Source organism: Carassius gibelio, chromosome A6 (assembly GCF_023724105.1).
Source record: "Carassius gibelio isolate Cgi1373 ecotype wild population from Czech Republic chromosome A6, carGib1.2-hapl.c, whole genome shotgun sequence".
Classification (NCBI taxonomy): Eukaryota; Metazoa; Chordata; class Actinopteri; order Cypriniformes; family Cyprinidae; genus Carassius; species Carassius gibelio.
Genome location: NC_068376.1, coordinates 7,090,250 through 7,162,338, shown reverse-complemented (window position 1 = coordinate 7,162,338; position 72,089 = coordinate 7,090,250). Strand labels below are relative to the sequence as shown.

General features: G+C 36.6%; 1 protein-coding gene and 1 pseudogene across 1 annotated transcript; one reads left to right on the top strand and one right to left on the bottom strand.

The window, feature by feature from the left end:
• The first annotated feature begins 5,370 nt into the window (after nucleotides 1–5,370).
• On the top strand, nucleotides 5,371–7,344 carry LOC128015082 (dynein axonemal heavy chain 11-like; annotated as a pseudogene).
• An 11,951-nt stretch (nucleotides 7,345–19,295) lies between these two features.
• kcnh7 (potassium channel, voltage gated eag related subfamily H, member 7) lies at nucleotides 19,296–69,110 on the bottom strand. Its single transcript, XM_052600655.1, is given in 18 exon segments — nucleotides 19,296–22,138; nucleotides 22,140–22,184; nucleotides 23,242–23,389; nucleotides 23,555–23,699; nucleotides 25,368–25,574; nucleotides 25,922–26,024; nucleotides 27,699–27,904; nucleotides 31,514–31,757; nucleotides 32,827–33,026; nucleotides 33,417–33,816; nucleotides 34,811–35,236; nucleotides 39,740–39,954; nucleotides 40,227–40,250; nucleotides 40,786–40,806; nucleotides 43,150–43,611; nucleotides 50,273–50,428; nucleotides 66,401–66,631; nucleotides 68,778–69,110. Coding segments are annotated over 18 exon segments (3,429 nt in total). The 5' UTR covers nucleotides 68,854–69,110; the 3' UTR covers nucleotides 19,296–22,018.
• Between the last annotated feature and the right edge of the window lie 2,979 nt (nucleotides 69,111–72,089).

Genomic DNA, 72,089 nt, shown 5'->3' with positions numbered 1-72,089 from the left:
AAAATCCTGTCTCTAATACTGAAAGCCTGTGTTTGTAGCTCCTACAGATGTTTGGTAATTTGGAGAGGCCGTGGGTTCACCAGCTTTTTGATCCAAACTACTCTCAGCTGCTGGTCATGTTCCAGGAGGAGGTCAGCCTCTGTCAGCACATCCTGGACACCCAGAGGGAAAAGGATTGTGTGATTTATAATAACAAGCTGAAGCAGGGGTTTTCAAATGGTTGTTCATAAAGACCTGATGGGGTTAATTGAAACACATTTGCAAGAGTTTTACTAAATGTGATCTTTCATTTATTTATTTTATATATTTTTTAGAATTAGTGCTTTTGAAACCCTGCCTCATGAAGCTTCGAAAGCTTTATGAATATTTTGTTTTGAATCTTGGGGTTTGGAGTGTGTTCGATTGTGGCTTGGTGAACCAATTAAAGAGTAAATAATTTGACTAGTCTCGTGTCAGCTTTATAATACAAGTTCAGTTTTAATGAGGTTAGTGAATTTTAATACAAATGCAGGTATAATATAAAAAGGAGAATGATAGGCTAATTGTTTCCAGTTGCCATAGTTTACCAATCCCTGTTTAAGAGCTCACAAAACAAGCACCATACATTCATAAAACAACACAAATTATACAGATGCTTCATATTTAATGGCATTTATTATTTATTAAGTAGATCCATTAAGTAGACTTTAATGAAACTTTTGCAATGGATTGTGAAAGGTATAGCATAAGTTGTATGTATATAGTTTTGACCGATAGGTGCCGTCAAGCACAGTCAGTTTGCTATGCAAAATTCAATTGATTCGGAGTTTCGAATCAGTTTTTTGGGATATTCTAAAACGTGAAAACGTTTTCACGTATTTTAAAACGTGAAAAACGCTTAACATGTTTAATGTACTATACAGTGATATTAACAGACCAAACTCACTAAACATCATACTAATAAAGTATACTATCTACAAAAAAAAAAAAAAAAAAAAAAAAAATTAAGATGAGCCCAGAATATGATGCAACGCATTCAATAACACGTTAAGCCTTTTCCTTCCATAGAAAACCATCATAAGGCTTAACGTGATATTAAACGAGTTGCATTCATATTCAGGGGTCATCTAATTTTTTATAGATAGTATACTTCATTAGTATAATGTTTAGTGAGTTTGATTTTTCCAAATCATTGTCTTAGTAGCCTACATTAAGCCATGTTAAGCGTTTTCTTATAACGGTTTTCTATGGGAGGAAAAAGCTTAACGTTATTAAACACGTTGAGATCATATTCAGTGCTCATATGATTTTTTTATAGATAGTATACTTTATTCGTATAATGTTTAGTGAGTTTGGTCTGTTAATATCTTTGTCTTAGTACATTAAGCCACAAACTTTAACCCTGCTGTAAGACACAGGCATACATTCATCTAGATAACTAAATGGAGAATGGTTTTGGCTTTCAACCTGAAAGAATTTTGTCCATTCATTGAAAGTTTATTCCACCAAAAATGTGATGCTTCAAAAAGTTCATAAAGAAACCCAAAAATTAAGCAAAAAAATAAAAATAAAATTGTTTTTACACAAAATAAGTGCCAGTATTGCCTCCGCAGTGTAAGGTATTAACTTTCAGGATTTTGTATTAAAAAAGCAATATCACACTTGATACAGTCATGATATAACTTTTCTAAACCTGGTTAAAAGCCACTTAGAACATCTTTGCCCACTGCACTGATAGTCACAGACCACTGAAGGTCACCAGATTACTGAAAGTCATTTCTCAGATATTCCATGACCTGAAAAAACACACATTCAGCATGTTAGTCAGGCGACTGACCTCTCTTAACAGATGGTGACAGGGGTAACACAATAATCTTAAAAATATTGATTCTCAGCATCTGTCGATGCAGTGTAAAATGGCCTTTAGAAACAGGATTGCAATGGCCCTGGTTCCAGTCACCAAGAGAAACCATCATTCACATTTTCACCAGATCTAAAAGTCTAGGTGTAATTTTAATAGACAAACCCTAATTCCGCAAAACAACTCTAATAACAACCATTTTATAATTGTTTATTAACTAAATAATCGTCCCATTTATGTTTTCTTGTATTTGATCAGTAAGCCATTCATTAAGTTTGTTTGTTTAATGTTTTAGATAAGTTTAAGCTGGGAACATTTTGTCCCCAAAATACAGCTCAGAAACACAGATGCACTCAAACACGCATGCTTTCTCCATGTTTACTATTACATGATGTTGATGTTTTAGTTGATGTCTGTTTTGAGGGAAGTGAAATATCTTGGAATTCTGAAGAACCACAGCATTCCTAAGGCTGCTGTGAGTCTGTATTTTAAATGGGAAATGCTTCACATGGTAAGACTGTGTGTAGACATCTGTGCCTTTATTTTTAAGTAACAAGTTGAACCGTGCCAAGAAATTAGTTCTGTTTATTCCATTCTTTCAACTTTCTTTTGTCCCTCTCTCTCTCTCTCTGTATGTGGGTGTTTAGTACACCAGTACTCTGTTCCAGATCACTCAGTGGTATAATAAACTACACAGCACATTTCTGGCAGTTAAGCTGCTTTGGGAGAGTCAGGCCAGTGTTAAAGGAACTGTGGTGGTGTTAGGTAACAGATATATACTCATACTGTTGTTAGCAAATCCAAAAAGTCTTTGTTATTGGTCTTCAATGTAAAGGCGCTTAAATTAACGTATAGTATGCTCTTTGTGTGCTTGCAGCATACGTGATCTGGTACTTGGTGTGTCGGAGCGTCTGCAGAGGAGCAAGGCTAACTTGTAGAAACTGCAGAGGCTGATGGGAATTTTCAGCCACTTTGTCTGCATTACAAATAGGGCTAGTCGTTTTGGCATTCTGCTCAACCTAAACGACGTAGAGGAGAACTTCAAGCGACAATATACTCTAATCGGTGACACAGGACAGGAGATACATGAGCTTGTGCAGGTGTTGGTTTGATTAAAGGAATGAGTAAAAGTAGTTTACCTAAAAATTTAAATTTGCTGAAAGTTTCCCCTTAACCCAGCCAAGATGAGTTTGTTTCTTCATCAGAACATGTTTGCAGAAATTTAGCATTACATCACTTGATATATCACTTGATCCTCTGGAGTGAATGATGGCCGTCAGAATAAACTCAAACAGTTGATAAAAACATCATAAAAACCCACAAGTAATGCACACGACAGTTTTTAATGAATTTTATGCGAGGTGAAAATCCTACATGTTAGTAAACAAATCTACCATTAAGACTTCAAACTGTAGCTTCTACCTAAAATATGAGTCTTCTATCTATAATAGTGGAAAAGTCATCTCATCTGAATCAGGAGAGAAATATCAAGCACTGTTTAAATGCGAAAACAGTTCTAAACAAATATGTCGGTGGATTTTTATTTCAGAGGACTGGACAAAAGTGGACAGACTTTTTCACTGGAGGAATTATAATGGATTATGGAATGGTATTTTTGTTAGAAGTGAGAATTTACATTTTATTCATGATGGATTTTTGGATGGACTGGAGTCATATGAATTACTTGTCTATATTTACTGTAAATTTGATATAAACAAATGGTAAAATCTCTATTAATGGACACTTTATATTTTTGTCATGGTATATATCTTTCATACCATCCAGCTCTTCTCTATAAATAAGCCACTAAATTAAATAATATGGATGTACAAAATCATATGATAGGGACCATAAAACATTTAGATGCACTTTAGCTTCTTAAATTAGGCATTACTTCAAGCTAATTTAATATTGTATTTTCAATTAATGTATTTATGTTTTGTTTTTCTTCACAAAAATTGGTTTGAGATCAATAACTGGGGCCCTTTCTCCCTGTTCTTGACCCTGTCCTAAAGGAATGTTAATGGGATTTTTATATTTTTATAAAGGAATAAAATCAATAACTTTTAAAATCCCACTGGATAAACTGAAATGACCATTCATTCATTAGAATTGTAGTTTATCTATTGTAGTGGAATTTTATTTATAGTAGATTCTTATTTGATTTGTTTATTTTGCCATTCAGCAGAATGCTGAGCTGCTTGCACAGACCCAGTGCTCCACATTTCTCCCCTCTTTAAAGTTCAGCTGACCCTTACCTCTGACCTGATCTTACACCCCTCACTCAGCTTCTCCAAGGGAAACTTCTATGATATCATTGACCAGATGGTGTCAGATGTTTTTTAAATAGCTTCTTTCATAAAAAGAGTGACCAGGACAAACAGTCTGAGATTTACAAGGTAAAATAAGTTTAATGGTTATTAAGAACATGTATAGCAATGTATTGTTGAAAATCTTCAGAGAATGGATGGAAGTCTGTAATACACCTGGTGAGTTTCTGCTCTATGGACACACCTTCTCTGTGGAGGAGGATGTTTAAGGAACACTTACTGAACCATGTTATTGCCAGGTAATATTTATTCAGAAATTGCCCTACAGCTGACTTAAAAAAAATGTTTTTATTGATTTTCTCAAAAGAACCTCCTAAATAAATCATACTAATGCAAAGCTTCTTTTTTTTTAAAGTGCAACAATTATATTAATGTAGAGTGATAATGACTTATCAAATCCTTCTCTGTCTCAGTGTGCAAGAGTTGGGACCATTTATTGAGAAAACAGAGACTGGGTTGGCAAAGACTGTAACCGATGGGGATTATGGCAAACTGGTGGACATCATGGGGTCATCTTATATAATTATGAAATGGCATTAGACCCCCCACTTTAAATTAAATGAGGTTTTGTAAATGTATGTTTTTGTTGCTTTGTTTTAAATGATCAGAGAATAGCAGTGCCTGTATATTTGTGTGTATGTGAAAGAGATGAAGACCTTGGACAAAGAGGTGTGTGTGTGGGACGTCTACAACGGTGTGGAATCCATTGTTAAGAGTTTGTTGACATCACTGAGAGCTATTAAACTTCAAAACTTTGCTGTCAGAGAAAGACACTGGCAACAGCTCATACACACAACAGGGGTAAAAAAACACTAACCAGCACACCATAACCATAACCTGATATTACCTGCTGTTTAGAAAGATCGAAAAACCTGTTGACTATTAAGTATCACCTGAGTGATGAACAGAAAAGTGAAAAAAACATCATGTGTGTAATTGAGGAATCCCTCTCTCTTTCCTTGTATTTGAGTTTTGTGATGGATGAGAACACCACACTTGGTGATCTCTTAGAGCTGCAGCTCCACCATACGGAGGAGGAAGTGAAGAACATTGTGGACAAAGCAGTCAAAGAGATGAGAATTGAGAAGGTACAGGAATCAGACTGAAAGCCTTTCTGAGAAGCTTTTTGAGGCATTTCAGGACAGGTCCCAATAAAATGTATCTGTTGTGTGTGCAAATTCTGAGTGATATTCAGCAGACATGGTCCATGAGAGACACACAAGTACTGGAACACCTGTGCTCAAAGCTGATGAGAACCTCGTTGAAACCCTGGAAGACAACCTGGTAACTAACTTCCTGTATCAGTCAGCTGGGTTTAGCAGTTCCAAACAAGTCTGCATAAATAAACGTTTACTTTGTTCAGGCCAGTTTGGTTCTGTTCAGATCAGATCAATTTTTTTTTTTTTTTTTTTTGGCGATGATCAGTTTAAAGTAGTCTAATTCTTGTTCCAATTAGTTTGATTCAATTCAGTTCAGTTCTGATCAGTTTAGCTCAATTCATTTGAGTTCCAATCAGTTAAGTGTGGTTATGATCAGTTCAGATCAGTCTAGTTCCGGTTTGGTTCGGTTCTGCATGATTTTAAAGTCAGACCAATGTAGTGCAGTTCAATTTCAGTCAGCTCATGGATTCCCAAATGATTGCATTTTACTGAGTGGCTTCTTTTTACACTTTTTACTTTTTCTTTTTACATCAGTTATAATACTTGGATACTTTGTCATACTGGAAAATGAAGAAAAGGGAAAAGATAAATGCAACTTTTTTAGGAATTCTGTAACAATAACTGACTGTAGTATTTTTTGTTTTGTTTTCAGATAAACAAGTATGTTAACTTAGGATGTTTCCCTAAATATCTGCAAACATATTATGGTACTTTTATGCTGCAGTACAGTCAAAAACCTACATACAGCACCTTTAAGAATCATTTCAAACATTTGTCCATTTATATATGTTTGGTTCTCAGGTAGCAATGACTGGCAGTCAAATTTGGTGGGCAACAGACGTGGGCATTGCCTTTGAGAGGGTGGAGGAGGGTTTTATGACTGCCTTGAAAGACTACAACTGAAAACAGATAAATAAAAATATAAAAACACTAACTCATTTACTTCATGTTGATAGCTGAGAAAATGTAGATCAGTCTGCTGAATTCTCTGATAAACATGCTACTGGGTGACCTCATCCCTATAGACTGAAAGAAGATCATGACCATCTGCACTATTGATGTTCATGCTCGTGATGTAGTCACTAAATTAATATCTCAGTAGCAAATCAAACTAATAAGTCTGTATTCTGTTGCCTAAAATAAGGGTTTTCAAAGAGGAAATATGAAGACGTCCTAATGACCAAGGTTACCAGTGTGTTTGCATGGCTTTCGCAGTTACGGCATCGATGGGATGAGAAGCGGAAGCACTTTTTACATCTGTGATGCACAATTTCAGTTCTCAGATGACTATCTAGGCAATGCCAACAGACCGGTCATTGTCACACATAGTTACTGATGAGATTTCTGCTGGTTACTGATGTTAATTGACTATGCTGATTATTGAACCTGCAGACGTTACATTGCTCTGACTCAGTCTCTTCATCTCACCATGAGTGGTGCAACAACTGGTCCTGCTGGAACTGGCAAGACTGAAACCAACAAAGACCAAGGCCGATCACTCAGCAGTGATCTCAGTTTAGATGTGATGTATTTTTCTTTCTCACTTTATATTTAAAACATAATCAATTTATTCAGTAATGTTTGTTCTGTAACGTGTAGTATGTGTGTTTTTCAGGTGTTAATGTGTGCTCTATGAGACTTTAATCTCCTGAAGGTTGTAACAAGGTTGTTGTGATCTCTTTCCTCTGCTGAGCATCCCACGCAAGAGAGTCCAAGAGCTTGAACAGAATGCATGCCGGTTGGTTCACTGAACTCCACCTGAGGCCAGAGGAGAACTTCATGCTCAAGGTGTGTGAGTTGAATGCGAGAAATGTTAAAATGCGTTGTCATTTTATGGTGTTTGATATAAATCCCCATTAGTTGCAAATCTTCTCCTCTGGTTCTTATCTCTTCTTCCTCTCTCAGTTGACCCAGCTGGAGGAGCTATTGTCAGTGAGACACTCTGTTTTTGTAGTGGGTGGACCTGGAACAGGACAAAATGAGGTCAGTCTAATGAAGAAAATAAGAGAAAGGCACATTAATAAATAAATGTTTTTTCAAGGTTATGATCTCTTTAATTTATTTTATGTATTTTCTGCTTGTTGTTTTTCTTACACAATACATTATATTCATAGAGACTATGTTAGCTAGCACAAATCTGTTGAGTGAATCATGTTTATGTTTCAGTAAACAAATTATTTATGATTTATATGATTGTTTGTTGGTCAGATTTTAAAGGTGCCGCATAAGGTCTACTCTAACATGAAACTGAAGCCCATCTAGACTGACATAAACCCTAAAGCTGTCACTACTGATGATCTGTTTGACTTCCTGCACCCAGCTACATGGGAGTGGACAAGATGGTGTGTGTGTGTGTGTGTGTGTGTGTGTGTGTGTGAGAGAGAGAGAGAGAGAGAGAGAGAGAGAGAGAGAGAGAGAGAGAGAGAGAGAGAGAGTGTGTGTGTGTGCATGTGTGTGTTTGAGTTTCATCTCTATAGACATCTGTCAGCTGTGGTGTGTTTATGTGCAATTGTTTCATTCTACTTTTGAGTGTGTTTCATTTGTCTATAGCTATGAGAAATCCTCATAAATGTCTCATACAGATCTAAAATAAACTACATGATATTCTAATCCATTGATATTCTTAAATTATGTGTGGATTAAATGTTCCGATTCTTTTGTGGTCATTTTATATGTATAAAAATATATAAAGATGGTGTTTGTGTGACCAGTTCTTTGGGTGTTTTAGGTCTGTTTTCTTCCACTGTGAGAGAACTCTCTGCTATATCTCATGATGGGCCGAAGTGCAGTAGTATCTTTAGATGGTAAATTTAGATTTCAAATTCAATATTGATTTTAGAACTGTTTAAATTATTTACTGTATGTAACACAGTCCAAAAGTCATGATGAGGAAAAAAACGTATTTAAGTCGCACTGGACTATAAATCGCATTTATTTAGAACCAAGAACCAGGAGAAAACATTACCGTTTTCAGCCGCGAGAGGGCGCTCTATGTCTTCAGTGTAGACAACAGGAGCACTGAGCAGCAATCATAGACAGTAAAAGAAATGGACACAGCGACCCCATTGGAACCAGGGGGCAAGGAACTCGACCGGAAGTTGAAGTCGGGTGGGGGCTGCCATCTTTTAGCAGAACTTCACTTGGTTAGCATTCCCATTGACTCCCATTCATTTTGGCGTCACTTTGACAGCAAATAACTTAACATCTGAGGCGTTTAAAGACTCCGTTTGTCCATTATTTATTTCTAAAGATACACGACAATGTATAAAGGGCTCCATTACCTTGTATGTTACATTATGGCCCCGTATAAAAAGTTTTTGTAAAAAATAGGATAACGATTGCGTCATAGTGAGTGAGCAGCAGTAAGTATTCTGATTAATTATTTTGTATATTATTTTAAAATGTAACGCCAGTACGCCATATTAAGTTAATTGCCTGCGAGCTTCTCCTCCTGTCTGTACGGTAATGTGACAGAGAGTCGAGTGGTTATGACGCAATCGTTAGCCGTTTATACGGGGCCATAATGTAACATAGAAGGTAATGGAGCCCTTTATACATTGTCGTGTATCTTTAGAAATAAATAATGGACAAACGGAGTCTTTAAACGCCTCAGATGTAAAGTTATTCGCTGTCAAAGTGACGCCAAAATGAATGGGTGTCAATGGGAATGCTAACGTGAAGTTCTGCTAAAAGATGGCAGCCCCCACCCGACTTCAACTTCCGGTTGAGTTCCTTGCCGCCTGGCAGACATACGGCTGTAGACGGTAATGTTTTCTCTTGGTTCATGTCTCTTAGTTCATTTCTCTTGGTTCATGTCAAATTAATTTTGATAAATCAGTCGCACCTGACTATAAGTCGCAGGACCAGCCAAACTATGAAAAAGTGTGACTTATAGTCCGGAAAATACGGTAAATTACCTAAAAATGAGCGACACCTGCGACACTCACCGGTCTGGAGTCCCACGGAGGAGATTGGATTGGAGGGATACAAAAGAGGAGCTACGACAGTGAAGGACAAGAGAGGACCAGGCCTGGGTTTTGTGTTTTTGTGGTTTGTTTGTGCGCCATAGTATCCGCAAGGGGCTGTCGCACTGTTTTGTGTTTATTTTGGTATTAAAGAGTTGTTTGATTGTCTGCCGGTTCCCGCCTCCTTCTTCACGTGATGATGAAGTTTGTATATTGTTACAGACACGTATTCCCTCATTTTGAGTTACAGGTGTGTTGTGCTGTGTTGTCTGTTGGACTGCTTGCTGACTGAAGAAAACATGGAGTGAACGTATAACTACCTTTTTGACTGGAAACTGATATCCCTTTGCCGGTCAATTTTGAACAAAGCACACAATACGGTATCCGTCTATATTATACTTTATTCTCAAAAAACTATTTATCAGTTTGATTTCTTAAAGTCTTACAGTTCAACCAAAAATCCCTGGTCTGGGATAAGACTTCCAAACTCAAAGAGGATTTCATGGTGGCAAAAGTACCTTTCAATTACTACACAACCTCAGCAATGTTACAATGTGAGTGAGATGATGGAAGCTGTATATGGGCACAATCTATACATCGATAAAAACCAAAAACAATAACATTAGCAACAGTAAATGATAAAAATAATCACTGCACATTTATGTTTGCAATCGATTAAATACACATTTGCAAAGTAAACAAAAATCCTGCTTTTAGGAATGCAGGAGGACCTCATCATACAAGTAATAAGAATTATTTCCATACTGTAGGTGTGCTGGAGAAGCCTCTGGAGGAGAAGGCAGGCCAGAACTTTGCTCCTCCTGGAACTAAAAAGCTCATCTACCTTATGGATGACCTAAACATGCCTGAGGTAGATGCATATGGCACTGCTCATACCCTTCTCAGACAGCACCTGGACTATTCCCACTGGTATGACAAAACATGTACATCAAAGTCTGTAAATGAAACGGGCTTATTTTTATATGTGGTTTTAATAAACTTATATGTTTGTATTTTGTAGGTATGACTGGCAGAGACGAGCTCTCAAGGAGATTCATATTTGTCTGTATATCACCTGCATGAACCCAACAGTAGGAAGCTTCTCAGTTAACCCTTAACAACCCATACAAATCCAGCCCACTCCTTAAAGTAACCAAAGCAATATTTCATCCCTGATTAGATGTAATTTTAACAACCAATTCATATATCGAGTGTAGACTTGAATTGAGCTTAGACAAAGAGTTGCTTGAATTTGAAGGGTCTGATTTTATTATTTGCTCTGTAAGTGAAAGTGACGTGACATTCAACCAAGTATGGTGACCCATACTCAGAATTTGTGCTCTGAATTTAACCCATTCAAAGTGCACACACACAGCAGTGAACACACACAAACCATGAACACAGCCCTGCAGCAGTGGGTGTGTTTTTTTTAAAGTTCAACTGGTTATCCAACAGTGCTTCTTGTGTCCTGGCTGACCTCAATGGTACTGTGACATGCTATTGGCATAACAGTGGTAATAAAATGCTGTGCCTGATGGTGACCCCAGTAATGCTGTGTATAAAAAAAATTGAGGGCCAAGCGCCGAGCCCTGAGGTACTAGTTGATAAAGTTAGTTGATAAAATAATATTTGGGGATTAACAGTGTTGAGGGGTCAGTCAAGTCCACCACAATACAGAAAAAACGATCAAAAATGTTCAACATTGAAGCAGAGTTAGCCTGTTTTACAATTTAATATGTATTGACCAAACCAAGAAAATGACTGCCCAAATACAACCATGGTTTTACATTCCACACTTATTTTCTCTTTATTCTCTCCACCGACAGAGGCATTTCTGAGTGTTTGCTGTACAGTTCCCTGGTGCAGAGGCTCTTAGCACTCTATACAGCAGCATTCTGAGTGGTCATTTCCAGGAGGGTGGCTACAGTTATGGTGTTAGTCGCATGACCAGCACACTGGTCCAGGGTGCCATCTGCCTGCATCAGAAAATGAGCCAAAACTTCCTTCCCACAGCCATTCATTTCCACTATATTTTCAACCTCAGAGACATCTCAAACTGTAAATCTATTGAAAAGATTTAAGTGTGCATCTGTGCAGTTACTGAGTACCATGGCCATATGTATGTATACAGTAGCCTAATTGTGCCACTATATATTACACCACTGGTAGTTTAGTTACTTTATACATATTAGTGTTAAAATGCTGTTTTCTGTGTTGCTGTGTGTGTGTTTTTTAGGGGGGGGGGGTACCCTATAGACCTGGTTTACCTATGACTGCATGAGTCTTCTCATGTGTATTCAGACAAACTGATGGAGGAGAACGACATGGAGCGGTGATTATAATTTCTCAAAACCCTGGTGGGTCTTCCAGTGAATTGGAAGACCATTTATCAAAAATAATCTTTTGGTTTCTCTTTCCCCCCTTTTTTTTAAGGGTATAGATAAGTCTATTTTTATCAACCAACCATTGTTCTACTCCCATTTTCGCTCATGGTGTGGGTGAGCCACGTGATGCACAGGTGACTGACCTGGAGAAGCTTCAGAAGACCCTGATGGATGCTCTTAACACTACAATGAACTCTACACTGACATGAACCCGGTGTTGTTTGAAGAAGCCATGCAACACACATGAGCTGTCTTGAAATAGCAAAATGAAATAAAAATCTTGAAATAAAAAATTGAAATAAAAATCTTGAATCTTGAATAACATAATTCAGAGTTTAAAAAATGTTTAACACAATTTACATAAATCGTATTAAATGAACAATGCATAAAACACCTCAAATTTAGTTTGTCTTGGTTTACACACACAAAAAAAACTTGACTTCTAAGTTATCGAAGATATTCTGGAGGTTAACAACCTCTTTTGTTGAAGTGCTGCAACTGAAGCCGTGTGTGTGTGTGTGTGTGTGTGTCCAGCTGTAGGGTAAGTCGAATTCTTGAGTCTCCTGTGGGGAATGCCTTGTTGATTGGAGTAGGTGGTAGTGGGAAACAGAGTCTGTGTCAGTTGGCTGCTTTTCTCAGCATCATGGAAGTATTTCAGATCACACTGAGAAAGGGTTACGGCATCAGCGACCTGAGGGTAACACACCCACACACACTGCATTTCAGTGATCTTTTTATTTGAAGCTTAATATGAAATACCGTGAAAAGTTTTCCCAAACTTTTCTTCTTTCTTTGTAGAGTGATATTGCTGCACTGTACAGAAAGGTGAGAGTGAAGAATATTGCAACAGTCTTCCTGCACAAAGACGCCCAGATTCCTGATGAAAGATTCCTGGTGCTGATCAATGACATGCTAGAATCAGGTACAAATTGCAAACACATTTCCTTCTCCTTCCTCCCAATCCTTTCAGTAGCTCTCAGTTTGTTTGTTTTCTATATGTGTGTTTGTGTACAGGGGATATACCTGTGAGTAAAAGGTTGATATGATCTTCACCTCTAATCGAGTGGAGTTGAGGGCGCTTGGTTTGGTGGACATGCGTGAAAACTCCAGGAACCTCTTCCTTGATTGTATATGCAGACAGCTTAATGTTGGTTTACTTGCTTAGAAGACTGCATTTAAAGCTGCAGTCGGTGACTTTTGACGCTCTAGCGGTTAATAAACAGAACTGCTTGCGTCTTGTGGAAAAACATCGTAGCCGTAACTACTTCTCTCTGTTTATGTCTATGAAGAATCACAAAGGTACTTGGTTACTCCGCCGCGGTACCCCCGAAGCAATCTAAAATAGTCCGAATATAAACACTTATTATAGGTGCACCCTAGTGATTCAGAACAAGCTAAAAACACGGTTTGGAAAATGGACTCATGGTAGATTATCTGTCTCATACTCTACTGTCAGGACATAATGACAGGTTTAACAATTATGTAAAAAATATATTTTTACAAAAGTTACCTACTGCAGCTTTAAGTATATATATATATATATATATATATATATACAGAAGATTCCGTCTCATGTGAACTTCTCCGCCATTGACTGATTACATCCATGGCCCCAGCATGCATTGCAGTCCGTCAGCAGAACTTTTATACAAAATATCTCTGGCCAGGAGGTAACAGAGACTAGGGACAGTGAGGAGATATATTTTTTAAAACTTCAAGCTTTAAAAAATGGCCCTCTTTTTCAGGTGGAGGATATAAATTGGCCACACAGGAAGTGGAATTGCAATTAAGAAACACTGATACTGAAGCTCTCATCCCTAAAACTGGCCAGCAGAGTGAGAAACTCGGTCAGGAGAGGAGTGTAGCAGATGCAGAAGAGCAAAGAGTTAAGACACACACATGCAGATATTTCCACAATCATGCAAAAAATAGCACATATTACCATAATAGAATATCAAATGTTTTTTGTTTTCAAATATTTAAGACATCATAATGATTGTAAATTGTGTAAAATAATTACTGTAATATCTGTTAGAGGCCATCCAGGTAGAAGTGACCAAGCAGCAGCAGGAGTCTAAGCAGAACCAGGCAGCTAATACAGCACTCAATAGGGTGGGTATTTGTGTGTGTACTGTACAGTGTATATTGACTATAGTTTGGGCATTTAAGTATGTTTTCTGTCTCCTGTATTGAGACATTCTAACTCTCAGAATTAAAATGTTTTGTTTTTATGTGCAGTATTGTTTGTTTTGTTCAAAGTAATTGTGTATTTGATTGTCTCTAGCTGAATATAACCACCGCAGACTTCTCCAAATCCTCCTGCCATCGTATCAAATGTGTCTGCAGCTGTTTTAGTGCTTTAGTCTCCTAATGGCTGTATCTCAAAAGACCACAGCTGGAAAGCATCTAAAGTTGTCATGAGTAAAGTGAGTGTGTGAGGAGCTGACATTTAATATTTATTCTCTTAGGGATTTAATGAGTCATACAGTATTTGCAAATGTTTCTATTTTAATTCTGCTGACATTTAACTTTAGCCATGTTTTTGAAATCTGGCTTTTACCTCTGATTCCCTATAAGCAAAAGCCTGAAATGTGCTCAAATGGCCAAGTTTAATTTTTTTTTAATTAAAACTTGAGAATTACAATTTTCAAATGGAACATTGATTATCAGGATGCACCAATTTTTCAGGGAAACTATGTTGTAACTCAACAGGTTATGAGAAGAGGTAAATTGGGGCGTTTAGGTGGATGACTTACAGGCACTAATTCATTTAGATTAAAAGCATATCACTGAAGCCCCAGTGCATGTGTTCAAAGCAGAGTATTTGAGTGATCCTGAGTTTTATCCAGAGTTTGCACATCTGAAATTATCTGCAGCATCTGTGTGCCTGGGACATTAACATCATCCAATTCCACAAGGTTCTGGTCCCTTACACGACCATAATCATTCAGAACCAGTGCAGTCCATTAATGACTAGATTTAATTCAAGTACTGTTTACACAAAGTGCAAGATGCACACAAAAAATGGAAGATTTTAAAATCAATACCTTTTTTTTGGAAAACATTAGCAAAAAGTCAGAAGTTTGCTAGTGTGATTTCAGTTTCTGAGAACCGTTAATCTGTTATACACAGAATTTCAGTTTCACTGAATTAATGTCCTTTTGACATTATTTTGTTGTGTGATTCTTATTGAATTTGTTTTGTAATTGAATTATTTTGTGCATTTTTCTGCTTCTCTCTATGCTGCTCTGTCTAGATGTATTCAAGTAAATCCATGCTAATCTGTTCACATAAAGTGATAAAACATAGTTATGTTACAGCAATGAGATAGCACAGTACTTGGAAAAATAAAATTTTAATGCAATCTAAAAGACACATGTAATTATCTTAAATGTTTTGAATGTTATTGTGGAGTTACTCCATAACCTCTGGATGCCTTACCTGCGTGCCCAGAAGGTGTGTGTATGTCTGTGACCAAAACTGTTTGTCTTGAGTACTGATATTGTCTGTTATTGTGATTAAAAAGTGTACCGTTTCGCCTGCAAAGTTGAGAAACCTCAAAAAGTATAGAGTGCAGGGAAATTAAAACCAATTGATTCTTTACATTCAGTTCTGTTATAATTCAGTTATAAAAAACAATATTTTACACTAGAAATTCACAAACTTTGGTTTGCAAACCTTTGTGTGGAAACTGCGGGAGATGAACTTCTGATGAAATAGCAATGCTGGTTGAAAATAAATTATTCACATATGTCACAATCATGGACTTGTAGCTGGAGCAGGGGGAACATGCCCTCGAGGACCACACCAGACTATTTCTGGACATTGCCAACAATACCAGCTACCCAGACGACATGCTCTGCGCGTTCTACATAGAATCCTCAACACCGCGTGCAGAGCGCGATTGTCCGGAGATGGTCCTCGAAGGAATTTCATCGCCTTTTGGGAAGTGGGTACTGGTGAGAAACGGATCCCAGTTCACTGTCTGCCATGCTGATGAGGAACTCATCAGACCCACTCCGGACCCAGAGCCCAGCCAAATACCACCTCGCTGCTCGGATCAACAGTCAGAGCCCACCGCGACCGATGAGCCATCGCCTAATGAAGTGACAGAGCTGAGGATCACCCCAGAGCCAGGGGCTCATGGCACGTCTGAACAGGTACATGAGCCGGCAACAATGCCCCGCCATGGATGATTGTACAGTGGAGAGCGAGGGTATGGAGGAATGCCCCGCCCACTGTACAACCACTGAGGAATGACTCAAGGGATTTAATAGACTTTTATTAAAAAATGCCCAGTATTATGTCATCATCTGAAATTTCTGCCTGTCCTGTTATGGCCATGAAGGCCATTTATGAACTGTTTGTCTGCTCTGAACAGTCTGCCTGTCCTATCTCTGGTACTCCCAGACTGGGAATGGCCATCTGATGTGTGTGGGCAGCACACACCATCCCTGAACCCCCGGACTGCTCAAAACTCCAAACCAGCCTCCCTCTCCCACCACCACTTCATCAGTCCTCACCACCACCTCCGCTGTCCCCTGTCAGCCCATCTACTCACCTTCAGCCCACCACTGGTGATGTGGGTTTTCCGTGGGTCTGCCAGTTTCCATCGGCGTTGTGGATGGAAAATCCCTTGTCTCTGCCTCCAGCCTCAGAGTCCCAGACTCTGTCCCTGCACATCAACCCAGCGGCTTCACCATGGCTCCTGGCTCCCTCCTCTCCCCTGTGGCCCATCAGTCCACCAGCTCCGCCCAGGTTTCTTCATCCCTCTGGCTCTGCCTTGATTAGTCGTTGACCTGTCATCCCCTCAGGTGTCCACTCCTCCGGCTGTGCCTTGTCGATCTGCACCACTGGCTCCGTTGGGCTCCTCCCTTCCTCCAGCTCAATCTTGGTCCTCTGTCGCTTCAGATTTCCATCCGGACTTCCAACTGATTCTGCACATTAAACTGGCAAACCCACACTATAAACCTGAGATCCAGGCTCAGACTACTCTCAACAACTTTACTGTCAAGATGGGCTCAAGGGCCAGCTGCTTGAAGAGATGGTGAACCTGGAGAGACCAGACCTCGAACATCTCAAGGTGCATGCGTGTGTGCTGTGCACTAGTCAGATCTGAAACCCTTTTGAGTGTTACTGATGTTTATAGTAACTTCTTGGGAGACAACATGCTGCTGGAGAAACTGGAGAGCCCTAAACACAGCTGCATAGATTGAGATGAAGTTTTGTCTGTTTTCAACCATTTTTTCTTGGAAAATTGAATATGACTGAATGGTATGGAAATCAATTTCAGTTTGCCATTATCAATATGCAGGAAGTCCTTTTGTCATGTGGTAAGAACCAGTAAGCACAAAGTGATATTATTGTGAAAATATGTATGAGTAATAATGCTGAAAATTCAGCTTCCTTTCCAACTCTGCCTGGAGCGCTGCTAAAGTAAGCACAAATCTTGAAACATAGATGCACACACTTGCTTGAAGACCTGGGGCTGTATTACAGGAACACCCTAACTTACAATCCTGTCCTGTACATTTAGTTACCATGGTAATTTTTCTCAGGAAATAGAGCATTTTCAAATCTTAAGTCAAGAATTTAGATAGGACGTTTCTGTAACACAACCTCTGAAGATTATCACCCAAGACAATGAGCTTCACCAGTGAGTAAAATCTGTAAAAATTCAAGAATATTTAACATATTGTTTGTCTGTTGCTGAACTTGCCATGGAAAAAGCCTCAAAAGAGGGCAACTGGGTAATATACTGGTGTGTCTTTCTGTATGTTACTTTGTGTATGTGCCTGTGTATCTGTGTATTTTATATTTGTTAATTTATGCATGTATATCATATAGATGTTTGTGTTTCTTCTAGAAAGTTCATCTGGTGGCAAAGTGGCTGGGAAATCTAGAGAAGCTTCTTGAACGTTGCTGTGTGAACAGTCACCAAGACTACAGAGTATTCATGAGCGCAGAACCTTCTCCCACTCCACAGGAACATATCATTCCACAGGGATTCCACACTAATGAGCCTCCCACAGGCATGCTGGCCAACCTACACGCTGTTCTGGACAACTCTGATAAGGTAAACAAAATGGAAAAAGTTGCATGTTGTGCTGGAGGCCCCACCCATTGTAAATCCTATTGGTCCAAAAACCATGCTTCATTAGCTGTGTATTAAACATCAAACATTCACGTTGGCCACAATTATTGGCACCCAATTATTGCAATGTCCTTTTCCCAAGATAACATCTTTGAGTTTTCTCCTATAATGCCTGAGTGTGAAGAACACCTGACAAGAGATCAGACACCATTCCTTCATACAGAATCACTCCAGATCCTTCAGATTCTCTGTTCCATGTTGGTGCTTCTTCTCTTCTGTTCAGCCCACTCATTTTCTACAGGGTTCAGGTCAGGGAACTGGGAAGGCCATGGCAGAACTGGGAAGGCCTGTGTTGATTTTGATGTTAGTTTTGGATCAATGTCCTGAGGGAAGATCCAACCACGGATCATTATAAAATTTCTAACAGAGGCAGTCAGGTTTAGATTTCTTATCTGACGATTTTCAATAGAATCCATGATACCATGTATCTAAACAACAAGGCCAGGAAAAAATAGCCCCACAACATTAAAGATCCAGCAGCATATTTAACCATGTGCATGGGGTACTTTTTATCCGTGTTTGCAACAAACCCATCTGATGGGGTTGCAGCCCAAAAAAAGCCAGTCCTGTTTGAAGTTCCAGTCGTGTCTGACAGCTGAATATGTTGGAGTTTGTTTTTGGAGGAGCGAGGAGGATTTTTTTTAAACCCTCCCGAACAACATGTGGTGATATATGGGCTGCTTCATTTTTTTTTTCTCTGACCCCAAGACTCCTGATCTCTTCAATTCTCCAGCTGTGATCTTTGGATAGTCTTTGCCCACTCAAACTTTCCTCTGCACCGTGCATTAGGAAGATATAAACACACATCCTCTTCCAGGAAGATTTGTGACATCTTTAGTTGATTGGAACCTCTTAATTTTTGCTCTCTATATAACCTCTTAATATTTTCAGTGCTTCAGCTCTTTTCTTACAACAATCTTGTTTTGCAAATCAGAACTACAGTATATTCTTTGGTTGATTAAGGACATTTGGCCTTTGTGTTCCTCATATTTATGATTCTGTGGAGTAGAAAGTCATGGCTGGACAATTTTGTACTCCTAGTTGAGCTGGTGTGCTAAAAAAAAAGGTAAACAAGAAATATTTAGAATTTCTAGGGGTGCCAATAATTTTGGCCAACATGCATTAGAGAAAAACATTTAGTAATGTTTTTTTCCCCCACTTTTAATTGTTTTACTTCAGTGAAAGGTTAGAATTTTGTGATTTTTTTTTTTTTATGAAAGATCAAAAAGGTAAACGATGCAGTATTTACCAAGGGTGTCAATATTAGTGGAGGTTACTGTAGAGCAGAAAGTAATGGAAGTTATATTTTCAAACTAATACAACTCACTGTCTGCAACTGAGATTTACATTGTGTTCCCTTCTATTTATCCATTCCATTTCTTTGCTTGGTTAAAAAGTCTTACATTTAGCCTCATCAAACCTGCTGAAACCCTGTTTTTTCCATAAATAATCTTGTGCAACGTTGTAAATTAAGCATTCTGTCTTTTATTAATTTACACAGTTTTGGTGACTTGTTATATTCACAATATACAGCATAAATATAATACATACCAATATATCCAAGGAAGAAAACATTCTAATCTGCTATGTCTTGCATTGTATAAAATACAGTGTCAAACATTTAAAAAAATGCATAAAAACAATTTCGCGAACAGCACTAGTTTTAAAAAGTGACACTGTACAAGATGTTTAAAAGAGTTTGTGCAAAAGATCGCAATAGGATAGTATCTCTCTCTTGTTCTTTTCCCACACTGGGCACATGTCCCACAAACACCCCTAAGGCAAACCAACTCTGGCCAACTTCCTGAAACACCAGACATGACTTCGACCATCTCACAGGAAACTGTTAGGTCATCGCATGCTGTGATCACAGCGGTCACACAAGCCAGACAGGACAACCAATGACATCTGTGTGATGGCAGATGAGGATTTAAAGCCTCTCTCGCATACACTGTTATTTCACAATGCTCCGCCTCCAGATTCCAGCCTACCAATCAGATTAATTCATTCACATTAGAAGCTCTAAATCTGGTGGCCCTATGAGTAAATTAATAAATTAAGACATGCATATATTTTTTCTGCTTTTTTTTTTTTTTTTTTTTTTAGCTGACAATAGGAAGACTGTGTGTTTCAATGCATCTCATTAAATGTGAATAAGTGATTAATTCAACTAACTAACTTTGGTTAAACATGCAGTCAGTCTACACATGAACTCAATGCCATGTCATACTGCAAGACTAAAAGTGTGCATTTTATGGGTACTGTTAACATAGATCTATCATCTGGAAGGCCAGGGATGACTGCTGCTACCAAACCTAGTGCTTTCACCTCCAGATCACATTATCCAGATATATTTCTACAGATAAGCACTGCTACAGCTTCAGAATTAAAGAATCTTCTAAAGTGAATCTGTAAATTGCATAAATAAATGAGGACAAAAAAGCATAAAGAACACAAAAGGGCTTTTCACAGGACCAGTTTTAACCCTGGGTTGAGCAACTGTCCAGCACTACATGAAATCAGGCATTAACCTTGCTTTAACTGCTAGAATCCAAAGGCAACAGACCACCAATCATATATAGTAGTTATACACCAGTCTTGATTTGTCATGGCCGACTCCAATACTGTTTTGTTAATATAATTTTTTTTTAAAGCAGTAAAGATAGAATGAATATATGAGTATATGAACTATGTGTTTTTTGCTCTATTACAGGGCGAACTCTCAGTAGTCATTTAAAATTAGAGGCAAATACTGCATTTGAATCATGATAAAAAAAAGAAGATTTGATTTAAATTAGATGTCATTTCAAAATATGAAGCAAAAACAGAATGTTCTGACTAGCACTGTGAAATTATACTGCATAAAACATATCTGCCCAAAACTGAAACAGCAGATGGGCTGAAGGAGATGCAATTTCACTCTATGACAGAAGGTGGTGCTTATGAAACAGCATCCGATCTTGGAGCAAAGACAAGCTGGTTCAGATTTATGGCCATTTGAATGTTGTCTAACATGAATTGTTTCGGGACAGTGATAAACTGTTTGTTCTTGGCTAAAAGAAAACACATTTATTTTCCATTTCATTTTGCATGTGGAGTGGAAAATGAGTCATCAATTTTCCAGGACGTGTGGGAACCCTGGTAATACAGCTCAAACTGCAACCGGAGTGGATCACTGTGGCAACCTTTCCACAGATGGACAAGAAGTTAAGTTGTTTTATCATAAATTTGCCTCAGAAATATGCAAATAACATCTACCCAGGGTTAAAATTATCCTCTAAGTGTTAAAAGCCCCAAAGTGGAGTGTTTGAGAAGTGTTAGGACATTCATCTTTAAGGTTTATATTGCCCAACATGAGGGCCAAAGTTTTGTCAAATTCAATACTGAGACATGATATTGCAATACTGACAATGTTACAATGTTTAGTTGGCTCTGAACGGACAGTGTGTCGTTTGCTGAATGTAACTTTCCTGTGTAAATCTGATATGGGCAGAATAATGTGATATTTGGAGATGATGACAGTTTGATGATGAGACTTTGCTTTGCAGAGTTCAGTTCAAGTAAAAGATTCTTCCTGAATACCAGGAAATTCGTAGTTAATTAAATACATACATAAATCTCAAATAAGTGATATAATGACAAAAACCAAGCTCATGTCACTTGATTACCAATGCAAATGTGTTTTTAAGAAACATGCAAAAAAACTAAAACAAACACTGCATTTCTTCCCCAGCATGCATCTTTCATTAACATGGTTGTATGTCCAATATGTTACTTTCTGAACACCGTTTTCATTTATATATTTACAAAATGAACAACCTTTAGACTGACTCATTCTGCATTAATGCATCTGTTCACCAGCTTTTGTTTGACTCCTCTTAAGGTAACTATAAGGGACATGGAAGGTCATTGTCAGTTCTTTGCATATGACTCTTCGGTTTTGTGTTTTCTACCCTGAGTCTAGCTGTAGCTGCTGTTGTTTTGAAGGGAGGAAGTTAAGCTTACTGAAGATTTTGTTCTGTCTATGCATAGTTACTTGATAGCATACAGAAGTTTGACTCCTCTATGAGGCATTCTTCTTCAAACCTCATGATTAAACACTGCTCTTACTGTATATGCCCCTGGGAATTCTGTTGTTATTGGATTCTGTTTCATGACCATGAAACTTTAACCTTTGACTTTTTGTTACTGCCCTGGAAGGCCAGGATCAGAGGAGGGCCTGTGGAGACCCTCGTCCCACTCTGGCTTTGCCACCAATGGCGAGGCCGTGTTGACTTCAGAGTTCATCATCGTGGTAACAGCAGGCGTTGGAGTCTTTGGCTTTACAGACGTTCTCTAGATCATCAGGACTCTGCAAAGAATAAAAACAGATACAAATACTGCTATTTCTGCAATTTGAATGTTGTATGCTAGTGTTATTGCAAAGTCAGTCAAAATCAACTGCAATCTGGCAAAAGTTTTTTAATGAAATGATGCTTCACAGAGCAGTGGACAAATGCTTGTACTGTTGATAACATTGTGCTACTGTTTGAAATGGTTATTGTTTCATATTGCCTGCTTTCACATAGGAATTTTAAAAATAGTATGTGGTAGCGTTGCTAGGCAGTTGCCAGGGTATTTCCAATTGTTGCTAGTCAATTGTAAGATAGGGTGAATATATGTCCTCCTCATTTTTAAAAAGGTAAAATCACTGCATACAGTAAAGTTACGGCTTATGAAAATGAAATTTTTTTATATAATTAAATGTTACACAAGTATAATACAATTATTCTGAAATGGTAAACATTTTAATGCAGTTTTAATTACATAATGTTCTAATATATGTTTTGCAATATAATTTTGATGCAATACTGTTTTGATGTCTTTGATCCAGTGGTACCAATTTAATATTTTTTAAGTCGGGGTCAATAATTATTAGTTATAATAAGTCAAATTATTATAGGTATTAACTATTACAATACTATATGGTACCCACAGGTATACTAATGTTATAACAGCTATGATTTTGAAATTTCCAATAACATTTTATGTTGCAGTCTTTATTTATATGGATGAGGACATCAATTTATTTAGATTTGTAATAAGTGAATAAGTTATGCCTTAAATGTCTGTCTTGTTAGAACTAGGATCAAAGTTATTTGTTATGAACTGCTTTTTATTATGGAAGTTTTGCAGAGCTAAAAAAAAATATTTCAACTCAAATCAATATTTTGTGTGTAATTAATTAATTTACGTGGCAAGTAGCCATATAATATTGTATTATACAGAGTTCGTTCTCTGATAAAAACCAGCAGGATGCATATTATTCCTTACAAAATATAAGTGAGATTTCTATTAAACTTGTCCTCTGAATTTAGAAATATCCCTGGTTTCTTCTTCAGAGATTCTGAACACAGCCGGTGTGTTACCTGCGTCTGCATGGCAGTGACGGGCTGCACGGGTTTGTGGTAGTCTGGAATGACGGCCACACTACTGTACGCTGGAGGTCCCAGAGTGGTCTGCCTCTGGAGCAACTGTAGAATAGCCTGGATGTCTGAGGTCATCTGCTCTTCCAGCCTAAAAACACACACATATATATTGACTCTGACCAGCAGATGGCGCCAAGTACCATTCTATAAACAGCACAAAATGTTCTGCATGATAAAGTTGATGCTTTAACTCATATTCTCTTGGTTTACTCCCTCATGTGACCTACTTTATCTCATGTTCTCTCTCTTTCACCTGTTTAGGTGTTCCTGCAGTACATCCAGTCTTTGCTCCATTTCGCCGAATGTGATGTCACTTTCACAGTCGTCTCCTCCCTTTCTGTCTTGAGATTTTGCTGAGTCATCTGCATTCCCACAAGGCCATTCTTCAACACACACATCTAGAGAAACACAAAGTCCCAGTGCAATTAATCACAGACACATACAAACACATCAGATACATACACACCCAAATGAATCAGACATATGTATGACGGATTAGTTTTTTATGTTGTCAATTGTACTGCACACACACACGCACACACACACACACACACACATATACACATGTATATATAGACACACACACTATAACAAAAACACATGGCACCATAACAAGACAAATTAGATATCTCATACACACACACACACACACACACACAAACACATCATTAATTCTCTCCACACTGCACCAGTGTCCCCTAATATAACAGCTGCAATACACGGAAGCCAAACAAACATGTTTGTGTTTGCCTAAACAAAATATTACACCAGGCTCAACCTTATCATATGCTCTAGCGCCGTCTTGTAATATTTAGAGATTTGAAGAAAAAAAATGAGAGAAGGAAAGATAGAACGAGAAGCTTCCTGGCTGTGTAATTATATCAGCAGTCACTGTTCACACATTTAAAACCTGTTCTTTACAGTACAGTCACAAAAGAATCCAGCACTTCGTGACTCATTGCTTTCTTCTAGTTATTTATAAATTCACTTTATATACTCAATCTGACATTGCAATTTTTGCCAATACTTTCTATAAAGCTTGTGTATACAATGCATTTTATATATAGGTTCATAGAAAGGGTTGCCAATATAGATAATACCATAAAATACACCTTAAGCACATCAGTGGAATTTCATGGTCAAAAAAGGTCCATCATCTATTGTCAGCATTGTAGAGATGTATGAAGCACAGCTCACACAGAAGTCACTTTCAAATCACACAGCTTTCTGTTGGTCAACTTGGTGAATGTGTGATCAAATTGAATCAAAAATTGCATGCGGAAATCTTTCATAAAATTTCAGATCACATAGATTCAAACTGAAATCACTAGATTTCATCTGTAAAAATTTGTTTTCAAAAAAAGTGATATTTAGTTATTAAAAAGTTATATATTTTTGCAAAAACATTTTTATGACATCACCAAGGGTTTTCAAGCTAAGGCCAATGGAATGTAGAAAATGTGACCAAAAAAAAAAAAAGTTTTTTGAAGATTAAAGACAATGTAGTAGAAGTTATCACATTGATTATTTATGTTAATTTAATATGTTTAGCACACACAATAGTTGTAAAACATGTTGCGCTGAAATAATAATTCTGAAAGCATGTTACAGATAAATCTGGATTTTAACTAAATAAAATAACATGGATAGTAGGTAGAAAAAATTAAAAATAAAAAGGAAACATTCTCTTGCTTTGCTTTTTTTGTTTGCTCTTGCTTTGTACTGTTACAGTATAAAATATAATTAAATTTAGAAATTCTCTTTTAAGTCTACATGAAGTAAAAATGTAATTTATTTTGACCCAGTAATTCTTTTAAAAAATTATATAATTTGATTTTCCATTGAAAATACTCTCTGGTCATGTATGTCCGATAATAATTTGATCCACTTAAATCCTGCCCCTTACAGTTGGATGCAAGCTTGCATTAAGATCTGCCTCCATTCAATCAGCAAATGATGGATAAAACCAAGTCCCGCACTATATTTTTTACGTTTCTGTTTTACTCAGATGTATTTCACAAGTAAAGTGTTACTGTAGGGCATCCTGGAGAAAGAGTATGTTATACCTTCGTGAAACAGATTGTTTTCAACACAGTCTTTAGAGTATGAGTCAGGGATAGTGCTCATGTTGACATGAATAGATCGACTCAAAGTCCTGGCCATCTCTTCCTCACCCTCCTCTTCCTCTTCCTTCTCCTCCTCCCCCGGTGACGTGTGAACCTCTCGATCTCTTCTTCTTTCTCTGTCTGTCCTGCTCAGTCTGCTCGGAGAACCTGAGGGAACACGAGGTCCTCACAGAATTACACACAGTTCTCACGGTCACTCTGCAGACTGCACTTTGAACAAGGAAAAAGATTTGGCTGGGATGAATAATCCAAACAGCAGGTTACACAGGGACGGGGGATAAAAGGGCTCTTGACCGTTCAGGTGAAATCTGGCACGTTGCAAACATACAAGAACAAACATCTGTCTGTGATCAACAATCACCATGACAACAGCTTGAAACCCAGCGGGAGGAAAAAAGAGAAGGGTGGAAAGAGGAGGGGAGGTGATGGGGGAGGGGAATAATGAAAAAGAGGAGAGGAAGACGGATGCGAGCGGAACAGGAGAAGCTCCTGACCTGCGGAGCCGTTCTTCTTGAAGATCTGGGTCCTGATGTCAGGGTCGTCTGTGTCTGAGTCACTCACAGCTGTGTAAAGGTTCCTCTGAGGAGCCGTGGCTCCCTGCCACACAAGACCACATCACATTAGGCTAAGCATTATACGGACACTAACTTTATTTACTGCAGCAACATCAGGAAAGGAAAAACAGATAGGCTTCCTTCTGCAGAACATAAAAGCTGACTTTTTTTTTGAAGAATTTCCAGACGATTGTTTAAAGGTGACAACTTCAAAATGACAGAATAATACATCAGAATAACAACATACATTTCAGTCTCTTTGTTAAAAAAAGAAAAGAAAATGTCAAGTAAGCTTTACTGTCATTCCACTATATGTGGAGACATACATAGGGCTTCTGAAGGTATCATCAAATCTAATTTAATGGGTTTTTAATGCTTTTTAAAAATGTATTTAATGCCATACACAACTTGTTTAATGTTTTTGAAACAAGTCTCTTCTGCTCACCAAGGCTACAGTAATAGTAATAATGAGAATATTATTTCAATTTAGAATAACTGTTTTCTATTTTAATATATTTTAAAATGTAATATATTCCTGTGATGCAAAGCTGAATTTTCAGCATCATTACTCCAGAATCAGCATCACATGATCCTTCAGAAATCATTATAATATGGTGATTTGCTGCTCTGTAATGATCAATTATTATTGGAGCTCAATTATTAATAATGATTCTTATTATTATCAATATAGTACACTTATTTTTTTGTGGAAACTGTGATATGTTTTACTTTTCAGAATACTTTGATAAATGGAAAGTTCAAAATAACAGCATTTACTGTATTTGAAATAAAATCTTTTGTAACATTATAAATGTCTTTACTGACACTATGCTTTTGGCTTATGTTTAATTGTATTGCTAATTTAAATACATGGCATATACAGTAGCACAGTGGTTCTCAACCTTTCCATTACTTTTCCAGTTGTTTATTATTTATGTTATTATTTATATTTAGTTTTAAAAATAATGTTTTACTCGCAATTTCCACCCGATAAAACATTTTAGAACTTGGAATGAGTAAGAAAAGCTAAATTCATAAAAGATGTTAAAATACCCATGGGCTTTACTAATTTACATTACTGGTTCAGGTTTAGAATTCACACTTTTAAAAAGAATTAGGCACCTATAAACAGGTTTTTTGAACAGTACTCATAAAGCACATAGTTATACCTTATTCTGCATGAACATATTTTACATCTTGACACATGAAAACTTCTGGCCTAATTCACAAAATATGTATCAGATGATGCTAGTTGTTGCATATTAATTACATTTTGTTCAAATTAAATGTGGGTTGCCATGATGATACTATAATCAGCTGTTTCCTACATAATCTCTTTTTAGCTACTGAAATCATTGCACAGTCTATTTATATTTCATTGCACAGACCACTGTATATTTTATAAGGCATTCTATTTCTGTAACATTACTCTATTAACCATCATCTTCTAATCTCCCATGTCTTCACTTGAACCTCGGTGTATGTGTTTGTCCACTCTGTATGTCCAAATCTACAGTAAACTGTCCTGCTAAGATTAATAAAATCATTCAGATTTATATGAATGTGCTAATAATAATTCCATGATTTCTGAAGATGCTCTGCTTAGTTTTCATAAAGGCTCAGGGCAGACTGCAGAGGGAGCTTTATGTAGTCAGTGCTAGTATGGAACATTTAATCTTATTTTAAAACACTAAGCACTTATAGCTCACTGCTTTACCTTGGCGTTTTCATCACGCAGGTTAAAGGTGAGCTCCAGATTGGACAGGAAGTAGTCTGAGAATTCAGGATACATCTCCAGAACCTCCAGCAGATCCTCTCTTTGGATGGTGTGGAGGTCGCAGTAGCTCAACGCTCGAACATCTGCGTTGGCTTTCCCTGGTTTGGCGTACAGATGAATCATCTCTCCAAAAATATCATTCTTACCTGAGAGGTGGGCGTACAGTGATCAGAGGAGAAGATAGAGAAGAGAAGATAAAGCAATGAGGGAAGAAAATGAACAAAGAATTAGAAGAGAGAAAGTTAGTTCCTATATTAGTGTGTGACTAAGCAAGCAAAACTTCACAGGTAGAAAAGGTCAACTGTAGTAGTGATGTAAGAAACACTGCACACACAGAAGTCACTTTCAAACCAGGCAGATTTCTTGAACCCATCGCAAAATCTGTGGGTAGATGTTCTGCATGTGAAATTCCTAATTGCTTGGATTCCTGTTGAAATTGTGAATGTGTGTCAGGGCTGTCTACAGAATATTAAGTAATGCAAGATATTTGCATTAAATTGATTTTATTTAATGTTTATCTTTAAAGTCGAAGTGTGTCATTTCTGTGCCAAAAATAATAGCCGTTGGCAAACGTGCTTCCAAAATGCTCCCCATCTGCCACTGATTTCGTTAGAAACGAAGTCGAGAAAAGAGCATTTCGTGAAATATTAGACCTAATAATCATTATATTTTACTTACCTGTTAGTGATGCCTTATTTAATGTGTTTAAAAAAATCTGTATAAGAGTCACTGTGTAAATGTATACATTTTAAGTTAAGTATTGATTATTATGTTTAAAAATAAATAGTAATTAAATTTAAGTTTAAGGCTCTGTTGTTAATTGTAACCTTATAATGTAAAATCGCTCCCTAGTTGAGGTAGATTTTTATCCATAAGAAAATGTCAATTAAATGTATTTAAATAAAAAAGGTATTTGTTCAGTAAACCACTTTTTTTTTTACCGAACCGTGATGTCAAAACCAAGGTATGTACCTAACCGTCATGTTTGTGTACCATTACACCCCCAGGGTTGATTCAAACTGATAATAATTTTTTGTTTGATTTATTAAAAGAACCAGCTCATAAGAGTCATTTGTTGTGGACAAGGGAACACTTGTTGGCATGTGTGTGCTTGCCAGTGAAGACAAAATATTTACACTGAACAAAATTATAAACGCAACTCTTTTGTTTTTGCCCCCATCAAAGATCTAAGAATTTCTCTCAAATATTGTTCACAAATCTGTCTAAATCTGTGTTAGTGAGCACTTCTCCTTTGTCGAGATAATCCATCCACCTCACATATCCACCTGGCATATTGTGATAAACACTGAGGATGTGATATTCCTGAAAGCCCCTGCAAGCTTCCTGAGAACATGTGCCAAGAGAAAAGGCAAGGCCTGACAGCACATTTCTGCGGTGATACATATCAAAGGTCAGACCTGACAAACAAATGACAGCCACCTGGGCAGCAGCCACCTGCCATCCGGCTCAGGGTCGTGGCTAAAGCTATTAGTGCTGTATATTATATATCAATTATTTGAGATGAGTATGATATTAGTGTAACAGAGTCTGGGCCAGAACCAGAATTAGTGTACAGTGATGAAGTGTTCATCTGCAACACTTTCATAAGACAATAGATTCTTGCTGAGGTAGTGATTTTTCAACTGAGACCTAAGAATACATATGAAGCAGGAGGTAGCTTCTCTCAGCAATTTCCTGTAGTGTATAGCAAGTTTCTGCTGAGTTGCATGAGTGTGTAATTATGTGTCTCTTTTTCTTCCCCTGGCCTTATTCTGTTAATGCCAGCTTGCGTAGGAAGAGAGATGGACCATTTAAATTCGGCTTACCCTGCTCCACCTGCATCAGTGAGACTGGAGACTCTTGAGCATCTGTGTGCATGAATTTAATAAGTGCGCATGTAAATAATGAAACTAGCGCTGTCACTCATAGCTCTCCGTCACACTAAATGACACTTTGCAAATCTAATGAACAAGGGAAACATGCACCACACTGCCATCACTCTCATCCCCGCATCTTCTTATTAAATTACAACCCTTTTCTCCCTTGTTCTCTCATTTTTTTTTCAGCTTTCCACTATTTCAGTCTCTCTATCTATAAAAGAACATGATGCACTCATCATAGGAGAGATCTCCTTGAATGAAGGACAGCACATCTTTCATTAAGTCTCTTATTACCTTTGAGCCTCTGAGCTGTTTATATTAAATTTAGATGAGTGTGCAAGTACCATATTGTAAGACAACCCATGTTCCACAGCATTGCATTAAACCACAATTAGGACATTGATACTGTACTTATTATAGGATATATACAACGATCAGACATAATATTATGACCACCTTCCTAATATTGTGTTGGTCCCCCTTTTGTTGCCCAAACCGCCCTGACCCGTCCTTTAAGTCCTGTAAGTTGTGAGGTGAGGTCTCCATGGATCGGACTTGTTTGTTCAGCGCATCCCACAGATGCTCGACTGGATTGAGATCTGGGGAATTTTGATGCCAACTCAATACCTCAAACTCGTTCTTGTGCTCCTCAAACCATTCCTGAACCATTTTTGCTTTGTGCCAGGCCATAGCCACCAGGAAGTCCTGTTTCAATGAAAGGGTGTCCATGGTCTGTCCACATGTATGGCATGACCCAAGGTTTCCCAGCAGAACACTGCCCGAAGCATCACACTGCCTCCGCTGCCTTGCCTTCTTTCCAGAATGCATGTGTTCCCTAGGTAAGCGACGTACATGTGATTCGTCAAACCAGGCCGCCTTCTTCCATTGCTCCGTGGTCCAGTTCTAATGCTCACATGCCCACTGTCAGCATGTGTACCCTGACTCGTCTGTGGCTATGCAGCCCCACACACAACAAACAGAGATGTACTGTATATTCTGACACCTTTCCATGAGAACCAGCATTAACTTCTTAAGCTACAGTACAGTAGCTTGTCTGTTGGAGTGCACCACAAAGGCCAGCTTTTGCTCTCCAGATACATCAATGATCCTAGGTCACCATGACCCTGTCTCCAGTCCACCAGTTTTCTCCTTCCTTGGACCATTTCTGATAGATACTGACGTACATGTTTTTTCGGGTTTGACTGGAAGCTGAAATATGTTAGAATGTAAGCCCTTTTCACACATACAGCTTTTACTGGTGAATTACAGGTAACTTACCGTTAAGAGTCAAGTGTGAACAGGACCTTTTCAAAAATACCAGTAAATTTGTTCCCGCAATTTATGAGACAATTTTGACCAGATTCTAAGGGGTGGCTTAGACCAGGAAAGAATTAAGCATGCAAACGCTTGAATTTGACTTTTTTCCAAATCAGATTTAAAATACCTGTGCAGTGCCAGAATGTGTATGTTTACATTTACATTTAGTCATTTAGCAGACACTTTTATCCATAGTGACTTACAAATGAAGATAATAAAAGCAATCAAAATCCACAAGAGTGCAATGATATGCAAGTGTTATAACAAATCTCAGTTATCCTAACGCAGTACATGTAGCAAGGTTTGAATTTTTTTATTATATTATAAATAAAACGGATAGAATAGAAAAGGAATAGAGGAAGCTTTTTTACTCAATACCATACAGTTTGTGTCAAATCAGCTTTATGGAAACTCAGTTATGGAATGTGAAATCTTATTGAATTCATTCTAATTGCCAAAAATGAGTGCACGTAACCTAGTGAGATTTCGTCACAAAAAAATGTTGGTGGGTTTATAACAGGCTCACAGTGAAAGTTTGTTCAATTGTTCATTGCTCACCCAGGATAGCCAACACTATATCGTCTCTGAGGATCTCGATGGATCCCCTCGCCACAAAGTAGAGCGCAGTGAGAACGTCCCCGCAATGCACCAGCGTGTCACCTGGTGGGGCATGAGTGGTCTTAAAGCGCATCGCCAATGCCCGTAGACATCCTTTGGTCGCTCCGTGGAAAGCCTTGCAGCTCTGGAGCAAACTTTCATTCAGATGAAGACAGATATCAGCCTGCAGGCACTCTGGAAAGCCCTTCAGTACCTGCAAAGAGGAAAAAAAGAGAGAAAAAGACAGAAAGAGTGTTCCCCATGGAGAAGAGGAGAAGGAGGGTAGAATGATTACAGGTTTTAAGAGCTTTGTGTTAGAGCTTAGATTATACAATACTTATATAGCCCTGCCTCCCTCAACTACAAATACATAAAAGATAAAGCACAGTATGAATACATCTGGGATCCTTTGTTTCTGCCGCATTGCATTGTGTTTGCCTTTGATTTGCTTTTGCTTCATATAATGATATATGGCACACCAAGCAGAGGAGAATGCAACTGCCACTTATGTTTTATTCCAATTTTTCTGGTTCATCTAATAAAAAATAAAAAAAGACTAAAAGACACTGTTTCTTGTTTAAAACTGCATTTAGGAAGTCTGCCAGGGAACAAAGACTGGCATGGAAATGTATTAATCTGCAATAACTATCTATTTGACTGACTAACTAAATAATTTGAGGCCTAATAAAATGGGAAATATAAATATGACTTAGGTCCATTAAAAGTGAAACTGATTTAATTGAAGGAAAATAACTGAAATAGAACTGGGCAAATGTCTGTATGCAGGATTAGTCACAGTACACATGCCATTAGCTTTGTTAATAGAGATTTTGATTTAATGTCAGTCTTCCGATGGACCAAACTTTAATTACCTTAATTGAGATTAACATTTAGACTATGCTTACTTTATAAAACTCTATGTATAAAACCAACACTGCTCACAGTTAAACATGCATAGTTTAAAATCAATGGCATGCTTTGATACAAATATTTTTTGCAGCTTTTAAGGTCAAAAGCAACATTAATCTATACCTCCTGCTCACCAGGGTGTTGAAGTCAGTCCATTTGAGTGCGTATAAGAAAGAAAAATACATATCAGATCACTGTGTAGAAACAAGAACACATTTGACATGAATAGTCTGTGACTGAGATACATATGTTTAAAACACTAGATAGCTAACACACTGGCTCAAACTGTACACACTGACAGATAAAAGCATTTATTTATTCAATGACAGGAATTTACATCAAGCGGACAAAAACCTGACTCTTACCATGTTCATGTCGATGCCATTGGTGTATGTCCATGCGTGTTGGAAGTACTCCTCCAGTCTTTGTCTCAGCGGGTTAGGGATCTGGTGGAAGCGGATGAATTCTTTGACCCGAAGCATTTGCAGATGATACCGAGCTGTTCCTGAGTACAGTCGCTGAATTATAGCAGACACATTCCCAAAGATACTAGCATACATCAGAGCTAAAACACAAAGAGAGAAGACATATAAATATGTATATATGTATATATGTATATATATATATATATATATATATATATATATATATATATATATATATATATATATATATATATGTATGTATGTGTATGTGTACATATTTGTGTGTGTTTGTGTATATATATTTACATTTCTTGTTATTATTGTTGAAAACAGTAGATAGATCAAAGTAATTACCAAGTATATTATCATAAATTTTGTCGCTAAGTATAAAAGCCCATTTTATTTTATTTTATTTTATTTTATTTTATTTTATTTTATTATATTCTGTTTGTGAACAGCTAAGATTAAGCTGACTTAAAAATCTTTCCTGTTTGCTATACTGGTGTTAATTTTAATTTATTGATACCCACAGCCAATGAGCATGACACAGATGGAGAAGATCTTCTCTGAGTTGGTATTAGGCGACACGTTTCCAAAACCCACGCTGGTCAGACTGCTGAATGTGAAATACAGTGCTGTCACATACTTGTCCTTGATTGAGGGGCCTGAGGAGAGGTCAGTGCCGTTGTACTGCTTGCCGATAGATATGGCTAGATTATCCAACCAGCCGATAGTGTGATCCAGATAGTGCTTCTCCACATTGCCGATCGCATACCATATGCAAGCCAACCAATGAGCAATCAGCGCAAAGATACACATGAGGAGCATTAGGACAGCCGCCCCATACTCTGAGTAACGATCCAGCTTCCGTGCCACACGGACCAATCGGAGCAGTCTGGCAGTCTTCAGAAGGCCAATCAGAGTTGTGGTCTAATCAAGAAGGTGAAGAGCAAACATAAATTCACGTTAACATAATGTTAAGACAAAATGACACTATTGCAACAAAGTTAAAACAGCCAGTCATATTAAACACTACAACTGCCACGGGGTAAATTTTACCCATGACTGTTTTTCAAATGTACATAACTGATTTTCAGTGAAATATCCAAGTCTCTCAGTCATTGACTTTTACTAAAATTGTGTTATTTACAAACCCCTGTTGTCAAAAATTGTTTATATAAAACACTTTAACTGCCAGGGGTTATTGTATACCTAAAAAAAAACCATGAGTAAAATTTACCCATGCACATGACTTTTGATATGGTTTTTATATGGCTAAAAAACTTATTATGTCACTGTATTATGTCAATGTGTTCACAAAGTAATGTCTAGAGTCATGAAATTATTATTTAGGTCACAAATATGAGCAATAATAATTCACCACACTGCATAGGATGTATGATGCAGTGACTGATTCAAGTGCACAGTCTCACCTAATTAATAGCAACACAGTAGTGAACAATACAATTAACAAAAATAATAATTAATCCAAAGTCGGAACATTTATGAGTAGGCTAAAATAACCTTTTTTATCAATTATACATTTTTGTTTTGCAATTTTAGTGTTTACTGTTTGCTACTGTGTTGTTTTTTTACTATAGTCTGCATATTTCCTGAAAAAAAAAAAATATATATATTTATACATTCACTTAATATGTGAATGGCAGTTTTAGTGTTAAATCCATATTTAAGAATTAAACTGTATTTTATATTTAATCCCAAAAAGTTTTTTTTTTTTTTTTTTTTTTTTTTTGCCAGGTGTTCAGGTTGGTTGGTATGCTGTTCTGTGTAGTTTAAAGTAGTTTTTTGTATTTGTTGTATTTGTAACTCAAAGTATAAGCAATAATATGAAAAGCATGAAAAATCATTCATTCTTGAATGCTTAAAGCAAATCAAACCACACATATACATATGCACTGCTCACCTCTTCTGATCCTCCCTCAAATATGAGCAGGTCAAAAGGTATGGCTGCCACCATGTCTATGAAGAACCATCCCTTGAAGTAATGCACTGCTATCTTGGCCGGATGACTAACCACCTCTTCATTGGCGTTAACATACGTAGTCCGGAAATTGATTAGAATGTCTACAATAAACATGATGTCCACCATGAGGTCCACCACGTTGATTGGGCTGCAGGAATAACCACACTCTCGTCTCTTCTGCTCCTCCACATCATTGAGCAGGAAGGCCGCGCTGTAGGGTGTGAAGACAGCGGTGTAGATGACTAGCAGCAGAATCAGCCAATCCCAGACTGCCTTAAAGGGGCTGTAGTGTAGGATGGTGAACTTGTTGATGCGTGACGTCTGAAGTTTATACTCTGGAAGCACGTCGGCGCCTAGCGACAACACCTGAAGCATGGAGATGCGGTTACTATGACTACAATGGTAATTTTATATTTTGCAGCTATTAACAGATATCAGAAGCTGCAAAATCAGAGACGGGAAACAACACAGTGACTCGTGTATGAAATGTACACATGATTTAATTCGTGCAGTGTAGAATGTGATTCAGATATTCATGATTCTGATATTCATGATGTTAATATTCTCATACATTTGAAAATTAAACATCATATTACAGCATAGCAATTTGTCATGTTCATGTTCATATTAATAACAACTTTTGCCTCAAAAGTCAAATTCCTGATTTACTGCTTATTAATAGTTGGTAAGGTAGCTGTTCAATTTAGTTATTGGGTAGGATTATGGGATGTAGAATATGGCCACATATAATAAGGCATTCATATGTGCTTTATAAGTACTAATAAACTGCCAATATGCTAGTCCTATACTAATAAGCAACTATTTAATAGTGAGAACTGCTCCCTAAACTAAAGTATAACCAAAACTGATATGGCTTACCTTTGCACAAGCTAAATTATATAATGTTTATGCAAATACTGGATTATTGTTATCCAGGATTATTTGAAAATGATCCAAAGAGCATCTTGTTCTTCATTCTAAGCCATGGATTCGCAAAACTGGGATTCATGAGGGAACTACAGAGGGTTTGTGAAATAATAATAATTAAAAATAATTCAAAGCATTTTAATAAAAATTAAACACTAACTTAAAAAAATATATATATTTTATGTTTACCTGAATGCATTGTGACAATTAACCAACATCAGAGCACTGTGAACATGCAAATGTGTTAAATTATTCAAAAATTACATAATTTATTGAAATAAATTTGAGCTGTCAATTTAACATGATACCTTTGTGTGATTAATTATAGAAAACAACATTTCAAATTATGTTAATAATATTTATGCATTAATGCCCAGGTTTCTAAGAGATCAAGCCAATGATTCAGTGACTAATTATTAAATGTTTTTAAAAAAAATCAGCCATTTGAATGAATCGGTTGAATGATAAACTCATTAAGACAAGCAGTTTTAGTTGCATATAGAGAGAAACATTTAATAATAATAATAATAATAATAATAATAATAATAAAAAGAATATAATTTCATGTTTTAATATTTTTTTTTTTTTAAACAAACAAAAAACATTAATATCCATTTATTATCACTATTTTTCAAAACATTTATTCTTAAGCTAAAAGCTTGGGAATCACTGGTTTAAGCAAATATATTATATTATAAATATACATATTTGTTTAGTGACTATTGATTTCCATCTTAATTTTGAAATTCGTTTTCTGTGACCATTTTCAACCCTCTCTGACCCTTAGAACTGAACTCACTGTTTTTCCTACTGTACTTTAAAGACTTAAAGATGTAAATTAATAATCACGGTTGTGATGCCAATATCATAAAGATTTTTGTAACTTGTTTCAGGAAATAATCTGTCCTGATTGGCCAGGATGCTTTGCAATGTGAATGTTAGAGTATGTCTGTTTAGTACTTAGTAATCAAACGCTTTTATTCAATAGAGCATCACACTGTATGTCTACTGAATAGAAGTTTTGGAAAATACATCACGCCTACAGTATGATGCAAATTTCATGATCCAGCTCTCAGATGGTAATATGAAAAGCTGAAAGAAGGCCACATGGTGACGGGTCACAGCCGAGGCAGCCATGAGTTAATCATGGACCACAGCACACCATCCAGCCAGAGAAAAAAATGACATGCAGAAAGACTGTTATGTCCTTCCCATCAGTGAACCAGTCCGGACAAGACCGGTCTGGGTGTTCAGTGAGCAAACAAATGCATAGGGTAATATACACAGCATTATATTAAAGCATCCAGAAACACCCTGGATGCTTATTATTACAAATGAGTCAACAGCTGCTTTGATCTGTCCAGTGATGTATGACAGCATGCGTGTGGGACTCAATGTCAAAGAGGCAATTCTCATACAGCCCTCCTCTCCATTCCTCCACTGATCCAGAGAGGATGAGAGACAATTTCCTCTTGCTTTCAGTGACAGTAATTGCCAAGCCTTCAGCTAGTCTGTGTGTGTATTTGTGTGTCTTTCATTCACACAAACACACACACACACACACACACACACACACGCACATGCACATGCACACACACACACACACACACATGCAACTACACAAACTGGATGAATAATGTAGTTATCTGCTTGGAGGACCATGGGCTACAGCCACTATTTATTTTATTTATATGACAATTTAACACAACTGTTTACTATTTTAATGTTTTTTAAATTGCAATTTATTCCTGTGATGGCATTTTCAGCACCATTACTCAAGTCTTCTGTGTCACTTCAGAAATCTAATAGGCTGATTTGCTTTTTTTTTGTAACAAATTGTAAAGTCTTTGTAAGTTTGTCTCTGTCTTTTTATCAACTAAATACTGTGTTTTGATCAACTAAATGCATTCTTGCTGAACAAAAGTACAGGTTTGATATCTTAAAAAAAAAGAAAGAAAAAAGCACTGAACCCAAAAACAAACATTATATTTTTTACTTAATCTGTAAATCTTGTCTGAATTAATTAATAAATGTTTATAACTTTATATAAATTATAATGTGTTTTACATTATTATTTCTCATCAAGAGTTTTGAGTAGAAACCTAATTATATTGTATTACTAGGAAGTGTCTTTTTCATCCAGTGCATAAACCTCAAATTGGGTCATAGTGTCTCAAAATGGTGAAGCAGTTTTAAAAAAATGCTCTGTATTGACTGAGGCATGCTAATTAGTAGAATAATCAGAGCTGTCTCCATGTGTTCTCCTAATAACTGTATATGATCTTGTCTGTGTACCACTTGACAAGTTGTGTCCTGCCAAATTACTTCACCCATGCAGTGTATAAATAAATGATTAGGGTTTAATTATTAATCTATAATGCAGTGCGGTAATCAAACTCTTGCTTTAAGTGACATTTGTTGGTTTACATCAGATTAAACTTTGAAGTTATGTTTATCTTTAAACTATCATTGTGGAAAGCTTGGTTATTTTTAATCTAATATGGATGTGTTAAAACACGTGGTTGCACATGAATGTAAGTGACTTCTCTGAGCTCATTAACTTTTCATGAATTTTCATTTGAGGATTTCATTATTATATAAAAAAAAGTATAAATATATGTATTAAAAAAGGGATATATTAAAAAAGGGTCAATCAGAAAGAGAGAAATCATGTTTGGCATAAAGGTTGCGGATGTGTGGGAGGCTGCATTTCAGGATTAGATGCCAAGAACCAGTTTAATTAGAGTCCAACTCTTCAACCAGCATGACACAAAGAATAAAAAAGATGAAACGAGCCATCTGGGTGTGTAACTGGCCATCTGGTTAGTTACAGGCAACAAGTCTATAATGTGGCAAACAAACAAAAACAGCACCACTGACAGAAATAGACAGAAGAGGAGGGAAAGAGACACAATCTGAGCCAGTATTTTGTGTATATGTGTTTAGTCATTAGTGGTGCATGTTTGCATATACACTACTAGATTTATTACTTAATGCTTAGTGTTCCTGTAGCTCAAATGGTTGCGCATTGTGCTATGAAGCGCAAGGTCAGGGGTTTGATTCCCCGGGAGCACATGATAGGTAAAAATTGATAGCCTGAATGCACTGTAAGTCACTTTGGATAAAAGCTTCTGCTAAGTGCATAAATTTAATTGAATTTAATGCTTCATGATTAATTCCTACTACTTATTCCAGACATCTGGTTAAAATACATGTATAAAGAATATGGTGTTCCATACTTCTTATTGTTTTATCGATCCTGCTAATTGTGCAAAAATATCAAATTTCAAGCAGAGGGACTTTATATGTAGACTCAACAGACATTGTATATCTATTTTGAAAATAGGGGCGAGGTCCTGTTGGGGTATGGGCGTGTTTGCTTTAGTGCTTTCAAATATCATCATTATTTCGCAAAAATCTTGCATCTTTAAATGACTTGTTTTGCAAGGATTTGAGAAAGGCTACATTACCTAAAAGAAAGCCCTTAAACAATTACTAAATATTATTTGGCTAATGGTATAAGATGTTATTTTTGTTTAAAGATTAGGAGGACAAACATATTATTCATTGGAATATTGTGCAGTGATTAATACACATTACGGTATGAACAGAAGTTCTAAGAGAGAATTACTCTGAGGCAAATTCTTCACATATATATATATATATATATATATATATATATGTATAGGAGAAAAAAAATATATAAAGAAAAACATTTAGAAAAACATATATTTCATAATGATTTCCCCCCCCATTTTAAATTCTTATTATTCAATGAAAGGTAAGATTTTTGTGATTTTTTTATTTTTTTTTAAATAAAAGATCAAAAGGATTAACAATGCAGATTAATTTTCACAGCCTTGTTTGATCATATTTACCAAGAGTGTCCATATTTTTGGGCATGACTGTAAGTGTTTTCATGATGTAATGTCCATCGCTCACCTGTGTGACCTTCTCTGTGACATTGTGTGTTCGATCTTTGACCTTTGGTGCAATGATGGTTTTCTCTGAGGAATGCGGAGATGATGCCCGCTTGTCATTGTTGGTTTCTGAGAAGTTTAGAGTGATGAGCGGGATCTTGTTGATGGTGCTGTACTTAGTAAGGTTTGAGTCAGACGTGGAACCCAAAATGCTGGACTTGATCTGATTAAATGGACCTAAAGCAAATACACATACACAAATTATGAGCATAGTACATCCCTCTCTCTCGCTATCAAAAAATAGCAGTGTATCAGGAGTCACTTTCATAGTGACATCAACACTGATCATTTTAATAATCTGCATTTATAGACCACCATTATTAAAACCAGCACCACCACAAACAACCACATTTAAATCAACTGCAAACACAACATACAAAGACAGTAGACGCACGCACAACAGAGACATGACTACGGTTAACATCAAAGAAGTGAAGCTCTAGCCATACCCCCAGCCATCCAAGAGCGCGAGACTAGCCAATGAGAAGAGAGCGAAAGAAAGGGGGGAAGGGGAGCAAAGAATGATTTAACTTTTGAAAAGTTAAGAGGTCAAAGGTCAAAAGAATCTGGAATCATCTCAAGAACTCATAAACAGGTGACTGAACTGAAATGATCCACAAGATTTATGACAAGAATTCTACAAGAATCTAAACAATCCATTCTACTGTGGAATACATTAACTTTAACCTGAGAGGTTGAAAACTCATATAGGTTCAGAAAGAGAGATTTAGAGGAAGAAAAGAAAGATAGAAGAAGCAGCAAAAGCTCAAAATTAGTTCTTAAATATCGGCTCAAACAATCCAGCAAATCATTTATTTCACATGCACTTTCACGTCACGCAAGGCATTACGCATGCACATCTCTCCTCGGTCCCTCTGGCACATTCACACTTATTTTTCAGTATTTTTTGATTGTTAATTTGGTGTGTTTCAGGAGCATTCAGTGTAAGCCTGAGCATGCTTTACACAGGCAGGCAGGCAAGCATGTGCTGAATAACAGCTCTGTTACCTTTAATACTACGCCCATTATCTGAGAAAGCAATAGATCACAGATGGACAGGGTGTAAGGAGAGAAAGACAGTGAAAGGCAGTCAAAAGCACCAGTGACAGGTGAGATCTAAACTGTATGAGGACATGTGTTAGTAAAAAAAAAAAGACAGTTCATAAAGACAATAAATCATTTAGGTGGGGAGGAAGTATAGGCATAAATAATGATTTTGGGTTAAATGAACAAGTTTGACTTCCCACAGTATTTTGCAACTTAAAAAAATATACAAAATCCAAACTTTCACTTATACTAAGAGTTACATTATCATTAGGTAACATCTTGCAAAAAACACTTTCTTAAAGTGGCATTTTGCTCATATAGCAAACATACAATTTCATATTTTATATTAGGAATAGACCATACTAATTTTAGTTGTGCTTAATAATGCTCAAAATTATGCCCGTTTGTATCTTCTTCCAAAGTATAATAAATCACTTGTTCAATGAACAACCTTGAGATGCTTAACACATTAAATCACAATGTTGTCACAGTTTCCTTGAACTCTACATTTTTGATATTATATGCAAATGTGTGCGTCTTTGATAAGATGACCCTTTGCATATTAAAAGTACAATAAACAATTTACTTCATGTACAAGCTATGGAATCATAATGGAAATATATGCTAAAAATATATAACTTTGTCTGTCTTACTAACCTAACAAGTCACATCACGTTCCTCTGGATTTTATTGCCCTTTTATTTAACACAGGCAATAAAAAACTAAATTTAATGTGACATATAATTGGCCAAAACTAAAGTCATTCGTCCTTGTAAAGACATCTATCTACAGTCACAACAACATTTTTAATTATGTTATAGCTATCACTGAAGAAGAACGTGGCTGGAGTACAAACATGGTCAGTCCATTAATAACTACACCCAAGCGTCAAAAAACTATAAAACCAGCTGCAGTTGAATTTAACGCTCAGCAATTTCAGGTTACACATTTCAGGATATAGGTCACAGTTTAACATCTGCTGTGTCCTAGAGCCTTACAAAGTCAAGGCAGTGAGAAAATTACTCATTTTAATGAGAAAAGCTGCCCTGTCTCTTGATTTCATCAGTCAGTTTCAAGGACTAAGAAAAAAAAGATTAGTTTTTACTTTTAAATATTTGAGCACAGTTAAATATGGAAACCTTACATTCACTCATTTATATTTTTGGCTAGATACCTTGACGTAACTGTCAGCTATTACACTCCAGGAAATAGCCTACCCTATTCATATGTAGTGTAGTGCCTCATTCTATATTATAAAGTTTCTAAATTAATAGTGATTAATAACCATCTTATAACAGACACAGAGATTAAAATTGAGAAATTTAGCACTCAAAAATGTTTCTTCTGCTGTGAATGAGTACAAACAACTGATTAAAACATCATAATAATCCACACTCCAGCTTGTCAATTAATTTCTTGTGACTCAAAAAGCTGTACATTTGTAATAATAAAAATCTGTTAGATCATGCCTCCATAACAGAAATTTCTGATCCAGCCCTGGATTCCAGATCCTTGTCTGGTAACCAAAACCAGAGTTAACAATCTTCTATCAGTCAAGCAGTTGACTGAATGATTATATGATTAAATGGAATAATAAAAAGATTCAATTATTATGAATGAATGAATGAATGAATATAAAATAAAGAAAGTAAAACAACACAAACGTATGGTTGCTCTCTTGAAGCAAAACACACAGTTTGCATTTGAGGATCCTTGGATCGTTTTCCTTCCAGCAAAATAAAATACAAGTCCTATAATATAGATTTTTTTCCAGTGAAAAATAAATAATTTTGTCTGAATCAGGAGAGAAATATGCACAGATCAAGTGAAAAAACTGTCCAAAACAGTTCTAAACAAATGTGTGGGTGGATTTTAATGTGAGAGGACAATGGGATGAACCTTTTCACTAGAAGAAACATTATTATGGATTATGGCCAAAAGGGACAGTTTACAGTTCAAAATATGGATTTTTTTTTTTTATTACAAACACAGGTTTTCACTTCAGAAGCCATAAATTGGTGGGCTGGAGTTACAGTATGGATTACTTGTGGATTATTGTGATGTTTTTATCAGCTGTTTGGTTTCTCATTCTGACAGCACCCATTCACTGCTGACGAACTGGTGAGCAAGTGATTCAATGCTAAATTTCCCCAAATCTGTTCAGGTGAATGAAACAAATTCATCTACCTCTTGGATGGCCTAAATAAATAATACATTTTATTAAAATTTTCATTTTTGGGTGAGCTATTCCTTTGACACAACCAATTACAGTCATATAATTCTTTTTAAAAGCTTATCCTTGTGTATTTAGATGTGTTTGTATACCTTCGCTAGCATGGCGATCACGGTACGTCCTCTGTGTCTGTGTGCTGAGTCCTTCTAAATCTTGTGTAGATGATACTCTCCTAAATGTGCACATACTGGCCCGTGATGCTCTCCTAGATGCAGTCGGCAAAGGCTCCTGTGGGTCCACTCGTTCCCAAGGGCCCCGTGGAGACGAGTGATCCTGTGGCCCTGAGATAGGCGAGCATGACCCCAGATAATTCTGGCCAATCAGAGCCCAGGTGTCGTTTCCATAGGAAGGGCTACAGCTCTCGCCAGTGGGTGGATGGAGTTCACGTGGAGAGAGAGAAAGAGAGACAGATGACGAGCAGGAAGAGTGTTTCTCATTCTGATCAGCCGAATGGATGGTCACCTCATCCGGGTCTTCCTGGGGGAGGGATTGCTTACTCACTCCCAGCATGCTCAGTGGTGCAGGCAGACGAAAACCAAAGAAACGTCCTTTTTCTACAGAAAAAAAATGAACGGAGTAAGGTTCAGAGGAGGTAACAAGAAATAGGCGTTATTTTATTATATTGTATAAAAAGGCAGAGTTAACAGACATATATGTCCATCTCCAGCGGGCGGGGGAAATTACAAGGGACTTGGGGCAAAAATGCCACCTAAATGAATCAAAATCCCCTTCAATTTCAAGATAAGGTAGCCCTGTACATTGAAACTACATTTACTAATTAAAGTTTACATTCACTACTAATGGTTGTTGATTGTGGCATAAGATTTAGAACTGCTCATGGTGCATCAAATTATGTTTATGCAAATTTTTGTATTATTGCACATTACTAAGCATACAGGTTTCTGAATACTGCATTTAATCATAAACTACAAAGGGCAGATATGATGTAAGACTAATTTTGCAGTGTAGACAACTTCAGTGATTATAAAGGATACACAGATACATTTAAGAAATTAATTATAAAAACTGCACCTTACAAATGTTAAAGAAAATCCCTGTCCCTTAATTTGAAATACAATTTCTGAACCTGTCTTCCTTCACCTTCTTAAAGGGCCAATAATATTGAAAGCTGGTGGTTGAAATGGGTACTGCATTCAAAATTTAAATATTGGAGAGTTGTTACACCTCCTCTTCCTCAGACTTGATGTTCACGCGGGTTGCCAGATTGAGGACACACAACATGAACAAGCACAACTGACAATGGTAGACAACAAGCCTTGCACTGTAAGGCTGATGATACACAAGGCAAATTTTTGAGCAGTTTTGTTGGGCAACTTTTTTTGAGCAATGTTGCTTGGCCACTTTCACATTGAGAATGGATAACAAATGTCTATCTGGATACCTTAGATCGGTTGTCTCATCTGATTGTCTGTTGGTGGCAACATTGCCCAAAAAGTCTCCCGTGTATCATCAGCTTTAGTTTATAAGTTGATTTATCTTGCATTTTAATATGCCTCTGGTTACAGAGCTTTTTAGAGGTATGCCTTTTTAGTACAGACCAACACAAAACAGGCATTCCAACACAGAACACTTATTTCAAAGTAGAAAAACTGGCTGTAGATTTTCTCTGAGAAACAAGTATGTGATATTATAAGTATCTGCAAACATATTATGGTATTTTTATGCTTTAGTACAGTCAAAAAAATTACATCCAGCACCTTTAATTGGACATATTTGTTTTTTTTTGGTGCGCAGTTTTCTTCCTTTCTTCCTACTGATGTCTCTGTCTTTTCCAAAAAGCACCATAAATAGTGAAAACATGGACCTGAAGGTACAGTCCTCCAGGGGCTCTGGGTAGAAGATTTAAATTTTCATGATATTTCTAACTTTCAGGTCATTTCTAAATTTCTAGCTAATTACCTGTTCTGTAATCTTTGTATTATGTAATAATGTTAGATCCTTATTGTTCTATAAAGTGTTACTAAGAAAAGTACTATATATTGTGCATTTTGCCCTTACTCACCCAAACTTGTCAACAAGGCTACTTTATGTGAATACAAGTTCCTTAGCAAGTAGTTGTGAATCACAGATGCTTATAGCATATGAGATGAGGACATTATTGCATCCTGCAATGATGCTGGAACCAGCACATCCAATGCAAGAAGGCTTTGATTTTTACTTAACATTATTTTATTTATCAGGGTATATAAGGATACTTTTTTTTTTTTGCAATTTGAGGTGTTTTATTTTGGTTTTAGAAAAATAAATGTGATTGCTTTCCTCACAAATCAACTCTTCCTTGTTTTTCACTGGCATGTCTCTTTGACTAGTGCATCTTTGAGCCTATTTTTAGTATACATAAAATACTTAAGTACTGTTAAGATCAGATACTTATAAAGTTGTTTTGGAATTGGTGACTTGTAAACTTGTAATGGAGTAATTTTAACTGTAAGGCATTTATACTTTTATTTAAGTATGGTTTTCAGGTACTCTTTACACTTCTGGTTGACTAATCGAATAAACAGAACTGCTGCTGCTAGTCAACATTGGAAATACTAGTCGAAATTTAGTCATCTTAATGTTACGTTTAAAAAAATAATACATTATTCTGAAAAGTGCAAATGTGGAGTGGAAAAATAATTAATTTAATTTCCTGTCAGACCTTGCAAGCATGCACTTTCATCATGTTACTCACTGCAAGCAAGGTGTGAGAGTGTATTTACCAGTTTAAAGGGGGAAATATTATGAATGAAAGGGAACTGACTTTCTTCAAAAAGGTTTTGTTTACATTTTTCATGTTATCTCCACATACGTAATGCCAAATAAAATAGTGATTATATGTTTAGCTCCGCTTTGCTTACAGGAGTAACCATGGTATCTGCTAAATTTCTGCTTGTCCAGAAGCGCCACCTAGTGTCAGAGAGTGAACTTGCATTTTCATTCAGCCCGTCTTCTGCTTTAGTTGCCGTCAGTGTTGTAAATGTTAACTATTTTGTGGAAAATATTAACAATTCAGATAATAAGGTATCTGGAATTATTTGATTGCTTGGTTCATAGTTTAATTATTTCAAATAGATTGCACATACTCAATGTTTCTGACTGTCTTCTGAGGGTTTTTTACTTTTAGACTAGTCAGTTACAAAAATTTCCATTAGTTGTTGTGCACATCACAATTTCCAACACCAGAATTACTAAGGATACAAATCGCAGCATTACAGCAGCTGTCAAACAAGGTTGGGGTTTCTGCAGCAAAACCTCTGCAGCCAAGCGGTCCTACCCACACAGTCAATCTTTAACAAGAACTTCCTGAATGTTAAACAAACAGAGTTGTCTCTGATGGAAGGAAAAATGGGACATCAGCATCAATGAAATTCAGTGAGAAGACGAGAGGAGACATGGTTCAAATGAGCTCTCAATCTGTATCTTTCTCCTCTGGAGCACAAGGTAGCCTTAGGACTCTACATGGATTTCATTACCTGAGCTTCATATCAACCACAGAGAAAATATAGCTAAATTATTTATGGACCAGTGAGACCAACTTAATCAAATATTATAGTATTTGGCGATACTACAGCATCGAGTGTAGGAGAGTTTCATGAACACTTGATGCCTTACAAAACCATTACTGGTGTCCTAGGAAAACTCATGACATTTGTTTCTATTGCATTTGTGTTGTTGCATAACACTTCAAGCAGCCCCAACAGTGTTCTGCAGTTTGACATGCTACATTTCATTTAAAACAGTGAAACAGTGTCTTCTATATATATATAAACTAGATAGATTTTTTTGTTTTCTGCATTCAAATGTACAAAGAAATAAACAGCATGATAAATATTCAATATCAACATTTGGGTGTTGATGAAACAGTTCCACGCAGTAGAATAATAGTCCTCCGGAGCTACAGGTGTATAGATTCTTAAAACGTTTATTGCAAATACAGTTGTTCTTTATCTCATCAAACAACGAGACTATTGAATCTGCCAGCGCAGAGCCTAGATAGGGCTTTCTTCTTATTAGACATATATTCACCTACACATGAAATGGCATCACCTGGGTATGGCAGGGCATGACTGCTGCCAAACATTGGTCACCGAGTAAGTTCTAAAAAAAAAGCATTAATTAACAAACAGAATCAAGAAATAAGATATTAAATTAGTTGTTAAAATAGTAATACAAATGAACAAATAATACACATATTTACTTTTATACTGATTTTAATTGATTATTTATAATTATATTACATGAAGTTTATATGACCTCATGTTGATTGAGAGACTATTAAAGGGAAAAAAGAAAATTCTGTCATTGTTCACTTACCCTCATGCCATTCCAAACCTTTACATTTTTTTTAATGCAGAGCACAGAAATAGATACTGTATTTTGAACAATGTTGGTAACCAAACTATTTTAGTTCCCACTGACTTCCTTTGCTCAAAATACCCTCTTTTTTGCTTCACAGGAGAAAGTAAGTTACACAGTCTTGGAACTACATGAGATTGAATAAATTATGATTATATTTTTGAGTGAACTATTTATTTAACACTTTCACATTGTATATTTCACAGTGCAGGATAAAGCAGTCAAAATGTTTTATTATTATTATTATATTATAATTTTTATTTTGCCAAAAACTAAATAGGTTTTCATGACTATTTTACACCCTGTCTTTAACTTTTAGAATTAAACAGGCTATATTTGCTGCAACACCCTTTAGACACCTATAAATATGGCGCTTTCATACGTGAAATGAGATGTATGCTAATTTGCAATCTGCAGTTTTCCTTTTGTTTGCTCTCTACTTCATTAACAGCCTTTTTCATCACATTTTGTTTACCTGGCACACTTCACACTTCATGTGCAACACAATCAGCCAAGAATGCTTAAAGAACTTAGAAAGCTTTTCTAACACATTTTTGACTTGTGTATTCCAGGATGTGCAGAGCATCAGGCGCTACACAAAGCTACATTATACCCACACATTACTCTTATCATTTGTTCTTCTACTGTTAGGAACAATAGCATGTATTCTACTTTCTATTACCTCACTGTTAAAGTTTCTTAATATGGGATAGTATGAATTTGTGCTGTTTAAATGTATTCATCTGGCTGACATCAGAAATAATCTGAATTATTATTACATATTTCATTTCATTCAAAAGCCATATGAAGTTATAAAGCCCTCAGTCTTGTTTTTTAAAGGGGGGGTGAAATGCTATTTCATGCATACTGAGTTTTTTACACTGTTAAAGAGTTGGATTCCCATGCTAAACATGGACAAAGTTTCAAAAATTAAGTTGTACGTTTGAAGGAGTTCCAAAAATACTCCTTCCGGTTTGTCACAAGTTTCGGAAAGTTTTTTTCGAGTATGGCTCTGTGTGACGTTAGATGGAGCGGAATTTCCTTATATGGGTCCTGAGGGCACGTCTGCCGGAAGAGCGCGCGCTCCCGTATAGCAGAGCACTGAGAGCACAACAGACTTCACTGATCAGAGCGAGAGCGTCGCAAAATGTCACAAAAGAAGTTTGTTTTTGGTTGCCAGGGCAAGACAACCCTGCACAGATTACCAGAAAAAAACAGCATTAAGGGACCAGTGGATGGAGTTTATTTTTACAGAGCATCAACGGAGTTGTGCAAGTGTTTTTGTTTGTTCCCTGCATTTCGAAGATGCTTGTTTTACAAACAAGGCCCAGTTTGACGCCGGATTTGCGTATCGTTTATTTCTTAAGGATGATGTAATACCAACGAAAAAGGGTCACGATCGTGTGTTTGAACCGCAGGCGGTGAGTAAAACTGCTTCAAATATCTCTGCCTCCTTGTTAGTGCGTCCGCCTCCCATGCCGAGACCCGGGTTCGAGCCCCGCTCGGAGCGAGTCGTTGCTGCTGCTGCTCTCGTTCAGTTTCAGCCTCGGGATCTGATTCTGGATCATAAATATACGCTGAATCTGACTGTAAGCCATGGTTTGTTTTGGATGTTTTTTTCCTCATGGTAAAGTCACAGCTTCCAAACGCTTTGCATTTCACCCCCCCTTTAATCTCTGCCGTGTGATTTCTCTCTTTCTCTCTGTCTGTCTCTACCCTTGGGTTTCAGAACCACACCAGCATTAATTAAAAGTCTCTCCAAACTGGGCTATTTATATCACGCCTCCATCAAAACAACCTAATGTACTCCACAAAAGAGGCTTTTTGGAGGTGGATGTCCCTCAACTTAAAGTAAAGCCTAATAAGTCATTGACAGAATCAGGATGGAAATGCTTGTAAATTTTACTAGCTAGATTGTCTCTGCTTTAATGGTTCAATGCACTTCCTGTCTGCTGAGCCCCTCAGCCCTGCTCTCAGAGGAAGCAAGATCTAGGAAATCTATATTCATCCCAGCTAGAAGTTTTTTTTAAAGCGTCATGTTGTATGTCTCAGCATAACAATGAACTCACTGCCATAGCAAATCATCAGTTTATAACAGCCCTGACTAAACAGTGCCTCTTCAGTAACTCGCACATATACAGTATGAACACACAGATGTCCTTTTCAAAACATTCCCTGTTGCTATGATACCACAGAGACGGTATTAGCATTGGATATTAATTGGATTTCACAGTTCAGATGTGACTTTCCAATACAGAGTTAGAGGAGGACATCAGGCAGTGTGTGTGTACTGTATGTATGCATGTGCATGTGTGTAAACTGATGCAGTAGCATATTTTGCAGAAAATGCATTGCAGCAGTTTTATTGCTCACAAGTCTCTAGGAACATTTGTCATAATTATAGCAAGTGCACACACACACACACACACACACACTCTCTGTTTATATTGGATGGTTTAGTGAGCACCATTTTACTGAACGGGATCCTATAAATGAAGCACCGTTCAGCACCTGGCCTCAGGGATCCAAATAATTGTAACACTGTGTCACATAAATTATTTCCCCCCACTTCATTTCCTTTCTGGCTGACTGGGTTCGGTCTTGACAGTGTGTGCTGGTGAGCCAGAGCAACTGGAGCAAATAAAACCGTTCTCTCTTCCTCTGCCTTCTCCATATTTCTTCCTGCACACCTCTTCATCAAACATCATTTGTCTGAAAATGTCTCTTCCTCTCTCCCATCTGGCAGACAGGTAGTAATCAATTATAGCAGATGCTGGCAATGGATCACATTGATGGAAATGAAAAAAAGAGGGAATTATTGAAAGAAAATAAATAATACTAAAGAAAGAGCCTCACTTTGTTCATTTCTGGTTGGCGAGGTGTGGTTGAGTCGGTCTAATGAATCCATGCTGCCCTCTTTCAGCACGTAATCAAAGCTCAAGATGAACATCATGACAACACCCTCTTGGTTCTTCACGGGAATGATGTGTGTCACACATAGGAAGTCTGATCCTGCAAACATAAAGCGACAAAAAAAACATTATCTTTTGGTTTAGATAGCAAATCAAATCCTACCATTATGTTCAGTGAGCATTTTGCATCTTAAAGTCACCATTGACCTCGGATTATTAAGAGTCATTAAATGAATAAGCTTAATTAGCAGAAGTGTACAGATAAATTACCAGAGGCAGAAGGTGGTTATGGAGAGCAGGTTATATTTGCTACTTAACTACATATACAAACATGCAGTTTCGGGTGTAGATGTTGATGCTCATTCAGTTTGACAGCTTAAGGATTCATTCCTGACAGGCAAAGATGAGGGTCGCCATGGCAACTATAGGGCAAGACAGCCCTTGAGAAAAGCACAATGGAGCCATGGCTCGGATCTGTCCTCACATTTGTTAGAAACCTGTGGATTTGAGTTGATCATAACCGGGGCACAATAGCTGACATGCTAATTAGACATTGGCCTCCATCTCTAAAGTCGCAATTATAGTCATCACTGTCATAACTATTATCATTCATAATAAAAAAAAAAAAAAAAAAAAAAAAAAAAAACAAGCACCATCTTTAGAGAAAACCTAGATTATTAAAATATCTTCCAAGGAGGCTACCGGATGACCATTTTTTTTTCAATTAATTTTATTCTTATTAATATAATTTAATGTTATTATAAATATATTAAAACAATTTAACTTAATTAAAATGCTAAAAACTTTAAAATCATTTTACCTCAGACACTGTTAATAATATATAATAGTTTGCACCCTGATCACAGTTTATGTAATTATATTGCTGATAAATAACAAATTAACCTTCTAAACTGTATTCAGTCATGTCCCAAATTTTGGTAAAAAGGCTTGATATCTGGTTTATCTGATTGCATATGCCTGATTGCATATGATTGCATATGCCAGATAAAATGAATAGAAAACAGAAAAATAATATAATATAATATAATATAATATAATATAATATAATATAATATAATATAATATAATATAATATAATATAATATAATATAATAATTTGTCATTCTTAGTAAGCACCTCCTTTCACTGACTATTTGTTTAGTTGAAGAATAGTTTGAAGTTTGAAGAGTTTGATTTTATACTCTACACAGTATACATGAAAATTTGATCTCTGTTTTACTGTGTCACATCACCAACGGTCACTGTCACTCAAAAAGATGGAAACTGCGACTTCAGGTCTCTGCAAATCGCTGTCAGTGTGATCGCCCTCTCAAGACGATGAGTTCATCTGCTTTGATGGCTACTCTTGTCAGTTTATTGAGAATTATCTCAGCAACAATCAGAGAACAGTACAGAGTTTACCATGACAAGAATTCCCTGTGTGATTATTCCGCCCTGCAAGAGCAGCCTTTGGGTGTGAGTCTGTAGAATCAGCTCAATTTAGAATGAACTTCTTTGAATGATCGCATATCAATTAGAAAGACACAGAAAAAATAAATTGTGTTTGTTTGTCTGCTTTATTTGGCCAAGTGATCTATAAATAAATCTGAGCTTTCGTCTAGTGTGCCCAGTGTTTCTCTGTCAATCTGTGATATTATTAGCGGCTGTGCACTCACACACACACACACACACACACACACACACACACACACACACACACATACACACACACCACAGAGCATCTGCAATCAGCACCTGCAGAACATCAATAATGCACAAACACACACACACACACACACACCTGGAACTAACGACAGCAATCAGTGCTTAAAGAGCTCAGATAAACAATATCATCATTATGGCATCTACAATGATAGAGCTCAGAGAACAAAGTTTTTTGAACTTCTGTGCAAATGCAAATCACAGTAACTGCTGTATACATTTGCTCGAAAATGAATTATGATTGACCACAAATCAGTCTAATGTGTCCAGTGACCCAACAATCAAACTGGGGTCCAGGACTCCCAAGGGGTTGTTGCAGGGTCTACAGAAATTTTCAAAAGAAGTATAAAAAATAGAATAGAAAATAATAGAATAGAATACGAAAAAGAGTATAGAATCAAAAATTGTAGATGGTAAATAGTTTCCAGGTATTATTTTATACAGCATAAATTGGGTGTTTTATACATGAAAAATATTGCTGCCTTTATTTTGGGGGTTCTCGATCATTATATTTGAGGGTGGTATTACATTTTTTTAAACACCCCTAACATGCTATATGCTAATGGATTGTCTGCAGTTATCGCTTTACTATGCACATGGTAGACCCTGAGGTTCTGAATGGTCTAATGGTATTCAAATTATTTATATAATTTAAGTTGAGTGGCCATTATTATTTTTCAGAATGGACAATGGCAGTCTTGGATGTTTTGTAGCACAAAATCTGACTATACGGATAAATAACGAAAAATAACCGTAATTTTCATTCTTTAGGCTATTTTATCTACAGCTCATTAGAGGTAGAATTCTTAAGTCACATAAAGAATTGCCAAGATGATATTTATTGAAATGAATCAAAACGAATTAACAAGAGAGAGAGAGAAAACGGCAAGCAAATGTGAAGTTTGCTAACAAGTGAAACATGTTGGATTAATAAAAAAAAATATTTTCGCACAGCTGTATAGACTAGTTAGTAGCCGGGACTGTAAAGTCTTAAAATGAATGATACTGATAATGTGTAATAACGAAATTTAATGTAATCTATCCCTCTCTTTTTGCAGTTGAAGAATGGAATACGAGAGGCAGGTATGCACAGAGAAAAGCAGGCTATGACCCCTCTACTATATCACTGTCAATATTAGCACATAATGCAATACATCCTGGGACAGGGAGAGAGCTGCAGCTTGATTACTCTAGGCCATGAGAAAAAATCTGTAAGAAAAGCATTTTGAGCTCCAGTAGTTCATTTTTATATGTTACCATGTCAGAATCTGGGTGACAGGCAGATGTTTCACACTCTATAACAGCCTTTCTACCTCTACATCTTGAATCCACTTCCTCTTCAGAAAACCAAAAACTGTATATTGTGTTCAAACATCTTTATTAATAAATTCTAAGAGTGACAGAAATGACTGAGTACTATAAAATGATAAAGACTAAAACCGAAAGCATCTACAAGCTCATTTTTACGCTACATTATCCTGAAAGATATGTAATATTTTACATAAAAGTGCGATCTAAAAATATCTACAAAAAGAAACTGTCTACAATGAAGTGGATTTGGATTCTTTGCATATTGGCTTAGCTCCGTGTGGAATAGAATATATTGCATGACTGAGCATAAATATCCATTTTACAGCAGAAAATGTTTGTGGAGTGTAACAACCTGTCAGTTTAAATCTCAAATAGTCTTGGTTGATTATGTTCGGCATTAACCTAGGTGAGAGGCAAATTGAGGAAACCATCAGGCTTGTTTGTATGTGTGCGTGTGTGTGTAGACCGAAAGCACAAGAGAAGCTTAAGAGATTAGCCCTATGGAACGGAATAAGTGCTTTAGACGCTTGAATTTCATGCTGCTGTGGTGCCATTTTAAATTAATTAAGCAGTCTAGTAGGGCAGATGAAAAATCCCCAGCATACTTGTATATTTTTAAATGTATATATATATATATATATATATATATATATATATATATATATATATATATATATATATATATATATATATATATATATATTTTTTTTTTTTTTTTTTTAATAAAAAATCACATATTTTTATTATATTATTATATTATACTATATTATGAATATCCACAAAGGGATCTTTTTAATTAGTAAACACAAATGCCTTTGCTTGATGTAGGACATCAATAGGACACACAGGATAATTAATTCTGGTTCTCAGTTTGAGAAAGTATTTGATGGTAAGGGTATAGGTTCTGTGCATATGGCTGTGAATATACACACACATAAACAAACATACAAATGTTTGTGCAATTTGGACTTACAGAGGTATTTTAAGATCACTTCATTACCATGACCTCTATAAATAAAGAATCGTTCTGTTGACCCAATGACGTCTTAAAGGTAATGTGATCTTATGCTTGTCTTGAGTGTGTAAAGCAGGAGAAACCACAGTCAAACTAGCAAGATACACTGAGAGAGGTTAACAGGGCACATCAAGCTCTCAGCATTAATGAGTTTAAACTATTAAAGAGTTAAGCCATATTAAGACTGCTATTCAACTGGTATAAAACTAACAGACCTGTTTTTTTTAAATACTCTATTTATTGATGATCAATACCACCAGTATCTCCAATGTAAACATGTTTGTTTTCAGGTAGCCTAGAAATGTGTTTTTATATAAAAAAAAAAAGTCATTTTATGGGTTAAATCAAGTAGGAAATAGATTATAAAAAATTTATTGTTATCAAGATACTATGAGCTATTTCTACCTGATCTGACCCTTATGATGTACCATAATTCTTGTAACCACATATATAGTCAGATTACAGATTACTTTGGTACTTATTGTAGCCCAATATTGTCCTATTGATTCAGTCATTTTAGATATAATAATACATTTTTCTTGAATAATTCCAGTATATTCAGATGTTACCACATAAAAGTGCACGTTTGATAAACAGTATTATCATGTAATATAGAAAACACTGGGGGCCCTATCTTGCACCCAGCGCAATTGACTTTGTACACCGACGCATGTGTCATTCCTATTTTGCACCCGCGCAAAGCGCGCTTTTCCCTCCACAGAAGCACGTCGCTAAACTAGTGAATGAACTTGCGCTCCCTGGGCGGTTCAGCGCAAAAAGGAGGCGTGTTCCGGCGCAAACGATCCCTGGTGCTATTTTGCTGTTCCATTAAACAATTGCGCCACTGACCAGAAAAAAACCTAGGGCCCTATTTTAACGATCTGAAACGCAAGTGTCAAAGCGCGAAGCGCAAGTAACTTTGTGGGCGGGTCTCGGCGCTGTTGCTATTTTCCCGGCGGGATAAATGGCTCTTGCGCCCGGCGCAAATCTAAAATGGGTTGGTCTGAAGTAGCTTCATTATTCATAGGTGTGGTTTGGGCGTAACGTGAAATAAACCAATCGGAGCGTCATCCAACATTCCCTTTAAAAGCAGGTGCGCAAGTTCCATTATGGATTGCTATTATTATGGCGTATTTACCAGGCGCACGCCAGGAGCGGTTCACAGCCGATGAGACTGATGTTCTTGTAAGAGCAGTGAAAGACAGAGAAGTTGTGTTGTATGGGGATGGGAGAAACCCACCCAAAATAGCGTCGGTTAAACAGGCGTGGGAGGAAATAGCCACAATTGTTTCATCGATTTTTTTTTTTCCTGGTTCTTGACGGACAAACAAATTTGTCAGATGTCCTTATAAGGACATATATATATGTATATATATATATATATATATATATATATATATATATATATATATATATATATATATATATGTATATATACATATATATATGTATATATATATATATACATATATGTCTTGCCACTATCGGGCAAACAGGTCTGATCCTTAATTACTACAATTAGCCTGAATAATTTGTAAGCAAGATTTCACAATGATTTCCGTCATCTCATGTGTTAATATTTTTTTAGTGTAACAATTTATGATTTGCAAAAATAACTGTTGCATCTGTGTAGATTACATGAGCAAAGTGTATGCGCGTTGTGCACGCTATACATTATGGTCAAGCATGCGCCCTTAAAATAGCATAATGAACAACGCGCAACGCGCCACTGACTTTAGACTAGGTTTTTTCTGGTCAGTGGCGCAATTGTTTAATGGAACAGCAAAATAGCACCAGGGATTGTTTGCGCCGGAACACGCCTCCTTTTTTGCGCTGAACCACCCAGGGAGCGCAAGTTCATTCACTAGTTTAGCGACGTGCTTCTGTGGAGGGAAAAGCGCGCTTTGCGCGGGTGCAAAATAGGAATGACACATGCGTCGGTGTACAAAGTCAATTGCGCTGGGTGCAAGATAGGGCCCCTTGTCTAAAGTCAGTGGCGCGTTGCGCGTTGTTCATTATGCTATTTTAAGGGCGCATGCTTGACCATAATGTATAGCGTGCACTGCACAACGCGCATACACTTTGCTCATGTAATCTACACAGATGCAACAGTTATTTTTGCAAATCATAAATTGTTACACTAAAAAAATATTAACACATGAGATGACGGAAATCATTGTGGTGTGCCACGAAGATGTGAAAAAAATAGGCATAAAACTAGCTCACAAATTATTCAGGCTAATTATTCTCCCATCCCCATACAACACAACTTCTCTGTCTTTCACTGCTCTTACAAGAACATCAGTCTCCTCGGCTGTGAACCGCTCCTGGCGTGCGCCTGGTAAATACGCCATAATAATAGCAATCCATAATGGAACTTGCGCACCTGCTTTTAAAGGGAATGTTGGATGACGCTCTGATTGGTTTATTTCACGTTACGCCCAAACCACACCTATGAATAATGAAGCTACTTCAGACCAACCCATTTTAGATTTGCGCCGGGCGCAAGAGCCATTTATCCCGCCGGGAAAATAGCAACAGCGCCGAGACCCGCCCACAAAGTTACTTGCGCTTCTCGCTTTGACACTTGAGTTTCAGATCGTTAAAATAGGGCCCTGGGTCTCACACACTAAAAGTGTGCATGCACAAATTTGTGTGTGATATCTACGTACAATTTTTCTCATGCACCAATCATGATTCATCAATACTAAAAGGAAATTTTAAATGTACAAATAAAAAAACAAAAACATTCAGAAAAACTGAAATAGCATATGGCTTTCTAAAAGGGTTTGCTGAGAAACAAAAGGCTGTGTAGAAACCCCTTTTTGTGTTTTATGCAAATTATGGTAGCTTATTTAGAATACTCCAAATTCATTAGCATTAAAGTGAAGTTAAGAATACATTTCTGTGCATGTATGCATGTGTTGTGAAATAGACAGATTATTTTGGTGAGTAGTTTTCCTTTGTAAATAAATACAAATAATCTGCAATCATTAGTGAATGAGACCAGCTGACTCACTGGTGCACCTTATTTGCTTGTACATTTAAGCATGTACATGTTTTTTTTCCAAAGTTTTGTAAGAAAATTTGACATTTTTACTTTCCAAGCTGAACAATCTGCTGTTGAATGTGATCATAGCCACACTGTTGTTTAGCCAGAGAATAACTTTTTCTCAAAGGAAATTGTTTTGTTTTTGATGAAATAGTACTGTTGTGTAAACCAGCACTCTTATTTTAGCAGCATGGTTATGGTTTTATCATGCTGTTTTCTTCCAAGCTGCATTGATCAGGCTACCATCATACCATGAGAGTAAAAGAAATTCAGCTCAGGTTGCAATTTTCATTTCCCACACATTGCGTGTCCTGAGGTGAACTATGTAATGTGTAAGAGAAGAGCTGTTAAAGAATTTTGCAGCTCCCCCAAATTGGTTTTCACCTTCATTTACAGCAGACACAAGACACAGTTACACTGTCTGTGTGTTACTTTCCGTTGTTACTTGAGATGTTAAGCATTCGTCCCGTTAAAGGTTGAGCTTTGCTTAGAGAGAATTTTGACTAAGATAATGCATTTACAGTTGCACTACTAAATGTTTTGGATGAAAAGGCAGCTCAACTCTGAGCAGGAACTCTAATTAATAATGGCTGACAGGTCATATGAATCACATTTATTCCCAAGACAATATTCCCAATGTTTATCTTAAGGTCACATGCTTTCTAATCAGAAGGGGATGATCATTCTGTTTTCTATAGAATGAGGTTACTGAAATGATCTGAAGGAGTGTGTGTGTGTGTGTGTGTGTATGTTCATTTTCGTCTGTATATGGACATACAGAATGTATTAAGCTCAGTTCTTGTTTCAAGACGATGGAAATTTCATTAGAGTCAATTTCCTCTATCAATAATTAAACCTACAAAGCCTGTGGAGACTTCTTTAAACAGAGTAATCCATACACACCTACACACCAGAACACACACACACACACACACACGTTTGTTTTTGTGAAAAGTGGGGACATCCCAAATGTAATGGTTTTTATACTGTACAAACTGTTTATTCTATCACCCTACAAAAACCCACCCAACCCTCAAAGGATTTTTTGCATCTTTACTTTCTCAAAAAAAAAAACTAATTATGTATGATTTATAAGCGATTTGAACAACGGGGACATGGGTTATGTCCTCATAAGTCACCCTCTCCTTGTAATACCTGTGTCATACCCATGTCATTATACAGAGTTGTGTCCTGATATGTCACACACACACACACACACACACACACGCACACGCACATGCACACACAAGCACACGCACACACACACACACACACACACACACACACGCACACGCACATGCACACACAAGCACACACACACACACACACACACACACACTGGTTCAAGCACTGATTGGTGACTGATTGGTCTTTGAGGAGCGTGTGAAAGGTTGGTTATTACTGTGCTACAGGAGAGACAGAAAACACTGTAATCACACACAGACCAGATGGGCAACATGTCAGAAAGTCCATTATGAGCTGCTTCTGTGTACTTTTTCCAAAAATGGTCAGGTTTCAAATCTTGTGAACTCAATATGATTTGTTTTACTTGTTTGTCTGTATGAGTGTAAATTTCCAGGACTGCCCAACTATTCACAACCCCCAAACAGTTCTGTCATTAACTATAGTGAAGACCTATTTACATTTACTCATTGCATGTCTTGTATGTGTCTGCCTACTAAGGTGGCTTGAGTGGCTGAGTCTTGGAATACATATCAAAGGCTTTTATACTTTTAAAGTGATTGGGCAGAAGCATGAAGTGACCTTGCGTAACTACACGCAGACTAAGGGTTTGTTCATACTTGTAGCTCGGTTCGTTTGTTTCGTTTGGTCTAGCCTATTTAGTTCTGGTCTTCTTAGAATTCATATTGGCATTTTAACACTGAACTAAAAGGCATAGGGATATGTTCACAACCTAATTGGTCGGCTTTTTTATGACATAGATTTTGTGACAGAACATACCGGACATCCAATGCTATGTGTTGGGCTAAATGCATTTGTTGTATCTAAAATATTGGTGTCAACCTTATGTATTAAAATACTATTTCACATGAGTCAAAAACATTAAAAACAATACATATTTTATTTAACTATGTATATTTTTATACTTAACTAAATACATTAGGTTATTCAAACAAAACTGAATTCAAGGGTTACTGTAGATCCGATAGAAATAGCTCCTTAAGCTTTTAACAAGGTGACACACAATATGCACACAAACTCATTGTTTAGCCAGCTCTATGATGGTCAGTATGCATGTTGTTATAGACTGAGACTAGAATGAATATGGCCTGTTGTCTTGTAGAACTAAAGATGAGGCCAGTCATGTTAACACAATCCCAATCTGACTGTTGAGCTCATGGGTTCAGAACGACTATCTGTATCTCTTTACAGAGCTCTAACCCTCATCTGCTCAGTGCTTCTCTGATTCAACTCACAGTGATGAGACAAGGTTTGTAGTCTGCCAGAATGAATACATGAGGATGAGTGTGTTTACGGTCTGGTAGGAATAAAACATGTCAGTATTTCCTCAAACAAACCTGTAATATTCTTGTTCCTTTCACAGAGTGTTGAAAGCATTCACAATCTGACAAAGCATTTTACATATGTGGTATAAATAGTAATGACTAGTGCTGATAGTGTTAGTTTCTGCTATATTCTGCTATATTGGGTTAACAGTACAGCAGTGCAGTCTGTGTCTCTGTTCCCCTGAGCAGAGACTCCAAACACCATACCTACCAAAAGCACAAGAGCTATAAATACCTCTTTCTGTGTGTGTGTGTGTGTCCTCCTCTCTCTTCTGTCTCTGCCAAAGTGAAACTGTAACATTTAATCTGCTCATAATAGAAAGAGGATCTGCATCGACAGATTTCAGTTTCACAGAATTAAGATACAAGATGCAGAGGCACATGCGTGAATAATTCTGATTTCATTAGAAAATAAATCCACATAATCATGTGTGCTAGAGTTTGGACAGAAGGGAATAACTGAGTCAGATGTTGAAGCAAGTGAATTTTGAATGTATGAACAGATTGTCATTATTTGCCGTTCATCACCTGATTTCTGTACCAAAAGCATTTATACATCCTTTGACACAGTTGTGTTCGGTCTTTAAAATGACTGGTACATGGAGCTGAGTGCTGATTGGAGGAGCCTTGTGTTAATAAACACAGCTCATTAATCATACAGAGAGGCCTGCAGGGCAACATGACAGCATATGTTCATTAGCAAAGCAAAGAGCAAAGAATAAAAGACATGAAGAGTCACGGGTCACTCTTTTCTAAACACTTCCTCATCTGACAATATACACAGTCATAAACCAACACTGTTATTCACTCCAAACCAAAACCTCAAACATCATCTAAAAATCATATCTGATCACACTTTATAACTTCACTACAGCAGTAACAAAAAATATAATGCTTAGCAGATTAATGGTTCATACACAATACATTTTATTTGTCTTTATTAGTCTTAGTATTCTGATGTGCATTAACTAACAATCTGTTAATAACTTTATTATATTTTCTATTGGTATTTTTAAGAATACATTCTCAATAAGACTTATTCGAGAACAGCAATTTACAAACACTCAGAAGAGAGAAGGATTGTGAGTAATGCATTGCAGCATGAAAACATACAAAAGCTGAATGCAAAAATACAGTAAGAAATAGCTTTAGCTGAATTGAATTATTTATTTTATTCCTACTGAATGAATGAAATCCTTTGCGGCAGGGAATTTGCCATGCCAGCAGTGTAGGATAACAGTGTCCTCTCAGACAGGAGGTCTCAGAAGAATTATGCAGGGCTATCACATTCTACTGCAATATAAATGCTAAATAAGGCATGACCCATACTCATGAGGACTTAGCTTGGTTTGGTACAGTTCTGTGTGTGTGTGTGTGTCTGTGTTTTAGGCTAATGTAACTGAATAAGCTCTAATATGACCACATACTCTTAAGAGTTATTCAGTGGTTCTTTGCAGCAAACCACTTCAGCAAAGAACCCTCTTTTGATCAAGAGCATTTTGTGTTGTATCCACCTTATCTTTCAATGTGTAAGTAAACACTTTTCTGTGCGAGACGTCCGGTTCATTGGCATTGTAGGGAAATAACGAGAACAATAACAAAGTTTAGTAAACAGTAAAACAGTTTGAACCACAAACCAGTGTGTTTATAGTTAAGATAATACATTAAAATAATAAGGTAAGATACACCAGTTTGTAATATCAAGCAGCAAAAGGAGCCATTTTTTACAGCTAAAAATAGCTGGAAGCCAGACACATTAAATTTACAAGAGGCCAAGCCCACTCTTCCAGGAAAAATAAAATGGATAGGGCACTTGGTTTGGCTATATGATTCTCTGGTGATTAAAAAATGTTCTTAATGTTGCATTATAGGTTCTTCAGATCAGTGTAATAAACATAAAGTTTGAATTCTGAGTATGGGTCACCATACTTGGCTGTATGTCACGTCACATAAATAGATAACACCAGAAAAATAAGAAAAAAGCATTTCAAAATGATAAATAGGCCACAATTATATCTTTCTTACTCTGAGATTATTATTATTATTATTTTTTTTTTTTTTTTTTTTTCAGATTTGTGATTAGACAAACTATACCGAGGCATTAAGTTGGCTAAATTTAATTTGAAATGTAATATGCAAAATGGCATTTGAGTATTTGAACTTATATTTCCAACATACATATGTGCAAAATGAAAATGCAGATTCAAATTCAATACTGGATAAAACAGTTTTGGAAAGACTCAAAAAAGCACCAGTATCATACTGTAAATAAGCATACAAAACAGTTTGTTCTCATTTTATTCGTTATTCTTATGAATGTGAATAGAAGAATGAAAATCAAAGAAGGTAGGGAAACAGAGGGCAAGACAGATGCTTTCTAAAAATGCTACACGCACCTGCTCATCATTGACAGTGTAATGCATTCACAGCAGAAGCCACTAAACTCACTATAGAGAGCAGGTCCAGAATGTGCTGTGCTACGGCTCAGTGAGAGGAGAGTAGCCTCATTTACACCTCAGAGAGAGAAGTGAATTTATATGTGGTCTCTGGGGTGGAAACCAACAAAATCACATGTCCATTAGGTTATATGTTCATATGAAGTATAAGAGACATACAGAACAGATTCAACATTGGATAATGCACTATTACCAGTTTACACTTTCGCTTGTGGTTATGATTTCCGTGCTGAAGGAATGAGGTTTTTGCCCTGACAGATCTGAGCAGGTAGAGTCTCCCATTGTATTGCTCCAAAAAATCATCATGAGAGATCAAAACTAAGGATGGAAAAATAAGACGGGAAGACTACAAGAAGCATCTTGCCATGCACAGCAGTAACCAAATGAGAAACATAAGAGCAGAATATTGATATTACTGAATGAGAGAATTCTCAGTGGGAGGACAGGGGCCTGATTTGTGCTGTTGCAAAGAAGCTTGATTATGTATTTATTTAATGTATTAAATATAAATCCAAATAACCTTCTGGGACTCAGCAAATAATTTTAAAGGATATTTGCATTTTCTATATTCTCTTTAAAACTGACTGACATAACAGTTTAAAAATTATACAGGAAAAGAGTAACCAAGTTGCATATTATTTTACAATTACAACTGTGTTTGACTGATTTGCCTTTTTCTTGCAAATTAACGTACAGTAGCAAAACTAATTCAAAGCAAATTATAGAGTGCATTAGTGCCTGCTCACTTTTCAGAGACATTAGTTCTGCAGCATTTCCCATTAACTTTTCCCTTAGGGATTTTTAAAAAAGTCTTTGTTTTGTCTTTGCCATGAACCAAGCCAACCAGCTACAAGGCGATAATATAAAACAGTACAAGACTTAACATCTTTAACAAGGCAAATATCTAGAATTCCAGAAAGCACCGTGAATGACATAATCAAATTGAAAACCATGGAGACATAAAAAAAGTTTTTGATTATATCTATTGAAAAAATATATTTTAAATTTAACAAAAGAACACCATTATAATAAAAATAAGCTGAAATCATGAAAATGGATGGCTTCAATAGAAGTAGCCTACCTCAATTAACAAGATTGCAGAAAACCTGTCTTTAAAGGTTTATAAGTTATTATTAAAAATCAGTTTCACTATGGAGAAAATTTAGTTTTTACTTTTGGAACTCAGCTGTTGCACTCTATAGCCTCTTTTACACATACAGTCTTTACTGGTAAATACCATTTAGAAATCATGTTTGAACCAGGCCTTTTCAATAATACAGTCAATTCTTAGGAAAAGCAAGTTTTAATGTTACTATCAGATTACTGTTATAATGCTGTGTATTAACAAAGCATAAGATTACTGGTATGAGCACATACAAGGTCAGGATGCACTAATGTAAGAAGTAAAAAAAAATCATATTGCTATGTACTGTAATGTTTAAAGTAAGCTCTTAAAAAATAAAAAAAAATAAAACACGGGTCTCAAGACCCTCCCTTTCTTACCCCTTGCTGCACAGCAACACTGCAGTTTGATACTATTGTGCAGCGTCTCATGTTTTTTTTACCTATAGCAAAAACATATTCTGCGTGATCGGCCATTTCTGCCTGTCACTGGGAAGTCAAAAAGATGTTGTTAAATTGGACAGATGTGAAACTAAAGTTCTTCTCCTCAACCAGGCGAATGAAGACAACAGCGCAGTGTTTAAAGGTCACATACGATGACGGGCATCACAGATTTTACTTGAATTTTAGAGATAATGTTTTAATGATCCCTTAACAGTTAAAAGCCAGAACACTGCTGCTCGTGTGAATAGCACATTTTTGTATTTAGGGGAAAAGTCAATCTGGTAATTTTACAGTAATTTACCAGATTTAATGCATGTAAGGGGCTTATTATGATCTTGTACAAGAAAGAACAAAATCTATGTCCTCTGCTGGGGACATGTAGTCTCTCACTACAAGAGACACTAGAGCTGAACAGGATAAAAAATGGTCTCAGCTCTGAGTAGTTTCCCTGTGATCTGAAGCAAAATTGTCGAAGACAATAGGAGCTGTCATTTCAGTGCTGACTTTAACTTACTCTGCAATAATTTAAACACGCTGTCTTTTGCTCTCTTTCTCTCTCTATCTTTCTCTCTATCTAACTCTCTCAGTTTATATTCCATATCCCAAGTATCGGTTTATTCCTAGAAAGACCATATAAAAGGAAATAAAGGTACTATTGAATAATTAAAAAGTGACATAACCCAAAATACATTACAGTGACTAAAAGAAAAATACACTGGAGAATGTTTTCCTTTTGCATAATGAACAGAAATTTGACTCACAAATCAAAGTACATCATTAATGTGGAATTTAAAGCTGAAAAGGATCATTTCTGTGCCACTGCGATCAGCAAATGGAACTGCAAAAATGATAAATGCTTTCAAACAGGTTTAACTATCCCTGTCTGACATTGGTCATCAACACATGGCCCCGCCCAAACCTCAATCTACTGGCTAAGAAGATGTTTATATGTCAGTCTAGTTGGGATAATTAAACAAATAGGAAGGGAAAAAGGGAAGTCGTGGCCTAATGGTTAGAGGGTTGAACTCCCAATCGAAGGGTTGTAGGTTCTAGTCTCGGGCCGGACGGAATTGTGGGTGGGGGGAGTGCATGTACAGTTCTCTCTCCACCTTCAATACCACGACTTAGGTGCCCTTGAGCAAGGCATTGAACTCCCAACTGCTCCCCGGGTGCGGCAGCATAAATGGCTGCCCACTGCTCCGGGTGTGTGTGTGTGTGTGTGTGTGTGTGTGTGTGTTTACTGCTCTGTGTGTGTGCATTTCGGATGGGTTAAATGCAGAGCACAAATTCTGAGTATGGGTCACCATACTTGGCTGAATGTCACTTCACTTCACTTCACTTCACTTTCAAATGTCACATTGCAAAAGTGCGAATCAACTTAATAACATACATATAATTGTTTAATGAAATATTTTCTGCAGCATTCTGTATAAAACATGAACTGGGGGTCATGAACTGAAATCTAAATAATTCCCAAAGAGGTCATTTTTCAATAAAAACATCCTGTAAGTTCTAAAGTTCTGTAACTAATTTTTTTTTTTTGTTATTTATGTGTTATAAAAATACCATAATATGTTTGCAGATATTTAAGAAACATGCTAAGTTAACATGTTTATCTGAAAAACAATGCTACAGTCAGTTATTCTCCTTTAAAAATATATGTTCGAGTCCAGAATGTCAGTCTTTGTTTTGGTTTATGAAGTGCGCTCGTCATCAATCTGGCAACCTGTGTTCCACCAAGTTCAACCACTTGGTGTCAATCCTATATACAGCACCTTTAACCTAAATCACAGAAGCATCCATCTATGAAGGATGTAGGCTGTCAAATATAAACAACTGTTAGCCAATCATAGCAGTGCGCTTTGCTTCAATATTCCACCTCGATTATTCAAACAGAGTGTTCCGATGACGGGGTCAAAACAGGACAGAAAATAGCCAACCCGATCTCACGACCACACTCGTACAAATTCATACAATTGTTGCCAAATCGTACATATTTTACGAGTTGCACAATTTGTATGAATTTGTACGAATTACCTACACCTAACCCTGCCCCTAAACTTAACAGTCACTGGGGTTTAGACAAATCGTATAAAATCGTACGAATGAGGTCGTACAAATTCGTACGAATAAGCCACCTCGAAAATACGTATGAATTGGCCATGAGATAGCGTTGAAATAGCATATTACTTCTAAATTATGATGTTTTTTAATGTAAAATTATGATAAGATTATGATAAGTGGACCTCAGAGAACAGTACAAAATAATAAAAAGGCAGTTAATGACCCCGATAAGCAAAGGGCTTTTTTTTTCTTTGATTATAATAAGCAAAACATTAACCAACAACATAACATTCAGTAAGCATAACCCACATCTCAGGTTCATTAAATTACTTTAAACAAGTAAAGCTCATGCACTCACCATCCTTGCGATGATAGGTGATCTCCACTTTGCGCTCCTCTGAGCCCATGAGAGCCTGTGCTACCTGCGCAATAGCGTGCCGATTGGTCAGCTGTCCGTGCAGGAAGTCACAGGTGCATGGCTTCTGCATGATGTCCGGCCTGGAAAAACCTGTCATCTCACAGAAGGCATCATTGCAGTAGATGATGGCACAGTTCTGGACACGTGCATTGGCTATGACAAATCTCTTGTCTGTAGAAACAAGCAGAAAAGAGAGTTATTGTGATCAAGAAAGTAGGTAGTGGATGTGAAACAATATAGTAAATCATTTTTAAAGCTTTTATAAAAATGTTACTTTTCCTGCCATATGTGCACTTGTGATTTTGGCAGAGTGTACCTTTAGATTAGCCAATGTAGGATTGTAAATTTGAGTCATCCGACCTGTAAACCTTGCCAAATTTTATTACATTACTCTGGCAATGTTTACATGGACAATTTTGTTTAAATCAAAATGAAATTATTCTGATCGATGAATCCGAACGTATTGTTTATATGAATGCTAAATAAAGTGATTGGGTTTATAGTCATTTATATGTCATATTATATGTTTATAGTGTTTATACTGTATGTCACAAGCTTTAATGTCAAATTTGATCTTTTGACATGCACACAATGCACTATTGTATTTCAGGAACTAATTAGGAGACGACGTGCTAATAAAGCTTTGTGCTGTGCTGCTTTTATCAAGCAATAAAATCACCCATTCCCATGGCCAAAAGAAGCAGTCTGTGGATGAGAGTATGAAGTGAGGACTGATGGGATGTTATTCTGTGCCACTTCACAGACGATGAGTGGAAGAAGAATTTTAGACTAACATGACAGTCATGACACATTATTCCACAAAAACAACAGCTCCTTCCACGCTTCATTCGTCAGTACGCCTTTTCTTCATCATTGCACATGCGCAGTACTTTCCGATTTACATGTCCCATCGATCAGATTAGAAAAGGTCTACATCACACCTTCCAATCCGATCAAAATTAAATTCGGATTGAGCTCAGTTGGATCGATTCATTTTTTACATGAAGGTTTTTAAGGCCAGTTGAGCCACGAATCTGATTAATAATGGATTAGTCGGTTGCATTTGCTTGTTGATTTACAGTGTAAATAGAAGTGAATAGCAGTCTCTGCTGTTCACACCACTTATCACATAAGTAAAAAAAAAGGCAATTTGTATATAAATAATATTATAACTTTCCATCTATGCATGATGGAAAGAAACTTCAATGCATCACTAAAATGTGAGATTATGGAACAATTTTAAGGAATATTTAGGATTCAACACAAGTGAACCTTAATCATACTGTTGATTACCACTTGTCTCTCATTTTCTTAAAAAAAAAAAAAATGCAGTTAACTATGAATAATTGCTAATTGGGCTAATTTGTACACTTCAATATTGCAAAAGTACAGCCACAAGACAAACAATATGTGTTAATGTGATTTTACTTGGAAAAAAACATTTAGTAACCTTTTCCAGTTTTTATAGTCAAATATATATTACAGTTATATTCAATTCAAACTGTAAAAATTTAACAGAAGAATTGATGTACAGTACTGTATTGTACTTTCACAAAGTAAGCTTCACATTTCCCCCCCCAAAACAGTCCCAATTTATTTCAATTTTAGAAACCTCACCTCTTCTTCTTTTTAAAGAAAACTCAGGACAAGCCAACATATTGTTATTATTATTATTATTATTATTATTATTATTTTGTGGTAACCAACACCTATTGAGATGAACTGAACCTGGCATATTTCTTTAAAAGAGATGTGCACAAGTGTCTTGTCAACAAATGTCCTTAATATTTTTCTACCAGAAACTGTCCTTCTCTATTAACAGTAATATTAGAGAGAAAACAGCAGCGACAGTAAAGTCATGGAAGAGTGATATTTTGGCAGTGGACACTGGGCCCCTCAGCTGAGTGCCTGTGGTAGTGTGAGTAAACACATTAACACTCAAACACAACACAAACGGTGACATTTTCAGATACTGACTTGACGTTTGCTGTACACTGGATGACATAAACGGAAAGTTTCATACCTACTGGAAAAAGACTTCAGACACTATCCAAAATCTATTGCGCTGTTAACCACTTAACTAATCAATGTTTACATCAATGCGAAACGGTAATAGAACGCTAAAGAATCAAAATATCTATTTCTAATTTTGGACATAGAAGTAGGGATTAAACAAGTAGTTCAGTCAGCGCGTGGAGGTACATTCTCGCCAGTTTAGAGGTCACAATCACTAAACAATAAACCGCAATTGAGTCGCATCTTATTGTTGCAATGAAATAATCAAACACTGCTGCAACATCTGGAAGATGATACTCACTTTGACCCTCGAATTTGCGGATAATAATCCCGAGAAACGTGTTCTGTGGCGCAACGTGACCCCGTCGCACCGGCATGTTTGACGGCTGGTTGTGCACGAGAGCCGCTCGATCGCGCACCCCTTTAAAACCGTTGGATGAGCTTCACGAGCACAGCGCGAGGAAACGCGTTTCTTTGTGAGGGGTCATTCCGGTGACTTCTTCTCCTTCTCTCCACCGTTAGATGGTCGCTTAACGTGATTCATTCCCGTTTTTGTCTTCACCGGTAGTCGTTGTTTGAAACGAAAGACGAGAAAACGAGGCGCTCTGTGAGGAGGCTGCGGCTCTGAGCAGCATCTCAGTCGAACTGAAACAGCCACAAACGGACAGCAGTGACGTCTGTCTTCGCGAGGGGACCTGTGCAAGGAGATGCGCGAGAGAAGCCCGGGAGGAGGGCACAGTTCACACGGAACGCTCTCCGCAAACCACGTCAAACAACACAACACATGGGGTTTTCTTTTTCCACCTTTAGGATATCCATGACAGTGAAATTCAGAGCTGCTGCGACTAAATTAAACAGGGCAATTACAGTGTTATCTGGATGGATCTATAAATTAAAGAGTGTTTATGCACAAATGTGACAGCAAATGTAAACTTTAAAGTGCCAAAACATGAAAAGTAAATAGGTTCGACCTTTGCAAAGTGCATATTCGCATGCGTGGTACATTTGGGACTGTCCATGGTGCTGGAAATACTCCTCTTTGAATAGCAGCTATCCCGAGACCGTTCCTCCAATATTAATTACAAAAACATTTGAAGGAAAGAGAGATAGATTCCACATTAATAATACAGACCACAGAAAAGCAGTTTATGACATAAGAGCCTTCACAATAAATGAAGAGCTTAAGTAAAAGATAAACTGAATAACAAGAGATAGAAAAATACAACAACTTATTCATAGTTACAAGAAATGTATTTGTATATATCTTTAGAAACCTATTACATTTTTTATTGGTAGTTAAACAAAAATATGTGAGCATTGAGTGTACCTCAGTCAAAAATTGTGACAGGAAGTGAGCCCGTAAATTTGATTATGTATAAAAAATTACCAAAGAAAATGAAAAAGCTGAAAATTACATTCTTTAGAATCAGATTTGTTGGCATTGTCAGTGTTATAACAAATAATATCTTTCAAATTAAAAGATTGTGGGGTTGGGGTGCATTGTTTAAATGGGTATAAGTCAAACCAAAACTTCTGAACCAATTTACAAGTAAAAAATAAACACATTCATGTTTCATCTTCATTACCCCAAAATGCAAACACTTAACATATCAACATATTTGGACACAGTTGGTCTTGTTAGGAAGAAAATATTTATGTGGTAAGAGTCATGCTCTTCTCAAGTATGTATTATCAGTTAAGGCAGCCTAATGGAATCTGCTTCAAGGAATAATATGGTCTATCTTCTGAAAAATCTGGCAAAAAAAAAATTATTATTGCATTTCTTGTCATAAATGCCAATGCCATCCAGTAACAAAACCGACTCCTTTGTATGATTTTGTCCATATTATATATTTTTTTATTTTATTTTAAATTTGAGTCTATTAGAGTATACTAAAGCCAAGAAATTGTATTCAACTGTAAGAAACGTCATTGGTAGCCAATTATCTATTAAGAGAAAATCTTTTTCAAGCTTTGGAAATATTTGTTAAAAGATCATTATTCCCACTTCCTGACTTCTGATGTCATGGAAATATGAGGAAATCCCCGCTGAGCGAGAGATATAAGAAGAAGAAGAAGAAACAGTGCTGGCATCTAGTGGTGACAATAAGAGAAAGCATCGTAAAGTATATTTACTGTCCTGCTCGCAACAAAATCTGTCAAAAATTGTAAAGTGCAGTAAACAAAATACAGTTCAAAAGTTTGGGAATGGCAAGTTTTTGAAATTATCTTTATTTTATAGATATTTTGAATTATTACAATTTAAGACAACTATATTGTTGTTATTTTTTTTTATAATTCGTGATGGCAAAGCTGAATTTTCAGCATCATTAGTCTAGTCTTCAGTGTCACATGATTCTTAAGAAATCATTCCAATGGGTTGATTTGGTGCTCAAAAAAAAATGTATTCTTATTAAATATGTTTAAAATAGTTGTGCTGCTCAGTATGCTGGAAACTGAGATACTATATATATATATATATATATATATATATATATATATATATATATATATATATATATATATATAGTGTTTAGAAAATAATTTATCAATATTATTTATTAGTATTCTAGTATTCTTTACCAACAAGTTTGACCAAATTAATGTGTTGCTGAATATAATAATTAATCTCTCTCTCTTTCTTTAAAAAAAAAACACTACTTTCTTGAATGGTGTACAGTTTGTGTGTGAGAGAGAAAGAAAGAGAAAGATGTAAATCAGTAAAGTGAACCGAAGCACTTACTGTACACTAAACCAGCTCTTTCCTTCATTAATTATCAGGGCAACTCATCAATATTCAACTGTATGCAATATTCACAAGAATGAAACTTAGAAAGTGACACAGACCCCTTTGGTAATGTCTGCTCCGCTGTAATGGAGAGGTTTACTGGCACATAAGAAGACAAGTGTCTGTGTATGTGCCAATCTGCATGTGTTTGGCAATGCATGTCAACCACTGTGGGTAGTTTCTTTGTCAGAATGTCACATGGTACCTCCTACAATCCAGTTTGATCTCTGTCAATTATAAAAACGACTAGAAGGAAGGACACTGGAGAGTGATTTTAAGACAACAGTGATTTGAGTCTGGAGATTGGTTCATTGGTTTTATTGGTTTAATTTATTGAATATAATTGTGTAATACTGAGTGTGAATTATAATAATATAAGTGAATTATAGCTGGCTTACATTGGAGCAGCATTTAAAAGTGAAGTTACTGCATTGACCTACTCAATAAAACTATATATCAATCCCTAGTAATCTTGTTAGATTCACACTGAAGGCATCAAAACTATATATATATATAAATTAACACATGTGGAAATATATATGGAATTATATACATAACAAAAAAGTGTGAAACAACTGAAAATATGTCATATTGTAGGTTCTTCAAAGTAGCCACCTTTTGCTTTGATTCCTGCTTTGCACACTCTTGGCATTCTCTTGATGAGCTTCAAGAGGTAGTCACCTGAAATGTTCTTCCAACAGTCTTGAAGGAGTTCCCCGAGAGATGCTTAGCACTTGTTGGCCCTTTTGCCTTCTGTCTGCGGTCCAGCTCACCCCTAAACCATCTCCATTGGGTTCAGGTCCGGTGACTGTGGAGGCCAGGTCA